Source organism: Muscardinus avellanarius, assembly GCF_963383645.1.
Source record: "Muscardinus avellanarius genome assembly, chromosome: 11".
In the NCBI taxonomy this organism is placed as follows: domain Eukaryota; kingdom Metazoa; phylum Chordata; class Mammalia; order Rodentia; family Gliridae; genus Muscardinus; species Muscardinus avellanarius.
In genome coordinates, this window is record NC_137797.1 from 64,897,528 (window position 1) to 64,964,125 (window position 66,598).

General features: G+C 47.0%; 4 protein-coding genes across 9 annotated transcripts; 2 read left to right on the plus strand and 2 right to left on the minus strand.

The window, feature by feature from the left end:
* Positions 1 to 2,780: 2,780 nt before the first annotated feature.
* On the minus strand, positions 2,781 to 9,309 carry CDK2 (cyclin dependent kinase 2; the record flags this gene model as incomplete). Of its 4 annotated transcripts, XM_080706175.1 has the most annotated exons (8): positions 2,781 to 2,885; positions 3,152 to 3,355; positions 3,654 to 3,797; positions 4,505 to 4,606; positions 6,309 to 6,479; positions 8,061 to 8,181; positions 8,425 to 8,502; positions 9,194 to 9,309. In XM_080706175.1, 8 exons carry the CDS (start codon positions 9,307 to 9,309, stop codon positions 2,781 to 2,783), a joined length of 1,041 nt encoding a protein of 346 aa, XP_080562301.1. The 4 variants fall into 4 exon arrangements, with proteins under 4 accessions (XP_080562301.1, XP_080562302.1, XP_080562303.1 ...); XM_080706176.1 differs by lacking the exon at positions 3,654 to 3,797; XM_080706177.1 differs by lacking the exons at positions 3,654 to 3,797; positions 4,505 to 4,606.
* Positions 9,310 to 10,348: 1,039 nt separating this feature from the next.
* Positions 10,349 to 25,996, plus strand: PMEL (premelanosome protein; the record flags this gene model as incomplete). Its single annotated transcript, XM_080704855.1, has 11 exons — positions 10,349 to 10,412; positions 16,289 to 16,399; positions 16,557 to 16,703; positions 19,671 to 19,805; positions 21,243 to 21,404; positions 21,643 to 22,344; positions 24,323 to 24,439; positions 24,664 to 24,748; positions 24,855 to 25,060; positions 25,159 to 25,246; positions 25,855 to 25,996. 11 exons carry the CDS (start codon positions 10,349 to 10,351, stop codon positions 25,994 to 25,996), a joined length of 1,959 nt encoding a protein of 652 aa, XP_080560981.1.
* Positions 25,997 to 26,458: 462 nt separating this feature from the next.
* DGKA (diacylglycerol kinase alpha) lies at positions 26,459 to 49,769 on the minus strand (the record flags this gene model as incomplete). 3 transcript variants are annotated; one of them, XM_080706575.1, is made up of 23 exons in its annotated part: positions 26,459 to 26,542; positions 26,800 to 26,860; positions 27,043 to 27,163; positions 27,250 to 27,448; positions 27,755 to 27,845; positions 28,072 to 28,136; positions 28,335 to 28,495; positions 42,133 to 42,222; positions 42,311 to 42,396; positions 43,830 to 43,904; positions 44,037 to 44,110; positions 44,363 to 44,446; positions 44,617 to 44,715; positions 44,875 to 44,994; positions 45,136 to 45,224; positions 45,748 to 45,862; positions 45,966 to 46,085; positions 46,259 to 46,333; positions 46,792 to 46,841; positions 47,295 to 47,372; positions 47,588 to 47,720; positions 48,054 to 48,127; positions 49,634 to 49,769. In XM_080706575.1, 23 exons carry the CDS (start codon positions 49,695 to 49,697, stop codon positions 26,459 to 26,461), a joined length of 2,208 nt encoding a protein of 735 aa, XP_080562701.1. The 3 variants fall into 3 exon arrangements, with proteins under 3 accessions (XP_080562701.1, XP_080562699.1, XP_080562700.1); XM_080706573.1 differs by having other exon boundaries at positions 46,259 to 46,309; positions 49,634 to 49,697; XM_080706574.1 differs by lacking the exons at positions 44,363 to 44,446; positions 44,617 to 44,715 and having other exon boundaries at positions 49,634 to 49,697.
* On the plus strand, positions 40,451 to 40,738 carry LOC308270602 (small ubiquitin-related modifier 2-like; the record flags this gene model as incomplete). The annotated part of the gene is made up of 1 exon (XM_080706577.1): positions 40,451 to 40,738. One exon carries the CDS (start codon positions 40,451 to 40,453, stop codon positions 40,736 to 40,738), a length of 288 nt encoding a protein of 95 aa, XP_080562703.1.
* Positions 49,770 to 66,598: the final 16,829 nt, after the last annotated feature.

Consider the following 66,598-nt stretch of genomic DNA (forward strand, 5'->3'; position numbering starts at 1 on the left):
GCCTGCCCCTGCCGTCGCCCAGCCTCGGGCCTCCGCGCCCGGCCCCCCGCGCCAGCCGCCTCCCCAACTTCAGGCTCCCATCCCGCGATCCCTCCTCAGCGCCCCCACTAGGCCTGCCGGGGCCCGGCCCCCTTCTCCCCCTCCAGTGGGCACTCCAAAGCCTCGCTTAGGCCAGACCCGCCTCCGCTCTCAGGCCAGGCCGCTCTCATCTCGCGGGCACCTCCACCTCTGCCCTTGCGGGCTCCATCAGCTCGGTACCTGGGGCTCCGTCTCCCCCGTCGGGCCCAGGCCTGTGTCGAACAGACAAACAGCTGCAGCTCAACCAAACCCTCCGGCCCCTCCTCCTCCTCCTCCTCCCCCTCCTCGTCCTGGGGCGGGGGCTCCAGCCAATCGCACGACTGCCCGCCTACCGAGGAGGGTGGGCTGTGTGCGCACTCGTCCGCCAATCCCTGGAGAAAGGCGGGTCTTTGGGGGCAGCGTCACCAACGATATCGAGCGAAGGACCGGACAGGCGGGTCCCCAAGCCAATAGAAAAAGAGGAACCTCGAAGATAGGCGAGGTAAGGAACCACTAAAGAGCGAGCTCCAGAAGACGCGGGGCGGTACTGCGGCAACAGGCACACACACCAGCCAATAAGTTCTCGACACCCCATGACCCCGCCTTTTGACTCATAAACATCTAATCAGGTGAGTGATGGAGGCGGGCCAACGTGAAACCTTAACCAGTACTGAGAAAGCTTGGGGCTTGAGTGGCAGGCAAGGCGAAGTCGGGAGAAGACGTCGGAAGGCGGCTTACTGACCTTCGCCCCTCCCCCTGGCTTTGGCGGGGTAGGGGGGCTGACTCCAAGGCCCCGCCCATCATGACAAATTCGCGGGCGTAAAGGGAAATACCTCTGCTAAGGAGCCGGAGCATGGGAATTTAAGTTACCTTTTACTTCGCTACTATCTTCTTCTAGTGCGGCTTCAGAGGGCAGGAGTTTGGGGATGGCTCATGGTCTGAGATTTTTCTTGGTGGAGTGAGACAATGGCAACTTAGAAAAAGTGGTAGCTTAAAGACTCTTTAGTTCATAATAATTTTTCATGTAGACAATTGATGTTTTCTGAATCATATGTAAATGTGGGTAAAAAAAAATCTTTAGAAGACTTTGCTGTTTGCGATATGCAACAAAAAGTAAAACCGGCGACCTTACTGGAAAGTGAAGTGTCAAGGCAGATTCTCCTGGATCCCACTTCCAACTAAGTCCTTCCTGACATCAAAATTCTGAAATTGCCACTCTCTCTGTGTTTTGGAGGAGGGGAGGCTGCAGGTGTGTGGGGAAAGTGAAGACTATTGAAATGAAAGGCTTCAGTTTCCCCAGCTGTAAAATGGGGTGGGAGGATAGCCCTGCATAGACTAAGATTAGGAAAAGAAGGGCCTGAAATCAATGATCACATATACACATTTAGATTCTTTCCCACACCATTCTTTCAGTAAATAATAAATGGAAAGAGATGAACTATAAAATTAGGAACATTTTCTTTTAATGAATTACAAGCTAAATTACAAATAATGTTAATAGAAAAAGCACTCAAGGACACGGGGTGGGAGAAGAAAGGCAAAATCACAAGAAGAAAAAATACTTTTTTTAAACATTTGAATTACAAAAACCCCAAGGTGCATGTGGCAACAAATCCAGCCACTCTGACAAGAAAAAAAATAAAACTACTATAACCTGATATATAAATATAATTGTTCATCCTTCTTTTAAAGAAATATTTTCCCCCGTACCTCCAATCAGTCACAGCACTGAAAAAGTGTCAGCATTCTCAAAATGATGTCTGTCTAAACCCTAATTTCCACTCCTATGGGGTGAGGGGCGGCTTTCAGAAGAAGATGGGAGCAGGGACCCCTGGCAAAGGGAGAACTAAGAATCCTAAAAGGAAGAGAGAAATGTGAACATTTCTCATTTGCTTCTTAAGGCAATGGTAAAGCAACAGATCAGAATAAAGCACAGTACCTGTCTCCTGGGCCTCCCAGAATCCTCTTTGCCCAGAGCAGGGACAGACAAGGGGACTAAAGTAAATAATTTCTTCTATTTCCCCACTGGGGCTGCATCTTGAGGTTAGGAGAGGTGAAACACTAAAACTAATGTATAAACTGGATCTATATTTATTTATTTAGAGACTGGGTCTCACTAAGTTGTCTCTGCTGACCTTGAAGTTGAGATGCCCCTGCCTCAGTCTTCTGAGTAGCAGGGATTATAGGTGTACACCACCATGTCCAGCTTGGGTCTATTTTTTTTAACGTCATTCTTTAAAAACAGATCCCTCCCCATAGTTTTGTTTTGCTTGGTTTCTGAAAGTTCCAACTCTGCCCGTTGCCGTCAGCTGGCCTTACAAAAACAGCGACAGCAGGAGGCTCGGGGTCCTTGGTTACCCCAAACACAGAAAATAATTATGGGACATTCAGAGATTGGGATGGCAAACCTGATGTAAGGGGAGAACAATCAGTTTTGTTTGGTTTTGACAACCAGCCCTCCTCAGCAATGACTAAGAGGAGGGGGAGAGGGTGGTCGAGGATGAGTTAAGTGCATCTACTACTGAAACTTCCTTTCATTTTTACCAGTTCCTCCATTCTACCCCTGGACACCAGAGCTGCTTGGACAAGAGGGGAAGGCAAGTGTTAAGGCACTCAGGAAAGATCAGAGGGCCCACCTGAGTCCAAATAGCCCAGAGCCAAGCCAGGTCAAACCCACGCTGGAGAAGAGGGTGAGACTGCGGGTGAGGCCTTGGGGAAGGGTATCAGAGTCGAAGGTGGGGTACTGGCTTGGTCACATCCTGGAAGAATGGGTGAGCCAGAGCTGCTTTTGCCGAAATCCGCTTGTTGGGATCATAGTGCAGCATTTGCTGGAAGGAAAGATGTATGTTGATTTCAGTGATGTGACAGTGGACTAAATGGGCAACAGGAATTCTCAGAAATCAGCAAACAGAATTCTTTTACTCAGTTCTCATTTCCCTCCTCCCATATAGGAAGCAGCATGCTGAAAGGGAGAGAGGCAAGGACTAGGGAAACGCTGAGACCCAGAGTCCAGGGTCCCGGCCTCCTTCACCCTGGAAAGCCTTTCCCTGGGGAAAAGGCTGAGGGTTATTAGGTGCCCACCGTCCACGCTTACCGATAACAAGCTCCGCCCATCTTCATCCAGGGGAGGTACGACTTTACTAAAATCTTGCCGGGCCCACTTGGGGAAACTCGGCTTATAATCAGGCATAGAAGTAACTCCTGGCCAAACCACCTCATCTGGAGTCCCCAGAGTTCGAAAGATCCGGAAGAGTTGGTCAATCTCTGAATCTCCAGGAAACAGGGCTCTGCGGGTCACCTGAAAACGGAGGAAAGACCAAGACCCACATTGACGTCAATCAATACTGTCCCCTGAACAAAGGAGGTTCCCACAGGCAGTAGAAGGTCAGCAGGGCCCCATGACTCCCTCCCCAGGGCCTTTCATGGGGTCGGTCACACAGAGCTCTGAGACAATGAAGTCCCTTCATCTGTCTCTGCGCCCCCTCCTTCCTTCCCCCAACCATGGCTTTGCAGATCCCCAAGGCTGGGTGGGGCTGGGAGGGGGTGAATGTCTGGGGTGCCACTAACACGTAGCAAAGGGATCCCAAGCCACTCACGGGGTGTGGGGTAGACACTGCGGTCATCCCCCCTCCTTGTGATGCAGCCACTTCTAGATAGGAGCACAGCGGGCAGAAACTGTGTCTTCCATTTCTTCTGTGTTCCCCACAGCACTTAGCATGGTGCTGGGTACACACTAGGTGCTTAACAAATATTTGTTGATGAATCGAGAGAGGAATATGGGCAATTGTAAGGTAATGCACTGGGGGATAAATGCACATTACATATGTATATGTATATATATATATATAATATGTATATATATAATATGTATGTGTATATATATATATATAGGCTAATCATCTATAAGCCCCCAGTTACAACCCAAATAAGGGACCATATTGTTGATTTGAAGAATCAGCCTACCCCACTGTTGTATTAAAGGGGACAGGAAATCCCGTGGAAGGCTGGGCCTCAAGGATCCTTCAATCTGAAAAGCCAGAGGTCGAAGGGGCCCCGATCCCAGTCAGCAGTTTAAATGAAGGGTGTGGACCAAGTGAACATGTTGGCTTCACTACACTCCTGGCACCCTAGAGCAAGGTCTTCAGGCCAAACGAAGGAGGCACCAAATGGAATTTATTCTTCTAAATATACATAGACTGAAGCTTAAGGGCTACAGAGATGATTTAGTTCATTTCAGGGATAAGAGATATATACTAGATGCTAAATCTGTCGGAGGCCATCTAACATTGTGGTTGATATCAGGGGCAGCAGTCCTATCCCTCCCTCCCCTTGGTGCTATTCTGGAGAACCTTGTGATAAAGGGGCCATGATCTGAGCCAGAGGTGGTTCTGTTGTTCTTGCATGTGGGGAGGTGTGAGCTAGGTGAAACTTTGGCAAGCCTCCATACCATCTCAGCAAAGATGCAGCCCAGGCTCCAGATGTCCACAGCTGTGGAGTAGTATTTGCAGCCCAGAAGAATTTCAGGCGCCCGGTACCACAGAGTCACCACCTAGGGGACAAGAGTAGGAAGGGAGGCTTATGGGGCATGGAGATTCCCTCATCTCAGCTCAATAAAACTCTGCTCTCAGCCTCTTACGCAGTTTCCTTCCCCCTCTCTAATTTCCTCTAAGAGAAACACACGCCATTTCTTAGCCCAGTTAGCCTAGTTAGGGGCTCTAGGAAACATACTTTTTTTTGGGGGGGTACTGGGGATTGAATGGGGCATTCTACCTCCAAGCTACACTCTCAGCCCTTTTGACTTTGAAACAAGGTCTCACTAGTTTGCTGAGAGTCTTGCTAAATTGTAATCCCAGTACTTGGAGGGCTGTGGCTGAGAAAGGAGGATCCAGGTTCATGGACAGCCTGAGCAACCAGCTACTTAGTAAAGCCTTCTGCAACTTAGTGAGACCTTGTTTCAAAATAAAGAACAAAAAACAGGACTGGGGGTATAGCTCAGAGGTAGAATGCCCCTGGATTCCATCCCCAGTATCCAAAAAACCCAAAAACAAACAAACAGAAAAACCCTGCCATCCTCCTGTCTCAGCCTCTAAGGTACTGGGATTACAAGTGTGTATCACCGCCGGGCGTGGTGGCGCATACTTGTAATCCCAGCATTTGGGAGACTGAGACTGGAGGATCGCGATTCTCGGACAGCCTCAGCTACTTAGTGAGGCCCTCTGCAACTCAGTGAGACCCTGTTTCAAAATAAAGAATAAAAAATGGGCAGGAGGGTGTGACTCGGAGGTCAAATGCCTCTGGGTTCCATCCCCAGACCCACAAAAACAAACAAACAAACAAAAAACAAGTGTGTATCACCACACCTGGCTAAATGGTCATAGTTTTTTTTTCTTTTCTTTCTTTCTTTTTTTTTTTTGGTACTGGGGGTGAAACCCAGGGGCATTCTATCTCCGAGCTAAACCCCAGCCCTATTTATTTTTAGCAATACTGGGGATGGAAACCAGGCGCATTCTACCTTCAAGCTGTACCCCCAGCCCTATTTTTTATTCTTTATTTTGAAACCAAGTCTCACTGAGTTGCAAAGGGCCTAAGTAGCTGAGGCTGTTCGTGAACGGCAACCCTCAGGTCTCAGCCTCCCATATGCTGGGATTACAAGTGTGCACCACCATGCCCGGCTTTTTTTTTTTTTTTTTTTTTTTTTTTTTTTTTTTTTTGTGGTACTGGGGTTCCTGGAAGCCCTTCTACCTCCGGGATACACTCCCATGGGCTACACTCCCAGACCTATTTTTAAACTTTTTTTTATGTGGAAACAGGGTCTCTTAAACCAGTGAGGCTGGCTCCGAACCAGTGTGATCCTCCTGTCTCCGCCTCCCAAGCGTGGGGATTATAAGTATGCGTCACCACGCCCGGCTTTTTTTTTTTTAATTTTGAAATAGGGTCTCACTAAATTGCAAAGGGCCTCACTAAGTAGCTAAGGCTGTCCGTGAACCACGATCTTCCTGTCTCAGCCTCCCAAATGCTGGGATTACAAGCATGCACCACCATACCTGGCTTGGTCATAATTTTAATGGTGTGCCAGGTGTGCCATCCAGCTGTCCTGGCTTGGAATGTAAACCCAGTTAGTTTCAAAGTATGAATTCTGTGTATATCCTAAAACCCTGAGAGAGAAACTTGTCCAGATAATTTTAGTAACTTTGTGACTGCCCTTAATATTTTCCAGAATGCTCAGAGAAGAAAAGCATAGAGGGACTTACCTCATGTGTATAAGTACGAACAGGGACTCCAAAGGCTCTGGCTAGTCCAAAATCTGCTAGCTTGATAGACCCTTCTGCATTGATAAGCAGATTCTGAGGTTTCAGGTCTCGGTGCAAAACCCGATGAGAATGGCAGAAGGCTAGGCCTTGGAGCAGCTGGAACAGATAGCTCTGACAAAGGAAAGAGGGAATATTTATTGTGTTTCACCATCACAAGACCAGGTTAGAGTTTGCTCTTTGCCCACAAAATCTACTAAGGCCTTTACTATGTTAGATTATAACCACCTTCTTTTTTTTTTTTTTTTTTTTTTTTTTTTGGTGGTACTGGGGATTGAATCCAGGGGCATTTTACCTCCAAAGCTACATCTCCAGCCTGGTTTTATTCTTTTCTTTTTTGCAGTACTGGGGATGGAACCCAGGGGCATTCTACCGCCGAGCTACTCCCCCAGCCCTATTTTTTATTCCTTATTTTGAAACAGGGTCTCATTGAAATGCAAAGAGCCTAAGTAGTAGCTGAGGCTGTCCAAGAACTACGATCCTCCTGTCTCAGCCTCCCAAATACTGGAATTATAAGTGTGCGCCACCATACCCAGCTTTTCTTATTTCTTAAAGGGTCTTACTAAGTTGCTGCAGGTCTTCAAAGGCCTCGATCCTCCTGTCTCAGCCTCCCGAGTGCTTAGGGTTACAGGCGTGCACCACCATGCTGAGCCTTATTCTTTATTTTTTACTTACTTATTTTTTATTTATTTATTTATTTATTTATTTATTTATTTATTTATTTTTGGTGGTACTGGGGTGGAACCCAGAGGCTTTCTACCTCCAGGCTATACTACCTGACCTATTTTATATTTTATTTGGAAACAAGGTCTTACTAAGTTGCTGAGGGCCTCACTAAGTAGCTGAGGCTAGCCTCGAAACTGTGCGATCCTCCTATCTCAGCCTCCCAAGTGCGGGGATTGCAAGTGTGCGCCACCACGCCCAGCATACCTACATATTTAAAAGCTATTTCTCACCAGGTGCAGTGGTGCATGCCTGTAATTCCAGTATTTGGGAGACAAGAGAATGCAGGTTTGAGGCCAGCCTTAGCAACTTAGTGAGATACTGTTTCAAAATTTTTAAGTAAAATAAATTGGGCTGGGGGTATAGCTCAGAGGTGGAATGGCCTGGGTTTAATTCCCAGCACCCCCTACACACACACACACACACACACACACACACACACACACACACACACACACACACACCTATTTCTCTCTTGGACTACCAGCCCAGTGAGGATAAGGACCAAGTCTTATTCAGTTTCGCATCCCTTTCTATACTCTGTGCCTAGCACACTGAAGGTGGTCAGTAAATGTGTGTTGAATAGACAGACGTTCATTGATAGATTGAAAGTAGCTCCAGGAATGAAGAATCCAGCCCTAAAACAAACAACAGAGATGCACTGGCTATTTTTCCCACTAAACAGGTGAAAGGGCTTTTTGGAGGAATCTGCCAACTGCCCTCAAATCCCATTTATCTGAGTTTCATCTGACCTCCCACCTGAGCTGCTGGGTTGACTCACTAGAGTTTAAACTTTGATTCTTCAGCCCAACCCTTGTGTTAATGAGTATAATGAGCAGGGAAAGAGACAAAAGAAAGGGAGGAGGGGGACTGGGAAGGAGGCCAAGATAACAAATTATCACCCAGTCTGAATCACCTACCTGCAGTCCCCCCAAAACATGTGCATGATGGATGAGAATTAATAAGGATTACCTTGATGAGGGGAAGAGGAATCCCAGTGAGAGCAGAGGCATCCATGAATTTCTTGAGATCTTGGTGCAGGAATTCAAAAACCAGGTAGAGTTTATTTTCTGTGTGGATGACATCTAGCAGCCTGTGGAAGAGAAGGTGAGGCATGGAAAGGTGAGGGTGAGAATGTCCAGACGCCCAGATTACATAGATACAACTCATCCTTTCTCAGATGGCCTCCTAGATCTGTTGTCATTTTTTTGGTTATTATTATTATTATTATTATCATTATTATTTGTATTACTGGGGATCTAATCCAGGGCCTCACACATGATAGGCAAATGCTCTACCACTGAGTTATATCCCCAGCCCTCCCGATCATACTTACTTGACGATATTAGGGTGGTTAAGCTCCTTAAGCAGAGATATCTCTCGGATGGCAGTACTGGGTACACCCTCAGTCTCACTTGGAGAGGTTGAGAAAGCAGAAATGGGAATATGGTTACAAATATTCCTTTCCCCCAAAAGAAACACAACTCCAAACTCCCCTTGGAAAGTCAAAGAAGAGAAAAGGTGCTGTAAGGAGTTAATTCCTGGGTAATCGGCGGCTGGCTTTTGGATATATTAAGGCCGTCATTTCCAGGAGTGGGGAAGAAAAGCCTCCTAGGGAAGGCGAAGCAGTAAGGAAATAAGGGGAAGATGTGAGAGTGGCGCCCAGCGACTCCAGAGGAGCCAGTGAGGTTCAACTGCCATTCTTCTGGAAAACGGAGAGAATTCTAAGATGAAGGTGGGGTTGGGGCAGTGAGGAGGGCTCTTCATTCAGGACGGTGTTTTCCACTGGTTCCCATATAATCCAAATCCACGGGTAGTCCTTGACCCAAAGCCCACAGGCCTCCTTTCTCTTCCCGAGTCTCTCTGGCAGCACACTGAAGAGCATTACCGAGCTCAGTACGCGAGAGAAGTTTCCACGGATTCTACACTACCCTCCGCTCTCCCTAGCGAAGCCCTCCGCCACCCCCAACCCACCCTTTCACTTCAAAAGAAGCCCCTCCCAGCTATCTTCCGGTCCCTGGACTGCTACCCGCCTGTTGGGGGTGGGGTGGGGGAACAGTCTAGGAGCTCCCTAGTTAGAAGTCCGGGCGACAGAGGCCACTCACGTGTCCAGGCGGATTTTCTTAAGCGCCACCACTTCTCCCGTCAACTTGTTTTTGGCTTTGTACACAACTCCGTACGTGCCCTCCCCGATCTTTTCCACCTTTTGAAAGTTCTCCATGAAGCGCCAGCGAGTTGGGTCAGCCCGGCCCTGGAGCGGGGACCGGGGAACCCTGCAGAGAGCGAGCCCCGACTCTCGGGGGCCGAGGAGCAGGAGACGGAGCCTAGCGAGGTGGCGCCAGGTCTAAATGGAATGCAGCCTGTGTCTGGCTCTTGTCAATTTGTCTAACTTGAAACAATGTTGCCGCCTCCCCCCCCAAGTTCCCGACCGCCACCAGAGTCCCCGCCCCTCCTTCCCGCGTTTCCCGGGCCCCGCCCACGGCCGCGCCTATTGGTGAACGTCAGGGGGCGGGGCATCTGCGCCTTTCGGCCGCTAGTGGCCCCGCCCCGTGCAAGTTTGGTTCTGTGGGGAGACGAATTTCTTTCTTCCCTGGTGGAGCGACTGAACGAAACTCCTTTTCCCAAGTTTCTGCTTCGTGCTCAAGTTTCCTACCTACGTGTCTAGTCTGTAGGGATTCCCTGATTTCTAAATCACTCTTTCCATTGCCCCTTGGGAAAATGTGTATCGACCTAAGATTAAATTCCACTTGTCTCTGGGGAGCCACCTTTGGAAAGCAGAAAGCCAGGAATGTCACTGTAAAGGATTCGTGGGCCTCAAAGGAGTCGTTGCCTCTCTCTCGGCCCACCCTCATACTCTTTCTTTACTTTGGGATGCAAGGGTTCTGTTTAGATGTTTTTGAGTGGTTCCTGGTTTAATTCAACTGATTGATTCTCTCTGAGTCCTGTGTGTTGGGTACGTGTTCTGTAGCTGCCCATCAATCAGCTCTTGGAGTTTGATTAAATTTTGACACACTCCAACTTAGATTGGCGTTGGAGGGTGTCCAGGTGAGAGTGACCCGGTGAAAACAGAAACTGTCATTGAGTAGCGGGATGAGAAACGAATATACCTGGATCAGGATGCGCCGTCTCTCCAGCAATCCCGCCCCTCCCACAGCTCCCCTAGAGGGAGAGGAGGAAGGGCTATGCAAATGAGCACCCCTTTCTTATATAGGGGTTTATTCCAGCCCCCAGCGCCTTTCTTTGCTGGAGGGAAGAGCAGGATGGGTGTGACGCTGATAAGGTGCTTCCTCCTTTTGTCCGTGCTGGCTGTGGGGGCCACAGAAGGTGAGTGGGAGTGTGTGGGCAGAAGCAGGTGTCTGTTAGGGGCTGAACACCAGCTCGGGTGTTTCCTCTCCTAACGGGAGATACCAGCAGTATTTCAGGCTTCTCTCGCCTACTTGATTTAGTGAGGATATGGGCGCCAGAGCTTCTCTAAATAGAAATTTGGGATTGAGCATGAAAATAATACTGTCAGCTAGGAGGGGCCGACGGTAGTGAGTCTGTGGTCCTAAGCGGGAGCACAAGGGAAGAGAATGGAAGATCTTTTGGGTAATGTCTCGGGTACTTTGGGGTAGGTGGTTGAACATGGAGAGTAAGGGAATGGGGTATTGGATAAGAAGGCTAAGGAAGTGCCACTTTTCCCCTTAGGATGGGCCAACACAGCCCAGACCTTTTGTTCTGGGGCTGGTCCAGGCAGAGGGTCTCAGCTGAGCATCACATGAAAGGGCTCTGGGGGATTGGGGCCTCGTGACAAGAGTGAGGGGTGGGGGCAGTGAGAGGGTCCGGAATGTGGGTTAGAAATGGAGAAAGAATGGAGCATCTCATGACTTCTCTTGCTCTAGTGGTGGGATGCTTAGTGAGAGGATTCCAGATCATTCCCCAGCAGAATCAGCTGCGTTTCCAGAATAGGGTGATGGAACACGCCGAAATCCCAAGGTTTGGGAGGCTGAAATAGGAGAATCACAGGTTAGAGGCCAGCTCACTATAACTTAGTGAATCCCTGTTTTAAAATAAAAAATAAAATAGTTGGAAGTATAGCTAAGAGGTAGAAAATTCCTGGGTTCAGTCCCTAATAACACACACACACACACACACACACACACACACATCAGGATCCAATATATAAGCACAATCTTTGGAGAACCTCAGATGGATGGGTGTGAATAGAATTTTTTCAGAAAATATTAGGAAGCCTGTAAAAGAAAAGAACATAAAACTTTAGCACAGCCAGGCGTGGCGGCGCATGTTTGTAATCCCAGCGTTTGGGGAGGCCGAGACAGGAAGATTGTGCAGGTTCGAAGCCAGCCTGTTACTTAGTGAGACCCTCTGCAACTTAGTGAAACCCTGCTTAAGAATAAAGAACATTGCAAAATTGTGGGAAATACACGCAATGGAATTCTATTCAGCTATGAAGAAGAACAAAATCATGTCATTCTCAAGAAGATGGAAAGTCCCGGAGAACATTATGTTAAGTAAGATCAGCCAAGCACAGAAAGAGAAGGGACATATCTTTCCTCTAATGTGCCCAAACTAGGGAGCATTGGGGATACCAGAGGGACTCCAGATAATGGAGGGGAAATCTCAGCAAAATTGAATGGAAGGATAGGAGAGGAAGAAGGCTGAACTTGATTAATGAGGGGCTACATCCGAATATATGTAAAAGTATGAAAATAGCATGGTCAACCTGGACACTCATTGTTGGGAGGGGGGGAAGGGAAAGCGGGGGGAGGGAGAGAGGGCACCAAGTACAGTTTAAATGTATACCATTTTTTTTTTTTTTTTGGTGGTACTGGGGATGGAACCCAGCAGCCTTCTACCTACGGGCTACACTCCCAGACCTATTTTATATTTTATTTGGAAACAGGGTCTCTTAAGCCAGCTGAGGATGGCTTTGAATCTGCGCAATCCTCCTGTCTCAGCCTCCCAAGCATGGGGATTACAAGTGTCTGCCACCACGCCCATCATTTATTTTCAATAAAAAAGAAAGAAAGAAAGAAAGAAAGAAAGAAAGAAAGAAAGAAAGAAAGAAAAATAGGGCTGGAGGGTGTTGCTCAGAGGTAGAATGCCCCTGGGTTCCATGCCCAGTACCGCAAAAACAAAACAAAACAAAAAACTGCAGCACAAATTAAGGAAGTCGAAATCAAGGAGCACTTCCTAGGAATCAGTGAGACAAGAGATTTAGGGAGAGAGAAGGAGGCTGGCATACTCCATTGCACTCAGCTTGATTTTTAATTGTTATTGATTTATTTATTTTGTAGTACTAGGGGTTGAACCCAGGGGCTTTCTACCTCCAGGCTATACTCCCAGACCTATTTTATACTTTATTTGGAAATAGGGTCTCACTAAATTGCTGAGAGCCTCACTAAGTAGCTGAGGCTGGCTTCGAACCTGCGTGATCCTCCTGTCTCAGCCTCCCAAGTGCAGAGATTACAAGTGTGCACCACCATGCCTGGCATTCCAGCCCTATTATTTTTATTTTGAAATTTAAAATAACTCTCAACTCTCACTGAATTGCAGAAGAACTCACTAAGTAGCTGCAGCTGGCTGCAAACCTGTGATCTTCCTGTTCAGCTGCCCAAGTACTGGGATTACAAGTAAATGCCATCACGCCCTGTTAGCCTACTTTAAAAAAAAAAAAAAATGGTTAAGAATGTCCTGGGGACCGGGGGTGGTAGGCCATGCTTGTAATCCTAGTACTTGAGAGGCTGAGACAGGAGAATTGCAGATTCACAGCCTGCTTAGTGAGATCCTCTGCAACTTAGAAAGACCCTGTTTCAAAATAAAAGAGTAAAATCAGACTGGGGACGTAGCTTGGAGGTAGAATGACCCTGGGTTCCATCCCCAGTACCACCAAAAGAAGAAAAGAATGTACTGGGACCACACATGGTGGCACGTGCCTGTAATCCCAGTACTTGGGAGGCTGAAATTGAAGAATCAAAGGTTTCAGGACAGTCTTAGCAACACAGGGAGACTCTCAACAACCTAGCAAGACACACACACACACACACACACACACACACACACACACAACAAAAATAAATAAATAAAAACAAAAAAATTTTTAAAAGTTGGGTTTGGTGGCCTGCCTGTAATCCCAGTACTTGGGAGGATGAGAAAGGAGGATCACAGTTTGGAGAAGAGCCTCCAAAATGTAGTGAGACTCTAAGCAACTTAGTGATACTTTGTCTCAAAATATAAAAGGGTGTGTGTGGCGCACACTTGTAATCCCAGCATTTGGAAGGCTGGGACAGGAGGATCCCTGTTTGCGGACAGCCTCACCTACTTAGTAAGGCCCTCTGCAATTCAGTGAGACCCTATTTCTTTTTTTTTTTTTTTTTTTTTTTGGTGGTACTGGGGGTGAAACCCAGAGGCTTTCTACCTCCAGGCTATACTCCCATACCTTTTTTATATTTTATTTGGAAACAGGGTCTCACTAAGTTGCTGAGAGCCTCACTAAGTAGCTGAGGCTGGCTTCGAACCTGTGTGATCCTCCTGTCTCAGCCTCCCAAGCGCGGGGATTATAAGCGTGCACCACCACACCGGGCTAGTGAGACCCTATTTCAAAATAAAGAGTAAAAAATAGGGCTGGGCGTATCGTTCAGAGGTAGAATGCCCCTGGGTTCCATCCCCAGTACTGAAAAAAAAAAAAAAAAAAAAAAAAAGGCTGAGGGTATAGCTTACAGGTAGAATGCCTTTGGGTTCAATCTTCAGTACAAAATTAAGAGGAAAAAAAAAGACTGGCAGTATTAACTCAGAGGTAGAATGCCCTTGGGTTCAATTCCAGGTACCACTTTATTGTATTGTATTGTATTGTATTGTATTTATTTATTTATTTATTTATTTATTTATTTATTTATTTATTTTGAGGGTCTGGGGATGGAACCCAGGGACATTCGACCTCTGAGCTACACCTCCTGCCCTATTTTTTATTCTTTATTTATTTATTCATTTTGGTGGTACTGGGGTTCCTGGAAGCCCTTCTACCTCCGGGCTATACTCCCAGACCTATTTTTACATTTTTTTTATTTTGGAAACAGGGTCTCCTAAGCCAGCGCGCATGGCTGGCTTTGAACCTGCGTGATCCTCCTGTCTCTGCCTCCCAAGCGCAGGGATTACAAGCGTGTGCCACCACGCCCAGCCTCTTATTCTTTATTTTGAAACAGGGTCTCACCGAGTTGCAGAGGGCCTCACTAAGTAGCTGAGGCTGTCTGCGAACCGCAATCCTCCAGTCTCAGCCTCCCGAATGCTGGGATTACAAGTGTGCGCCATCACGCCCAGTTTATTTTATTTATTTATTTATTGCAGTACTTGGGATTGAACCCAAGGGCAATCTATCTCTGTGTTACACCCTCATCCCTATTTTTTATTCTTTATTTTGAAACAGGGTCTCACTAAGTTGTAGAGGGCCTCATAAATTGCTGAAGCTGAGTGTGAACCTATGATCCTCCTTGTCTCAGCCTCCCTTATGAGCGCACGCCACCATGCCCAGCACCAGTACCACTTAAAAAAAAGAAGAAGAAGAAGAATGCTAGGTGTAGACTCAGCAGTAGAACTTGGGCTTAGTGTGTGTGAAGCTCTGGGTTCAATCCCAATACCTCTCAAAAAAATCATTAGAAAACCAGGCCTGGTGGCATGTGCTTGTAATCCCAGTACTTGAAAGGCTTAGAACAGAGGGTCGCATGTTTGAGGACAGCCTCAGCAAATAGTGAGACCTTCATCAACCTAGTGAGATCTTATTTCAAAATAAAAATAAAATAGAGTTGGGGTGTAGCTAGGAAGTAGAATGTCCCTGGGTTCAATCCCCAGTATGAAAAAACATCATAAGAAGACATTTTTAGCTGGGCATGGTGGTGCACCCCTGTAATCCCAGCATTTGGGAAGTTGAGACATGAGGATCAAGGCTTGAGGACAGCCTCAACAATATAACAAGACTTCCAGTAACCTAGTGAGACTCTGTTTCAAAACAATTTTTTTTGTGTGTGGGGTTGGGGATGGCACCCAGGGGCATTCTACCTCCAAGCAACACCCCCCAGCCCTATTTTTTATTCTTTATTTTGAAACAGGGTCTCACTAAGTTGCAGAGCGCCTCACTAAGTAGCTGAGACTGTCTGTGAACCGCGATCCTCCAGTCTCAACCTCCCAAATGCTGGGATTACAAGTGTGTGCCACCATGCCCGGCTTAAAAAAAATTTTTTTAAAAAAGCTGGAGAACCAGGTGTAGTGGTTCATGTTTGTAATCCAGTATTTGGGAGGCTGAGACAGAAGGATTGCAGGTTCAAAGCCAGCCTTAGCAACTTAGGCTCTCAGTAACTTAGAGACACCTTGTTTCCAAAATAAGAAATAAAATCGGGCTGGGGTATAGCTTGGAGGTAAAATGCCTCTGGACTCAATTCCCAGTACCACAAAAAAGGGGGACGGGCTAGAAATAAAGCTCAATTGTAAATTGCCCTTAGGTTCAATCTATCATACCACATATACACACACAGAAAAGAGAGAGAGAAAACGCACACGCTTAACAGATATACACTAAATTTGTAGGGTTAAATTAAGATATTCTGAGATTTGCTATTGATGTTTGTATGTATTTATTTATTTACTTATTTATTGTGGTACTGGGGATTGAACCTAGGGTTATTCTATCTCTGAGCTACACCCCTCAGCCCTATTTTTTATTCTTTATTTTTGAAACCGAATCTTACTAAGTTGTAGAGGGTCTCACTAAGTAACTGAAGCTGCCTGTGAACCTGTGATCCTCCTGTCTCAGCCTCCCAAGTACTGAAAGAATAAGTGTGCACCACCGCACCTGGCTTGAGATTTGCTTTACATATTTTAGCCAAGAGTGGAGCATGGTGGCGCACACCTATAATCCCAGTACATGGGATGTTGAGACAGGAGGATCAGAGGTTCAAGGCTAGCCTAGGCAACAGAGTGAGACCCTAATTCAAAATAAAAAGGGCTTGGAATATATAGCTCAGTGGTTGAACATCAATAGCACCACACACACACACACACACACACACACACACACACACACAGAAAAGGAGGCTCTGTATTCAAAAATAAGATGCCTTTGAGTGTGAGAATGAGTGGCGTAGCATGGGAGAGGCTTATCGTGAGGACTGAGTGAGCATCCTAGGGTTCTGTCGACGTATTTATTTTAGGACCCAGAGACCAGCACTGGCTTGGAGTCTCTCGGCAGCTCCGAACTAAAGCCTGGAACAGTCACCTGTATCCAGAATGGACAGGAGTCCAGAAGCCTGACTGCTGGAGAGGTGGGAGCTTAAAGTTTCGGGGAAGGGCATGGTGGGAATGGGATGGGGAGGAAAGCAAAAAGAACTAGGCTGAATGCAGCTTGGGAAGACAGGAAGGGGAAACATATATGGGGAGGAGGGGCCCAGGAGTCCCAGCTAATGCAGCTTCCCTTCCCAGGTGGCCAGGTGTCCTTGGAAGTCAGTAATGATGGGCCTACACTGGTTGGTGCAAATGCCTCCTTCTCTATTGCCCTGCATTTCCCCAAAAGCCAGAAGGCACTGCCAGACGGGCAAGTTATCTGGGCCAACGACACTATCATCAATGGTAAGTACCTTCATTCTCCAGAAACTTGTTCCTAGTGTTCAGATTTCCCTGGTCTCCCCAGTGAACTAAGGGAATGCTTACTCCCTCTCCTTTTTTTTTCATTTTAATTTTAATTTTTTTGTGGTAGGGGGATTGAACCCAGGGGCATTTTACCTCCAAACTACACCCCCCAGCCCTATTTTATTTTATTTTTATTTTGAAACAGGGTCTTACTAAGTTGCGGAGGACCTCACTAAGTAGCTGAGGTTGGCTGTGAACCTGCGATCCTCCTGTCTCAGCCTCCCAAGTACTGGGGTTACAAGCCTGTGCCATCACACCTGGTTCCTGTGCCTCCATTACCTATCTGTAGAAATGAGATGGCACGCCGGGCGTGGTGGCGCACACTTGTAATCCCCGTGCTTGGGAGGCTGAGACAGGAGGATCTCACAGGTTCAAAGCCAGCCTCATCTACTTAGTGAGGCTCTCAGCAACTTAGTAAGACCCTGTTTCCAAAAAAAAAAAAAAAAGTCTGGGAGTATAGCCCAGAGGTAGAAAGTCTCTGGGTTCCATCCCCAGTACCACCAAAAAAAACAAACAAACAAAAAATAGAAATGAGATGGTACCTTTCTTGAAAGGTTGTTGTAGCCAGACGTGGTGGCGCATGCTTATAATCTCAGCATTTGGGAGGCTAAAACAGGAGGATTACAGTTCATAGACAGCCTCAGCTACTTAGTGAGGCCCTTTGCAACTCAGTGAGACCCGGTTTCAAAATAGAGAATAAAAAATAGGGCTGGGGGTGTAGCTTGGAGGTAGAATGTCCCCGGTTCCATCCCCAGTACTGCAAAAAAAAAAAAAAAAAAAAAAAAAAAAAAAATCTGGGTGTGGTAGTGCACACTTGTAATCCCAGCATTCGGGAAGGTGAGTCTGGAGGATCGTCATTCGCAGACAGCCTCAGCTACTTAGGGAGGCTGCCTGGTGAGACCCTGTTTCAAAATAAAGAATACAAAATAGGGCAGGGGTGTAGCTCAAAGGTCGAATGCTCCTGGGTTTCATCCCCAGACCCACACCAAAAAAAAAAACTTGTAAGATAACAATATGTAAAGTACTGGACTTGGCATAAAGCTGCTCTAGCCTCAATAAATGTATGTTAGCTGTTAGTGTTATTTTTATTTCACTATTTAGAGAAAAATCACTGTAAACATTTTGATACATGGCCTTTTGATCTTTCTTTTTTTCTTTTCTTTTTTTTTTTTTTGCGGGTCTGGAGATGGAACCCAGGGGCATTCAACCTCCGGGCTACACCTATTTTTTATTCTTTATTTTGAAAACCGGATCTCACTGAGTTGCAGAGGACCTCACTAAGTAGCTAAGACTGTCCGCGAACCGCGGTCCTCCGGGTCTCAGCCTCCCCAATGCTGGGATTACAAGCGTGCGCCACCACGCCCCGCTGTCGATCTTTCTCTTATATAAGTATATACATGTAAATCTTTTGTTGTTGTTCAATACAGGTAACTCAGGGCCTTTCTCGCTATACTCCCAGCCCTCCTTTGTTTTTTTGTTTTTTGTTTTTTTGTGGGTCTGGGGATGGAACCCAGGGGTATTCTACCTCCAAGCAATACCCCAGCCCTATTTTTTATTCTTTATTTTGAAACAGGGTCTCACTGAGTTACAAGGGCTTCACTAAGTAGCTGAGGCTGGCTTCAAACCTGCACAATCCTCCTGTCTCAGCCTCCCAAATGCTGGGATTACAGGTGTGCATCACCATGCCCAGCTCCAGCCCTTTTTTTTTTTTTTTTTTTTTTTAATGGTTCTGGAATGGAACCCTTCTATCTCCGGGCTACACTCCCAGACCTATTTTATAATTTATTTGGAAACAGGGTCTCTTAAGCCAGTGAGGCTGGCTTCGAACCTGCGTGATCCTCCTGTCTCCACTTCCCAAGCAGGGGGATTACAAGCGTGTGCCACCATGCCTGGCTTTTTTTTTTTTTTTTTAATGGGTCTCACTAAGTTACCATGCTCCTGCCTGGAACCTGCAATCCTCCTGTCTCAGCCTCCCAAGTGCTGGGATTACAGGAGTGTGCCACTACACCTAGTTTATACATATGAATCTTACCTTGTAATGCCCATAACACTCCTGCCTCAACTACCACCACAAACAGGTTATACAATGGATAATGTACTTCCTAGCTAGGCATTATTCCCAGAGCTCCTCTCTGATACCCTAGGAACTATTTTAATGGGGGTTTTGTGTGTGTGTGTGTGTGTGTGTGTGTGTGTGTGTGTGTGTGTTGCTGGGGGTGGAACCCAAGGTCTTTCTACCTCCGGGCTATACTCCCAGACCTATTTTATACTTTATTTGGAAACAGGGTCTCATTAAGTTGCTGAGAGCCTCACTCAGTAGCTGAAGCTGGCTTCGAACCTATGCCATCCTCCTGTCTCAGCCTCCCAAGCGCTGAGATTACAAGCATGAGCCACCCTTCCCGGATATTTTAGTGGTTTTGATCTGTACATAAAAATGCTAGGAGCTAGGCAAGATGGTGCCTACTGGTAATCCAAGTAACTCAGAAGGCTGAGTCTGGAGAATCACAAGTGTAAAGCTAGCCCAGGCAATTTGTTTCAAAATCAGAAGGGCTGGGAGCTGGGCATGGTGGCGCAGGCTTGTAATTCCATACATGGGGGTTGAGACATGAGGATTGCAGGTGTATGGCCAGCCTCAGCTACTCAGTAAGGCCCTGTTTCAAAATAAAAAATAAAATAGGGCTGGGGGTGTAGCTTGGAGTTAGAATGACCCTGGGTTTAATCCCCAATACTGCCAAAAAAAAAAAAAAAAATGGGGGGAGGCTGGGGATGTAACGCAGTGGTAGAGTAGCCCAGGGTTTGATTCCTAGTACTCAAAAAAAAAAAAAAAAAAAAAAACCAAAAAAAAAACAAAAAAAAAAAAAACAAAAAAAACACTAGGGTTTGAGAGTGACTGTATCTACCTTTCAGGAAGCCAGGTGTGGAAAGGCCAGCCAGTGTATCCCCAGGAACCTGATGATGCCTGCATCTTCCCTGATGGTGGCCCCTGTCCATCAGGCCCCTGGTCTCAGAGAAGAAGCTTTGTTTATGTCTGGAAAGCCTGGGGTGAGGAGCTTTCTTCTCTGTCCTGTTATCTGTGCATTTGTACTTACGGCTGCTTACCTGATCGCCTTTCTTTCCAGCCTCACTCCTTAAGCTCTGTGACTTTCCTTCATCTTTATTTCCCCCCATGCTCCTTCCTTTTTCATAGCACCTACTCCTCTTTCAAGTCTACCCTCATTCATTCATTCATTTTTTTTGGGGGGAGGGGGGCAAGGGAGTCAAACCCAGGGTTTTGTATATGCTAGTCACATGCTCAACCACGGAGCATATCTCCAGCAACTCCATCATAAATTCTTTTGAGTCCAGTGTGGTGGTACATGCCTATAATCCTAGTACTTGGGAGGCTGAGACAAGAGGATCTCGGGCTGGAGGACAGCCTTAGCAAGTAGTGAGATTCTCATCAACCTAGTGAGACCCTGTTTCAAGGTAAAAATAAAATAGGGCTGGGGGTACAGCTCAGAGGCAGAATGCTCCTGGGCTTAGTCCCCAGTACCACTACATAAATAAAATAAGCAAATAAACCTTCTGGTAGCATTTTGTCAGTTGTAGTCCCACCCTAAGAAACCCCCACGCACAGTAGAAACCTCTCCTGACTCCCCCATCACAGTCTTTTTTATTTCTTTTTTCGGTACCAGGTATTGAACCCAGGGGCATTCTACCTTTGAGCAACACCCCAGCCCTATTTTTTTTTTTTTTTTTTTTGGCACTGGGGATGGAATGGAACCCAGGGGCATTCTATTTCCGAGCTACACCCGCAGCCCTATCTTTTATTCTTTATTTTGAAACTGGGTCTTATTAAATTGCAGAGGGCCTCACTAAGTAGCTAAGGTTGGCTGCGAACCTGGATTCTCCTGTCTTAGCCTGCTGGGATTACAAGTGTGTGCCACCATGCCCGGCTTCCCAGCCCTATTTTTTTTTTTTTTTTTCCAGCACTGGGGATGGAACCCAGGGGCCATTCTACCTCCACACTACACCCCAGCCCCCCTTTTTTTTTTTAATTCCTTATTTTGAAAAAGGGCCTCACTGAGTTGCATATACCTTCACTAAGTAGCTGAGGCTGTCCGCCTGAACTGTGATCCTCTTGTCTCAGCCTCCCAAATGCTGGGATTACAAGAGTGCGTCACCACACCTGGCTTTCCAGCCCTATTTTTCACTCTATATTATTTTGAAACAGGGTCTCACTAAGTTGCAGAGGGCCTCACTAATTAGTTGAAGTTGACCATGAACCTGTGATCCTCTTGTCTCAGCCTCCTAAGTACTGGGATGACAAACGTTTGCCACCACACCGGGCTTCATCACAGCCTTCGGAATACTGTTTCAAGTAATCATCTTCAATATACCTATTTATCTCACTTCTCTGGTGTCTTTTTCAAATCTTGCCCTTCAGTCCCCTTTGACCAGTAGCCTTCTCCCTCCCTGCTTTTCTTTTGATAATCTTAGGCCACTACTGGCAAGTTCTGGGGGGCCCTGTGTCCAGGCTGAGTATCGGGACAGAACAGGCAGGGCTGGGCACACATACCATGGAAGTGACAGTCTACCACCGCCGGGCGTCCCAGAGCTACGTGCCCCTCGCTCACTCCAGCTCAGCCTTTACCATCACTGGTAAGGTTTAAGAAGGCGCAAGGCCAGTCACAGGGCAGGAGAAGGTGGGGAGGCTTGGCTGGACTGGAAAGGGAAAACTGTGTGTGACCTTCAGGGGCAGGCCAGGAACACCGGGGCAGAGGAGTGGGGCTGATGGCCAGTGGAGGGCCAGGCAGTCAGCTGTGGTGGGAGAGTATGGCTGTGAGAGGAAGAGCTGTGGTCCAGCTCCGGTCCTCACCTTTTCTGGCTCCAATCTCAGACCAGGTGCCTTTCTCCGTGAGCGTGTCTCAGCTGCAAGCCTTGGATGGCGGGAACAAGCGCTTCCTGAGAAATCAGCCTCTGACCTTTGCTCTTCAACTCCATGACCCCAGTGGCTACTTGAATGATGCTGACCTTTCCTACACCTGGGACTTTGGAGATGGTACTGGGACCCTGATCTCTCGGGCACTTGTGGTCACTCACACTTACCTGGAGTCCGGCCCCGTCACTGCTCAGGTGGTGCTGCAGGCCGCCATCCCTCTCCCCTCCTGTGGCTCTTCCCCAGTTCCAGGCACCACAGATGGTCATGTGCCAACTGCAGAGGCCCGTGGCACCACGGCTGGGCAAGTGCCTACTGCGGAAGTTACAGGCACGACACCTGGTCAGGTGCCAACTACAGAGCCATCTGGAACCACAGCTGTGCAGGTGCCAACCACAGGGGTTATAAATACTGCACCTGCACAAGTGCCAACCGCAGAGGGCACAGGCACCACACCCGAGCAGCTGCCGACAGAGGCCGTAGGTACCACAGGTGCAGATGTGTCAACCGCAGAAGCCATAAGTACAACATCCGCAGAGGTGACAACTGCAGAGCCTCCTGGAACCACAGCTGCACAGGGAACAGCCACAGCTGGAGAGGTGGCCACCCCTGATCCTGAGGGTCCAGATGCCAGCCCCTCCATGCCTACACAAGGTGTTACAGGTAAACAGACCGGTGTCGAGACCCAGTACTCCATGGGTGGGGAATTTCTCCCTCCTTCATTCTCAAAGTCTTAGCCAGGACCCATATGTTGCCCAGGCCTTGGTTTAGCACTGTGGTCTCCTCAGACATTTCGTCAGCTCTAAAGCCCTAAGGACATGCAAGAGATTCAGAGTTCAGTAAACTGGGGTCTTGACCTAGACCAGGAGAACAGAGCTTGTTGCTTCTGTACCTGAGAACCACTGGGAGGGCCAGGGAACAGACTGTGATCATCTATGGATCTAAATCATATTTTCTGTTCAGGCATAAATGTGCAGAAATCTTTCTCAGATCCCAAGACCCTGGCCCTCCAATTTCCCATTCTTGGATTCCTATCCCAAGCTGAAGAGATGAGATAGTGATGCTTACATTTCTAGCCCTGGACCTGGCACAGTACATGGCATGATAAACATTTTTGGAATTGTTTTCAAAATTTAACTCTGGTTCAGCCATGGTGGTACATGCTTGTAATCCCAGTGTTTGGGAGGCTGGGACAAGCAGATTGCAGGTTTGAGACCAGCCTCAGAAACTTAGCGAGACCTTGTTTCAAAATAAAAAATAAAATTGGGCTGAGGGTGTAGCTTAGAAGTAGAATGCCAAGCCGGGTGGCGCACGCTTGTAATCCCGCGCTTGGGAGGCAGAGACAGGAGGATCACGCAGTTTTGAAGCTAGCCTCGCTGGCTTAAAAGACCCTGTTTCCAAATAAAAAGTATAAAATAGGTCTGGGAGTGTAGTCCGGAGGCAGAAAGAAGGGCTTCCAGGAACCCCAGTACCACCACCAAGAAAAAAAGAAAAAAAAAAAGTAGAATGCCAGCTAGGCGTGGTGGTTCACGCTTATAATTCCAGCATTTGGGAGGCTGAGACAGGAGGATCATGGTTTACAGACAGCCTCAGCTACTACTTAGTGAGGCCCTATGCAACTCGTAAGACCCCGTTTCAAAATAAAGAATAAATAAATAGGGCTGGGGGTGTAGCTCGGAGGTAGAATGCTTCTGGGTTCTATTCCCAGTAACCCCCCAAAAAAGAATGCCCTGGGTTCAATCCCCTGAATAATAATAATAATAATAATAATAATAATAATAAATAATAATAATAATAATAGCAGGGTGTGGTGGCGCACGCTTGTAATCCCCATGCTTGGGAGGCTGAGACAGGAGGATTGCACAGGTTCGAAGCCAGCCTCAGCTACTTAGTGAGGCTCTCAGCAACTTAGTGAGACCCTGTTTCCAAATAAAATATAAAAATAGGTCTGGGAGTATATCCTGTTGGTAGAAAGCCCTTGGGTTCCACCCCCAGCACCACCAAAAATAATAATAATAAATAATAAAAACTTCAACTCTGCCCCTAACTGTGTGACTGACTAAAGCAATAATTTTGTTCTTCTGGGCCTCAAGTTTTCTACTATAAAATTAGATTTCCCAAATCTTGTTTGATTTTAAATCAATAACTCTAGGATCATGGCCTCTTCCTCCATGTATCATCTGTCTTATATTTTTTTTGTCCTGGGGATTGAACCCAGGGGCATTCTACTCCAAGCTATACCCAGCCCTTTTTTATTTTTAAATAGGGCCTATTTTGTGCGTGTGTGTGTGTGTGTGTGTGTGTGTGTGTGTGTGTGTTACTGGGGATGGAACCCTTCTACCTCCAGTCTATACTCCCAGACCTATTTTATATTTTATTTGGAAACAGGGTCTCTTAAGCCAGCGAGGCTGGCTTCGAACCTGCGTGATCCTCCTGTCTCCGCCTCCGAAGCATGGGGATTACAAGCGTGCGCCACCACGCCCGGCTTTGCTAAGTTTTTGAGAGTCTTTCTTGCTGAGTTACTGAGGGTCTCACAAAGTTGGTAAGGCTGGCCTCGAACCTCTGTTCCTCCTGTCTCAGCCTCCCAAGTACTGGGATTACACCCGCTCACATGGCTGAGTCATCTTGTTTTTCCTTTCAGGGTCCCAGAAGCCCCTGCTGGATGGTACAGACACCTTAACACTGGTGAAGAGACAAGTTCCCCTGGATTGCGTCCTCTATCGATATGGCTCCTTTTCCCTCACCCTGGACATTGTCCGTGAGTCTTGCCTACTTTAGAGGCTGATGAAGGGAGGCATGTGTGCTGCACAGGGCTGTGTCTTGGGAGCATACCTTGGGATGCATTACATCCCTGGACAGAATGTATGCCCAAATGACAGGGTCCTCCTCTGAAGACACAGATGGGATGGGTAGAGCAGCCCTTGTGCGTTCCTACCTATGGGCCTGGTGGAGGATCCCCGCTTATATCCTTGCACTTCGCAGAGGGCCTTGAGAATGCTGAGATCCTACAGGCTGTGCCATCCAGTGAGGGCGATGCCTTTGAGCTGACGGTGTCCTGCCAGGGCGGGTGAGCATCCCACCGATTGCCCAATAACTCTTGGGTTGACCCTGCCCTGCTCTTTGGAATCGTGTCCCTTCTGAGATCCCCTGATGCAGGCTGATACCTCTTCCAGGCTGCCCAAGGAAGCCTGTATGGATATATCATCACCAGGGTGCCAGCCCCCTGCCCAGCAGGTGTGCCAGCCTGTGCCACCAAGCCCAGCCTGCCAGCTGGTTCTGCGCCAGGTATTGAAGGGTGGCTCAGGGACCTACTGCCTCAATGTGTCCTTGACTGATGCCAACAGCCTGGCAGTGGCCAGCACACAGCTTACCATGCCTGGTAGGTACCTGGACAATAGGTAAGAGGAAGGAGGGCAGGCAGGGGCAGCAGGGAGGCAACAGACTCTGACAGAAGCGGTCCTGGGGTCCTCCTTGCAGGTCCAGAAGCAGGCCTGGGGCAGACTCCCCTGCTTGTGGGCACACTGCTGGTGTTGATGGTTGTGGTGTTCGCATCTCTGGTCTATCGGTGAGAGTCCCATCATCCAGCCCAGACCCCTAATTATTTATTCCCATACTCACTCTTCAGGAGAAGAGGAAACTACCATTCCCTTTGAGGAAGCATGGTATCCAGGAAAAAGCCAGGCTTGGAAGTTAGATGGATCTGGGCTATAGTGTTGCTTGTGGGATTTGGGGAAAGTCACTTAAACTTTCTATGCCTCTGAGAAGTAGGAAAACTAATACCTGCCCTGTGGGGTTGTTGTCAGAATTAGAAAAAATGTGGGTCAACCCCCCAGCTGAAGCAAGAGTGCAGTTGATGATACTGATAACTTTTGTTACTATTCTGAGTGGAGTAGTTGGGGTGAACTGAATCTTCTGTGAGAAGGGCAGGTTCCCAGACGTGACATGCCAGAGTCCTCAAAGCAGGGGAGCTTATAGAATAAGAGGGAATGGGCAGATGCTACTATTGAAATAAGACAGGACGAACTGTTGGAGGTGAGGAGAAGGAAGGGAGCTAGGATCGTGGCCAAGTGGACCTGGGATATGGGCATCGCTTCACTGGAGAAGCAGATAAGCCTGCCTTTGTCCATCACTAACCCCTTTCCTCCCCTTTCCTCATCCTTCTCCTGATATCAGGCGCAGACTTATGAAGCAGAGCTCGGCTTTCCCCATTTCCCAGCTGCCCCATGGTAGCACCCATTGGCTCCGTCTGCCCTGGGTCTTCCGCACTTGCCCCGTTGGTGAGAACAGCCCCCTGCTCAGCGTGCAACAGGTCTGAGTACTCTAGTATCATGTCATGTTTTTCCTGGGGTTGACAGCAGTGCCTGTACTTTCTGAGGTCTTCCCTTGGAGACTACCTTCACCTGAAATAAATACTCAGAACCTGGTGCTGGTTTCCTTTCTTGCTTCTTGTGTCTGTTTCTTTTAAGGAGTGAAGGTATGAAACAAGGAGGTATACCACTTACTTAACAGATATCCCAGTGGGGGGAAAGTCATTTTATTCAGATGAGGCACTTTTAATGTACGTGTTTGTGGCGTGTGTGTGTGTGTGTGTGTGTGTGTGTGTGTGTTGCAGGGGGAGTAGGTAGTGAGGTGGTTCAGGATAATAAATACTGTGAAGGCGAAGGAACACTCCCCTGAGCTGGCAGGAGTGTGGCAGCAATGTACAGAGCCTAGGCTGTGGAGTCCAGGGAGAGGGAGGTGGGCTCAAGGCTGGCTTGGAGACCGAGGGTGTCCCCCCTCAGCCCAAGAAGCCAAAGAAATTGGAGGGGCGGGGGGGTGGGCCCATGAGCATGGGCATCTGGTTCTTGTGGGTGATCTTGATCTGGAAGGGAAGGGAAGGGAGCATGCTCAAAGGCTGGACCCAGTGCCTTGAGCTGAAACATCAGGGATTTGGGGTGGTTTGTTAAGATCCTGGGGAGGCCGTGTAGGGGAACCAGGGCTGAGAAATCAAGGTTTTGGAGGAAGGGTGCATAGGGGAACTTCAGGTATCAGGAGGAAGTGAAAAAGCTGTAGAGTGGAGATTCAGGGTCCACGGAGAGTGGCGGGGTTGGGTTTTGGGTAGCCACAGGGAATACTCACTGTACAGGGTGTCTGCATCCAGGGTTCACCATCAATTTGCATGGGGAGGGTTTTTGTGGTTCTGTGGGAGGTCAAGAAAGATTGGTGGCAATTTCTTTACCAAATGAATACTAAAGCTCTGCTTCTTGGATCTCCTCTGAGGCCCTCGTGGCTGAAGCTCTCTAACCCCTCCCACTACTCGCATGGGCCTTGCCCTTCTGCCCCACTCCTTCCCTCGGGATCCCCGGCCAGAATCTTTCTTACTGGATAGTGATCTCAGAGCACTTGGCCAACCGGCGTCCAGCACTCTTGAGCTTGGTGTAGATCTGGCCCATCTCAATTGCCCCCTCGAGTCCAACTACTTCCAGCCGCTTGTCACTTAAGTCTGGAGGTGAGAAGTCAGGAGACAGTTTTACAGAATCAGAATCCCCGAAGTCCTGCCCACTCAGCTCCCAAGGGTGGTTCTCTCACCTTGTACACAGGTTTTCAGGATATCAGGGTCAGTGATGACTTTAGCTGAGGTGCCTAAGGCCTGGTTAATCCCGTAGATATCCCCATGGGGTTTCTTGGTATCACCCCAGAGGTTGGAACCTCCGTGCATGCTAGGGATGTTCAGTACCGCGATGCCTTCTAGGGATAGGTCGCTCAGATCCAGCGGTTTCCCACAGATCTGAGGGGAAGGGGGCACAGCCAAGTTGGGAGAGCACAGATCCTCACTCATGGCATAATTAGGGGTGTGATTACTCCCTCTACCAGGGACAAACTGGGAAGGCCAGGACTCGGAGGTTTACAAGACATGGAGGAAAAAAGGGACCAGTGCATGTTGAGGACTTAGGATGTCAGAGTTGGAGAGCAGGAGGTCAAAGGATAAGTCAAGAATAGGTTCAAAATAGCTTCCTCCCAAGGGTGCCTGTGGGAGGAAGCACTTGGATACAAGAGGCAGAAAGGATGTAGGGCGGGGTCTTATCGCACGCACCTCAACTATCAAAGACTCCTCCAACTTTTTGCACGTTGAGAAGATGGATTCAGACGTAGCGAATTCAAAGTACCACAGCTTGTTCTTCATTCTGTGTCAGTCCCAATACAAGGCCCAGTGGGGAAGGGACAGGTTGCACAGTGATGGGAGGGGTACGTGGCAGAGAAGGGCATCCACCCCCGACTCCAAGGGGAACAAGGGTATCTTTGAATGAGAGGGCAGCTAGAGTGTCACGCCCACTGAAACATTCTGAGTCAAACTTGGTCCCAAATCTGGGCCCTGGCGCTCTGTGGCCCATGCCTCCTCTCTTCCCTCACCTGCTGTTGAACTTCTCAGGACATTTCTCTCGCATGATGTGGAACTGGTGAGCTATAGAAGCATCCTGGAGAGTGGAGAGTGTGTGGCGTCAGGGGCTGGCCTTCTCTACACACTCTAGTCTGAGAGCAGCATGTTCCCTGTTCTGGATTTCCCGGCATGGCCGCTCCCTTCACCTCTCCCTCTCCTTCCTGTCCTCCTCCAGCCTCTCCCTGCTCAGCCCCCCTCCCGCTTCCTCCCTTTGCCCGGGCCCTCATCTACTGACCACACCAATGGAGAAGTAGTTATTGATGATCTGAAAGGGGACTGGATCACTCTTTTCTTCTGTTTGTTGGGGTATCACTTCCACGGACCATCGATCGATGTAAACCACCTTACTCATCTCTATATCCTTCAGGATTTTTGCCAAATTCTGTCCCTCATATCCTAAGGGGGGTAAGAGAAGGAAGGGTCAGTGCTGAGCACTGAGTCGCAGGGAGCTCTCCTCTCAGCTGCAGCGCACACGTCCTGAGGGGCCTCTGCTCTAGTTCCGTAGACCCTCCCAGCCACGTAGTGAGAAGGGGTAGGGTGCGCAGCCCCTCCCACTCAGTCGAGCGGGCCAGCCTCTTGCTGATCCCTTCCTCCACACTGTTGTGGAAGATGACTATTCCAGTGTGTGCCTATGCTTGAAAGATTCCAAAGTTCATGGATGGAAAATACAACCAGGAAAAGGCTGAAAAAGATGAGTAATAAGTGGGGATACCTCTCTCACCCCCTCTTGGTTTCTCACCCATTTCACCAGAAGCAACACAAAAAACGGGTGTCTAGACAGTGACTGGCACCGCAAAAAGAATAAACAAGCTAATAATGAAGATTAGAACCAGAGTTGGATGTGGTGATACATTCCTGTAATCCCAATACTGGGAGGCTGAGACAAGAGGTCAAGGCCAGCCCCAGAAACATAGTGAGGCCCTCAGTAACCTGCTGAGAGCCTGTTTTTAAGATAAAAAATAAGCCGGGTGCCGTGGTGCACGCTTGTAATCCCAGCGCTTGGGAGGCTGAGACAGGAGGATCACACAGGTTCCAAGGGAGCCTCAGCAACTTAGTGAGACCCCGTTTCCAAAGTATAAAATAGATCTGAGAGTATAGCCTGGAGGTAGAAAAGCCCCTGGGTTCCACCCCCAGTACTACGAAAAATATAAAAAATAATAAAATATAAACTGGGTGTGGTGGCGCACACCTGTAATCCCAGCACTTAGGAGGCTGAGACAGGAGGATCATGAGTTTGAGGACAGCCTCAGCTACTTAGTGAGGCCCTCTGCAACTTAGTGAGACCCTATTTCAAAATAAAGAATAAAAAATAGGGCTGGAGGTGTAGCTTGGAGGTAAAATGCTCCTGGGTTCCATCCCTAGTATCACAAAATAACTAACTAAATAAATAAATAAATAAATAAATGAAAATAAGTAAATAATGGCTGAGAGTGTAGCTCAGAGGCAGAATGCCTCTGGGTTGAATCCCTAGGACCAAAAAAAAAAAAAAAAAAAAAAAAAAGGAAAATAGCAATAATAAATAAAACAGGGCTGCAGGTTTTTGTTTGTTTGTTTGTTTTTGTGGTACTGGGGCCAGGCTATACTCCCAGACCTATTTTTTATATTTTATTTGAAAACAGGGTCCCACTAAGTTGCTGAGAGCCTCACTAAGTAGCTGAGGCTGGTTTCGAACCTGTGAGATCCTCCTGTCTCAGCCTCCCAAGCCTGGAAATTACAAGCGTGCGCCACCATGCCTGGCTCTATTCTTTATTTTGAAACAGGGTCTCACTAAGTTGTGGAGGGCCTCACTAAGTAGCTGAGGCTGTCCATGAACCGCCACCCTCAGGTCTCAGGCTCCCAAATGCTGGGATTACAAGCATGTGCCACTATGCCTGGCTTAGAAGTCACTATTATTATTATTTTGTGTGTATGTGTGGGTATAGGATGAAACCCAGGGGCATTCGACCTCTGAGCTACACCCCCTGCCCTATTTTTTATTCCTTATTTTGAAATAGGGTCTCACTGAGTTGCACAGGGCCTCACTAAGTAGCTGAGGCTGTCCACGAACTGCAACTCGCCTGTCTCAGCCTCCCAAATGCTGGGATTTCAAGCATGGGCCACCATCTCAGGCCAAAAAGTAATTATTTATTTATTTATTTTTGTGGTGCTAGGGATTGAACTCTGAGCTATATCCCCAGCCCTATTTTAATTTTTATTTGGAAACAGGGTTTCCCTACTTTGATGTGAACCTTGCTGAGTTCCTGAGACTGGCTTCAAATCTGCCATCTTCCTTGTCTTAGTCTCCCAAGTAGCCAGGCAGCGAGGCATGGTGGTGCATATCTGTAATCTCAGTACTTGGTAGGCTGAGACAGGAGGATCCCAGGTTTGAGACCAGCCTCAGCAAAGTAGGAGGACTCTCATTAACCTAGTGAGACTGTGTTTTAAAACAAAAACATAAAGCCGGGCGTGGTGGCGCATGCTCATAATCTCAGCATTTGGGAGGCTGAGACAGGAAGATCATGGTTTGTGGCCAGTCTCAGCTACTTAGTGAGGCCCTCTGCAACTCAGTGAGACCCTGTTTCAAAATGAAAAATAAAATATAGGGCTGGGGGTGTCGCTCGGAGGTAGAATGCCCCTGGGTTCCATCCCCAGTAAGCAAAAATAAATAAATAAATAAATAAATAAATAAATAAATAAATAAATAAACAACAAAGAGGCCTGGGGATGTGTAGCTCAGAGGTAAAATGTTTTTGGATTCAATCCCCAATACCACCACCAAAACAAAAAAGAAACAAATATACATGTAGAGAGATGGTGGTTGGGATATAGCTCAGTGGTGGAGCACTTGCCTGGATGTACAAAAATGGTATTTTTTGAACAACTCTCTGAAGTAGCAAAAAAAAAAAAAAAAAAAAATGAAGCCGGGCGTGGTGGCGTGCGCTTGTAATCCCCGCGCTTGGGAGGCTGAAACAGGAGGATCGCACAGGTTCGAAGCCAGCCTCACCTACTTAGTGAGGCTCTCAGCAACTTATTGAAACTCTGTTTCTAATAAAATAGAAAATAGGTCTAGCAGTATAGCCGGGAGGTAGAAAGCCCCTGGGTTCCACGCCCAGTACCACCAAAAAAAAAAAAAAAAAGAATAAAAAATAGGGCAGGGGTGTAGGTCAGGGGTCAAATGCCCTTGGGTTCCATCCTCAGACCCGCAAAAAAAAAAAAAAGAACCTAAACGTCTATCAATAGAGGAAGGTCATATAAATTATGGCAAATCTATGCCATGAAGTACTGTGAAAATATTGGATACAGAATGAAATCTCTCTCTCTCTCTCTCTCCATATATATATATATATATATATATATATATATATATATATATATATATATATATATATATTAGTATGAAAAGATCTCCAAGCTGGGTGTGGTGGTGCAGGCTAATAATCCTAGCATTTGGGAGGCTGAGACAGAAGGATCTCGGTTCAAGAACAGCCTCAGCTACTTTGCAACTCAGTAAAATCTTGTTTCAAAATAAAGAATAAAAAATAGTGCTGGGGGCTGTAGCTTGGAGGTAGAATGCCCCTGGGTCCCATTCCCAGTGTGTGTAGGGGGGATTCCAAGATTCCAAGATAGCTGGGTGTGGTGGTGTATGCCTGTGATCCCAGGACTTGGAAGGCCAAGACAAGAGGATTGCAGGCTCAGGGCCAGCCTCAGCAACTCAGTGAGGCCCTGTTTTAAAACAAAAAATTAAAGCTGGGCGTGGTGGCGCAAGTTTGTAATCCCAGCATTTGGGAGGCTGAGACAGGAGGATCACAGTTCGCGGACAGCCTCAGCTACTTAGTGAGGCCCTCTGTAAGTCAGTGAGACCCTGTTTCAAAATAAAGAATAAAAAATAGGGCAGGGGGTATAGGTCAGAGGTCGAATGCCCCTGGGTTCCATCCCCAGACCTGCAGAGAAAAAAAGAAAAAAAAAAATAAATAAAAATAAAACAAAAAATTAGTCCCAAGTACCTGGAACAATTTCTAGCACATAACAGACACTCAATAAATATTTGTTGAATTAAAAAAAAATTTTAAATCGTGCCGGGCATGGTAGTGTATGCTTGTAATCCCTGCGCTTGGGAGGAAGAGGCAGGAGGATCGCACAGGTTCGAAGCCAGCCGCACTGGCTTAAGAGACACTGTTTTAAAAAAAAGGTATAAAAAAGTAGGTCTGGGAGTGTATCCCGGAAGTCGAAGGGTTTCCAGGAACCCCAGTACCACCATATATATATATATATATATATATATATATATATATATATATATATATATATATATATATAAATTGTGCTGGGGGTGTAGCTTGGAAGTAAAATGCTCCTAGGTTGCTGAGAGGTTCACTACATTGCCAAGGTTGATCTCAAACCTGTGATTCTCCTGGTTCAATCCAATACCCCCCCCACACACAAAGTGATACATGTTGAAACAAAAATAGAAAAATGAAGCCAGATGTGGTGACACTTGCCTATAATTCCAGTACTTAGTGGACTATGAGAGGAGGATCACAGACTCAAGGTCCGCATGTCATAATTTATCAAGACCCTGCTTCAAAATAAAAAAAATAAAGCCAGGTGTGGTGGCACACTTTTGTAATCTCAGTATTTGGGAGGCTGAGACAGGAGGATTGCGGGTTCTCGACCAGCCTCAGGTATTTCGTGAGGCCTTCTGAAACTTAGTGAAACCCCGTTTTAAAAGAAGGAATAGAGCTGGGTGCGGTGGTGCATGCTTGTAATCCCAGCCTTTGGGAGGCTGAGATAGGAGGATCATAGGTTGAAGGCCAGCCTTAGCAATTTAGAAAGGTCCTCAGCAACTTAGTGAAAGCCTGCTTCAAAATAAAAATAAAATAAAATAAAATAGGATTGGGTGTTTAGCTCAGAGTTAGAATGTCCCTGGGTTCAATTCTCAGTAGCACAGGGAAAAAAAAAAAAAAAAGAAAGAAAGAAAGAAAGAAAGAAAGAAAGAAAGAAAGAAGAAAAGAAAGATGATGCTGGTGGCCCATGCCTGTAATTCCAGATACATGAAGGCAGAGACAGGAGGATTACTTGAGCTCAGGAATTCTGGGCCAGCCTAGGCAATATAGGAAGACCCATCTCAAATAAATAAAATATAATAAAATGAACTTTACATAGCAAAAGAGACTACAGAGTGATTGAATTAAGGATCTTGACTAGGAGGTTATCCTGGATCTTGTGGACGGTCCGACTGTAATCGAGTCACAGAAAACCTTGTAAGTGAAAGAGGAAGGCAGAAGAGAAGAGTTCTAGAAAATACAACAGAAGCAGAGATTTGCGTGATAACACTGCGGTTGGGAGTGAGCCACAAGCCAGGGAATGCAGGCAGCCTCTAGAAACTGGGAAAGGAATCTAGGCGTGATGGTGCACATCTGGAATGACACATCTGGAATTCCAGTGCTTTTCTCTCTTTCTCTCTTTTTTTTCCCTTCTGTACTGAGGATTGAACCCAGGGGCATTCTACCTCTGAGCTACACCCCCAGCCCTATTTCTTTTTTTTTGCAGGTCTGGAGATGAAACCCAGGGGCATTAGACCTCTAAGCTACACCCCCAGTCCTATTTTTTATTCTTTATTTTGAAACAGGGTTTCACTAAGTTGCGGAGGGCCTCACTAAGTAGCTGAGGCTGTCTGTGAACTGGGATCTTCTGGTCTTAGCCTCCGGAATGCTGGGATTACAAGTGTGCGCCACCATGCCTGGCCGCCAGCCCTATTTTTTAATTCGTGTGTGTGTGTGTGTGTGTGTGTGTGTGTGTGTGGTATTGGGATGAAACCCAGCATTTGACCTCTGGTAAATTTTACCCTCTGAGCTACACCCCCAGTCTTATTTTTATTCTTTATTCTTTATTTTGAAACAGGGTCTCATTAAGTTGCGGAAGGCCTCACTATGTAGCTGAGGCTGGACAAGAACCTGCAATCTTCCTGTCTCAGCCTCCCACTATGTGCCACCATGACCGGTTTAGGAATACCAAGACTTTGGAGGCTGAGATGGAAAGATTGTAGGTTCATAGCCAGCCTCAGTGTTCTTTCAAATAAATGAATAAAATAGGGCTGGGTGTAGCTTGAAGGTAGAAAGCCCCTGAGTGCGCGCGCGCACACATACATGCACACACACAGAATAAGAAAGAAAAGAAACTGGAAAAAAGAAAGGGAAGGGATTTTCCCTCCCTGGGGAGAAAAACACAGCTCTGCCAATCCCTTGATAGGTCCAGGGAGACCTATTTTGCACTTGTGACTTTCAGAACTGTAAAACAAGTTCATAGTGCTTTAAGCCACCTTTTGTGGTAATATGTTAAAATTAACAATGAAGCTGGGCATGGTGGTACACACTTGTAATCCTAGTACCTGAGAGGCTGAGCCAGGAAGTTGCAGGTTTGCAGCTAGCCTCAGCTACTTAGTGAGAATCTCTGCAACTTAGTGAGACACTATTTCAAAATAAAGAATAAAAAATAGGCTGGGTGTGGTAGCACAGGTTTGTAATCCCAGCATTCGGGAGGCTGAGACAGGAAGGATCACCGTTCATGGCTAGCCTCAGCTACTACTTAGTGACGCCCTTTGCAACTCACTGAGACCCTCCCTGTTTCAAAATAAAAGAATAAAGCCAGGCATGGTGGCGCATGCTTGTAATCCAGCATTTGGGAGGCTGAGACAGGAGGATCCAGGTTCATGGACAGCTTCAGCTACTAAGTGAGACCCTCTGCAACTCAGTGAGACCTTGTTTCAAAAATAAAGAATAAAAAATAGGGCTGGGGGTGTAGCTCAGAGGTAGAACACCCCTGGGTTTTATCCCCAATACCACACACACAAAAAAAGAATAAAAAATAGGGCTGAGTGTCCATCAGAGGTAGATACCACTGGGTTGAATTCCCAGTACTACAAAAAAAAAAAAAAAAAAAAGAAAAAGTAATGAAAGCTGGGCGTGGTGGCGCACCTTGTAATCCCCGCACTTGGGAGGCAGAGGATCGCGCAGTTTCGAAGCCAGCCATGCACGCTGGCTTAGGAGACCCTGTTTCCAAATAAAAATGTAAAAATCGGTCTGGGAGTGTAGCCCGGAGGTAAGAAGGGCTTCCAGGAACCCCAGTACCACCAAAAAAAAAAAAAAAAAAAGTAATGAAAGCATGGTTGTGCATGCCTGTAATCCCAGTATTTGGGAGGCTGAAACAGGATGTGGGTTCGAGACCAGTCTCATTCACTCAGCAAGATCCTTATCAATTTAGTGAGACTCTATGTCACAATAAAAAATAAAAAATAGAGATGGGCATGGTGGCTCACACCTGTAATTTCAGTACTTGGGAGGCTGAGACAGGAGGGTCACAAATTCCAGGACAGCCTCAGCAAGTAGTGAGACTTTCATCAACCTAGAGAGACCCTATTTCAAAATTAAAAACTAAAAAATAGGGCTGGGGACTTAGCTTGGAGGTAGAATGCCTCTGTTCCAATCCCCAGTAACACACACACACACACACACACACACACACACACACACACACAGATAGATAGGGATATGTATATATACAATGAATGATTGTCAAGGGTAGATCAAAGATAACTAAAAAAAGAAAAAGAATTCCTCTTCCTGGGCTCAGACATTAATTATGTTTTTGTTTGTTTGTCTTTTGGTACTGGGGATTGAACCCAGGGGCATTCTAACTCCGAGCTACACCCCAGCCCAGTTTTTTTTTTTTTTTTGAAAAAGGGTCTTACTAAATTGTAAAGGGTCTTGCCAAGTTGTTGAGACAGGCCCTGAACCTGTGATTCTCCTGACTCAGCCTCTCAAGTACTGGGATTACAACCATGTGCCATCACGCCCGGTTTAAATCCAGTGTTTACCAGGATCTTGAGGACCTTATCGATATTCTTACCTCTTTTTTCATGGGTGATGTGATGTTATCTACTCTGAGGCTGCAAATTACCACTGGAGCAGATGGCTCTCCAACATGTTAGCTCTAGCCCTGACTTCTCTCCTAAATCTGACATCTATTTCTATTTCCCCACCACATCATTTCCATCTGGCTGTTCAACCACACTGAATCTTTCCTTCTTTCTTTCTTTCTTTCTTTCTTTCTTTCTTTCTTTCTTTTCTGGTGGTACTGAGGATTGAACCTATGTGCGTTCTTATTCTGAGCTGCACCTCTAGCCTTTATATTTTTGGTTTGGGAACAGAGGCTTGCTAGGTTGCAGAGTGTCTCACTGTACTCCTGAGGCTGTCCTTGAACCTGTGATCCTCCTGTCTCAGCCTCCCAATGACTCCGATTACAGGTATAATCTCAGCACAACCCCTTTCTTTCTTCAATGGTCTTCCCTCAGTATTCCCCATCAAAATAGATAGAGCCCCATCTGCTCAGTCCACACACCTGGAAAGTGTCCTGTGTTTATCTCTATCTTCTCCTCTAGGACCCATCAGTCACCAAATACTGTGGCACCTGCCTCATAAGCTCCACCACTACTGCCTTTGCCACTGTGTCCATCCTCTCTAGTCTGGGCCATTGTGACCCAAGTAATATCCTGTTCTGTCTCATTCCTCTAACCCAGCCTCCCCAGAGACCCTCAGCCCTCTCACTTCCCTTCTTCAAGCCATATGATTCTTTTCAGTATCAATACAAATTTTCTTTTTTTTTTTTTTTTTTTTTTTGGTGGTACTGGGATTCCTGGAAGCCCTTCTACCTCCAGGATACACTCCCAGACCTATTTTTTAACCTTTTAATTTGGAAACAGGGTCTCTTAAGCCAGTGCAGCTGGCTTCAAACCAGCACAATCCTCCTGTCTCCGCTCCCAAGTGGGGGATTACAAGCATGCACCACCACGCCCAGCTCAATACAAATTTTCATTAGTGCTTCACTTATAATTCAGGTTGTGTTAGCAGAGAACTGCTATAAGAGTCTCGTTTGCAGAATACACAGTGAAGACCCAAATTACCTCATTTTAAAGTCTCTAATGCTACAAGCCAGTTGTGGTAGCACATGCTTGTAATCCCAGTACTTGGGAGGCTGAGACACGAGGATCGCAGGCTTGCCACCAGCCTCAGCTACTTAGTGAGGCCCTCTGCAACTTAGTGAGATCCTATTTTTCGTTTTCTTTTTCTTCTTTCTCTTTCTTTCTTCTTTCTTTCTTTCTTTCTTTCTTTCTTTCTTTCTTTCTTTCTTTCTTTCTTTCTTTCTTCTTTCTTTTTTCTGTGTGTGTGGTACTGGAGATGGAATTCCAGGGCATTCTACCTCCGAGCTACACCCCTTTCCCTATTTTTTTTTTAATTTTGAAACAGTGTCTCACTGAGTTGCAAAGAACCTCACTAATAACTGAGGCTGTCCGTAAACCACTATCCTCCAGTCTCAGCCTCCTGAATGCTGGGATTACAAGCCTGCGCTGCCACGCCTGGCCATTAGTGAGATGCTATTTCAAAATTAAGAATAAAATATAGGGCTGGGGGTATAGCTCAGAGGTAGAATGCCCCTGGGTTCAATCCCCAGTAGAAAAGTCTTTAATTCTACAAATGAAAACAATGTTGAGGACTTGAAAGGTGGTTGAAAGGCCAGGCATGGTGGTGCACACTTGTAATCCCAGCATTTGGGAGGCCGAGACAGGAGGATCGCGGTTCACAGACAGCCTCAGCTACTTAGTGAGACCCTTTGCAACTCAGTGAGACCCTGTTTCCAAATAAAGAATAAAAAATAGGGCTGGAGGTGTAATGCAGAGGTAGAATGCAGAAGTAGAATGTTCCATCCCTAGTATCACAAAAACCAAAAAAAAAAAAAAAAAAAACCCCAAAAAAACAGAGGATCACAGGTTTGAAGCCAGCCTGGGCAACTTAGTGAGGCTCTCTGCAACTTAGTGAGATTCTGTTTCAAAATAAAGAATAAAAAATAGGGCTGGAAGCCGGGCGTGGTGGCACACACTTGTAATCCCAACATTCGGGAGGCTGAGACCTGGAGGATCGCAGTTTGAGGACAGCCTCAGCTACTTAGTGAGGCCCTCTGCAACTCAGTGAGACCCGGTTTCAAAAAATAAAGAATTAAAAATAGGGCAGGGGGTGTAGCTTGGAGGTCAAATGCCTCTGGGTTCCATCCCCAGACCCACAAAAAAAAAAAAAAAAAAAAAAAAAAAAAAAGAAAGAAAGAAAAAATAGGGCTGGGAGTGTAGCTCAGAGGTAGAACGCCCCTGGGTTCAATCCCTAGTACTGCAAAAAATAATAAATAAATAAATAAATAAATAAATAAATAAATAAATAAATTTAAAAATCGGGCTGGGGTGTAGCTCAGACATAAAATGCTTCTGGGTTCAATCCCTAGCACCACGAAAGAAAGAAGAAAGAAAGAAAGAAAGAAAGAAAGAAAGAAAGAAAGAAAGAAAGAAAGAAAGAAAGAAAGAAAGAAAGAAAGAAAGAAGGCATAAAAAATAGAAGCCAGTATAGTGGTACACTCTTGTAATCCTAGTACTTGGGGTCCTGAGATAAGAGGATAGCTGGTTCTCTGCCAGCCTCAACAATTTAGTGAGGCCCTCTGCCTTGTTTCCAAATAAAAATAAAATAGGGCTGGGGGGGTATAGTTTAGAGGTAAATGCCCCTGGGCTCAATCTCCAGTGACACACACACACACACACACACACACACCACACCCCTGCAGGGAAAACAATACAAAATCATTTCTGTGGGCTGTCAGCTTGCAATCGCTGGCAGGACAGCGATAAAAACTCCTCAGTACAACATTCATACCCTCCATAATCTGCATCAATCCTCCCCCTTCCAACCCCCACTTTACATCTAAATCCCAGTAACGCAGAATGGCCCGAGTTTCCCCACTGCACCACCAGGTGGAGTGCTGGAGCCTCTGGCCTTTCCCAAGTCCTCCACCTAGGATTCTCCTACTCTCCTTAGCAGATCTTTATACCCTAATCTCCAGTGAGATTTTGGATTCAGACTCTGAACCCAACAGCTTCAACGCCGGGACAATTCAAACACCTTACCTACACTGACCTCTTCATCTACTAATACCATTTTTGAAATTTGTATGCGTCGGGGCGGGGGGGGGGGGGCCTGGGGATTATACCCAGGAGCATTCTACCTCTGAGCAAGATCCCTAGCCCTATTTTGTGGATGTGAGCTATTTTATATTTTATTTGGAAACATGGTCTCACTAAATTGCTGAGACCCTCACTAAGTAGCTGAGGCTGGCTTCAAAACTGTGTGATCCTCCTGTCTCAGTCTCCCAAGTGCTGGGATTACAAGCGTGTGCTACCACGCCTGGCTTATTTTATTTTGAAACAGGATCTTGCTAGGTTGCTAAGAGTCTCTCTGCTTGCTGAGGCTATCCTTGAACCTGATATCCTCCAGTCTCAGCCTCCCAAGTACTGGGATTACAGGCATGGTCAACCATACCTCGCTATTCCTGAACTCTTTTTTTTTTTCTTTCTTTTTTTTTTTTTTTGCAGTACTGGGGATGCAACCCAGGGGCATTCTACCTCTGAGGTACACAGCAGCCCTATTTTTTGTTCTTTATTTTGAAACAGGGTCTCATTGAGTTGCAAGGGGCTTAAGTAGCAGAGGCTGTCTTAAAACCATGATCCTCTTGTCTTAGCCTCCCAAATGCTGGAATTACAAGTGTGTGCCACCACTCCAGGGCTTATTCTTTATTTTGATACAGAGTCTCACTGAGTTGCAAAGGGCCTCATTAAGTAGCTGAGGCTAACCTCCCAAATGCTGGGATTACAAGTGTGTGCCACCACGCCTAGCTGAACTCTTTCTTTGAGAGGAATAAGAGATTAGAAATGAGAATGTAAACTGGGTGTGGTAGCACCTAGTGAGAGCCTGTTTCAAGATAAAAAATAAACTGTAGTGGTACCACACACCTGTAATCCCAGTACTTGGGAGGATAAGATAGGAGGATCACATGTTCGAGGGCAGCCTCAACAAGTAATGAGACTCATCAACCTAGTGAGACTCCATTTCCAAATAAGATATAAAATTAGGCTGAGAGTGTAGTTCAAAGGCAGAATACCTCTGGGATCAATCCCTAGTGCTACAGAAAATTAAAAAAGAAAAATGGTACTGCAATCAGGTGTGGTAGCACACACTTGTAATTCCAGTATTTGGGAAGCTGAGACAGTAGGATTGTAGGTTCGCAGCCAGCCTCAGCTACTGAGTGAGGCCCTCTGCAAGTTAGTGATATCCTATTTACAAATAAAGAATAAAAAGAGCGCACGACGTGCGCGCGCCCTCCGCCTCGTCCACCGCTGCCGCCTCCTTCTCCTGCCGCTCCTGGTGCCGCCTGTGCGCTCGCTCGGCGCGGACCCGGTGCCTCTTTTGTGAAGCGGCAGCTGAGGAGCCTCCGGCGCTCGCCATGGCCGACGAGAAGCCCAAGGAAGGAGTCAAGACTGAGAACAACGATCATATTAATTTGAAGGTGGCGGGGCAGGATGGTTCTGTGGTGCAGTTTAAGATTAAGAGGCATACACCACTTAGTAAACTAATGAAAGCCTATTGTGAACGACAGGGTTTGTCAATGAGGCAGATCAGATTCCGATTTGATGGGCAGCCAATCAATGAAACAGACACACCTGCACAGTTGGAAATGGAGGATGAAGATACAATTGATGTGTTCCAGCAGCAGACAGAAGGTGTCTACTAAAAAGGGAACCTGCCATTTTACTCCAGAACTCTGTTCTTACAGACCAAGAATACATTCGCAATTAGAAAACTGCAATTCGGTTCCACCTCATCCTGACTACTACAGTATAGTTTTCTCTATTCTTTCATTTTCCCCTTCCCCATTCCTTTATTGTACATAAAGTAACTGGTGTATGTGCACAAGCATATTGCTTTTCTTTTTTTAAACTAAATGGCCAATGATATGTTTTGATTGACATCAAATGGAGATGGGATGGGGAAAAATACTGGTTCTGTGAAAATATCCCCTTTCTCCATTAGTGGCATGCTCATTCAGCTCTTATCTTTATATTCCAGTAAGTTATTTTGCTCTCATTGTTTTAACAAAAAAAAAAAGAAAAACCAACAACATAAAAATCCTTGCATACCTTGTTTGATTGGAGAATTTTAATGTTTTTCATTTATCATTGTAAAACCAAGGACAATTTTATAACTTTTTTGTACGTAGCTGTTACATGTAGGGCGATCTGTCTCTAAGTAGGGGTAAATTACTCTTAAAGAATCCTAGATAGTTTTCCCTTCAAGTCAAGCGTCTTGTTGTTTAAATAAACTTCTTGTTTAAAAAAAAAAAAAAAAAAAAAAAAAAAAAGAATAAAAAATAGGGATGAGTGTAGCTTGGACGTAGTATGTCCCTGGGTTCCATCCCCAGTACTGTGAAATAAACAAATACATAAATACAAATGAAAAGAAAGAAAGAAAGAAAGAAAGAAAGAAAGAAAGAAGGAACAGGGCTGGGAGTGTAGCTAGAAGGTAGAATGTCCTGGGTTCCATTCCCAGTATTGAAAAAGAAAAAATATAAGACGACTTGTTAGCAGAATGCCCCTGGGTTCAATCTCCACTACAACAACAAAAACAAAACAAAACAAAACAAAAAAAAGAGTGAAGTTAGGAGACTGTTGCAATAGACTCAGAAAGCAGTAATAGTGAATGAATAAATGGCCATCTGGTTTACTGAAGGAAGGAAGGAATTGTGGACAAGCTCCCTGCTGATTCCTTCACTTGGCATCTGGCTGAGGGCTTGTACAACCTTCCTTCTTCCCACAGTGTGGCAGCTCTCTGCACACCAGGTTCTTTGATCCTCTAAGCCCTGAGAGTTGTCTTGAAAAAAATAAACATATATTTTTAGGTTTATAGGAAAGAGGATTGTCACCATTGGCCCTTCTAGGTTCTAAATGTGTTTGCTATTCTTCCAAAGCTCTCTTCTTTTTGGCCACTACACTTTGGTACCCACCCATCTGTGCCCCTCTTCTTCCCCAACCCTTTTTCTGCACCAGATGCCTAGGCTATTCTCTGCATGCCTTTCCCTTCTCACCCAACTCCTCACATGCCCCAGCAAAACAATTCCTAATCACTTACCTCCTCCCCACCTTAAGCAGCGAGCCAGGTCATTTCCGGTGCCGAGGGGCAGCACCGCGACGGGAGGCACGACGGGCAGGCTGGCTTTGTCTGGGGAGGCAGGTGAAGAGGTGGATGGAGGGAGCTGGCTGGGGAGACCCCTGCCCCTCCTCCTGCCAGAGCCTCTCCTTGCACTGACCAATGGTCTCCAGAATCCAGCCTACTGTGCCATCCCCACCACACACCAAAATCCGGCAGTCAGGGACATCTTTGAAGAATCTGAGCCTGAGACAAAAGGAGAGAGATAAGAAGGATAATAAGACTGGGGCCATTCGACTCCTAGACAGGACGATTACTTCTTATTTCTCATTCTTACGAGTTTCTTCCCCTTTCAAAAGACTTGAGTTTATGGGCTGGGGACGTAGCTCAGTGGTAGAGAGCTTCCCTTATATGCATGAGACCTTGGGTTTGAGCTCCAGCACCGCAAAAAATACGCACGCGCACACACACACACACACACACACACACACACACACAGCTGGGAGTAGTGGCACACGCCTGTAATCCCAGTACTTGAGGCTAAGACAGGAGAATCACAGGTACAAATCCAGCCTCAGCAATTTAGCCAAACTCTCAGCAACCTAATGAGACCCTGTTTCAAAATAATAAATAAGAGCTGTGTGTGGTGCACACCTTTAATCCAGTACTTGGGAGGCTGGAAGGCTGAGACAGGAGAATGACAGGTTTGTGGCCACCCTCAGCAACTGTGTGAGGCCCTCAGCAATTCAGTAAGACTGTTTCAAAATAAAAATAAAAATAAGGCTGGAGGTAGAACTCGGAGGTAGAATGCCCCTGGGTTCAGTCCCCAGTACCAAATAACAACAACAAGCAAGGTGTGGTGGTGGTTGCTTGTTATCCCAGTACTTGGGAGGCTGAGACAGGAGGATCGCAGGTTCCAGGACAGCCTCAGCAAGTAGTGAAGCTATAGAAAAATAAGCCAGGAGCAGTGGCACACACTTATAATCCTACTACTTGGGAGGCTGAGACAGGAGGTTTGAGGCCAACCCTGGCAACTTAGTGAGGCCCTCCACAACATAATGAGACCCTGTTTCCAAATAAGAAATAAAATCAGGCTAGAGGTATAGCTCAGAAGTAGACTACCCCTGGGTTCAATCTTCAGTACCATAATAAATAAATAAATAATAGATAGGTAGATAAAATAGGACTGGGAGTATATATCAGAGGTAGACTGCCCATAGGTTCAATCCCCAGCACCACACACACACACGCACATACACACACACACACACGCACACACACACACACGCACACTAAGAATAATAAAACAGGACTAGTGGTATAGCTCAAAGGTAGAATTCCCCTGGATTTAATCCTCAGTATCACAAAATAAATAAATATAAAACAAAAATAAAGCCTGGAGTTTCTATTAAGTGGATAGAAAAGAACAGGGAAGTTATAGATACTCCTCTTTTTTGGGGGAAAGGGATATCTTCATCCTTTGGGAGCAGGAAAAGGACGGGCCAGAGAGCAGAGAGGAGGAGATATCCAGCGACCTTAGGGAAAGAAGCATTCCAAATCCTGGGTCTTGGGTTCCCCTAGGGCTCCTCTCCCAGCGTGAGCTCTTTCTTGCTTTCTCAACATACACACATGCACAGACCAATAAAAACACCACGATACAGCCCCCAACCTCTGCTCACCCTGGCTCAGGCCCATCCTTTACGAGATCAAACACCTGCCGAGGGTTTAGTATGTACCGGAACTTCCAAAGCACCCTGCATGAGGGAGAAAGGGCAGGGGCAATGGGAGGGTGGGTTCTGTAACCCTCTACACCTTCTCTACACAGCGCCCCCTCCACGCACATTCCCTTCCTCCCTCTCCATCTGGGGAAACCCAGAAGATCTCACCTCTGCCCCTGCTTCCCGCCACTCTTAGGATTGACAAAGACTAGAAGTGGGTGGGTGTTAGCAACAGGGTCAATCTGCAGTGGGAAAGGGAATAAGATAAAGCAGGATTTTGTCAGCATTAAGGTGGGCCCTGGAGACAGGGGCAGAGGGCTGGCATTCCCCAAGATGACTTTCCCTTCCTCCTCTTTCCATCCCATCTCTTCCCTTAGCGGTAGAGCCTCTAGAGAGCAGGCACCACGCCCAGGATTCCCCACCTCAGAACCTCCCAGGTCTGCTCCAGCCCCCAAGTGGCCCCACCATGAAGCCCAAGCCCCTGGGCTCTGTACCCTCAGAGCTTCCGAGGCGCACAGCTGGGAGTCATCCGTGCTCTTCTGGCTTGACTTGTTAATCTTCCGCTCCTGTCCAGATGCCTGGGAGAGGGCAGAGCAGAGGGGAGGAGAGCTGCATGGTGCAGGAATCCCTAGAGATGCGCCCCAGGGACTCCTAAGTATAGAGGGTCTCCGTTTTAAGTGCATTCTGTGTGCGGGTGTGCAGGACGTCGGGCGGCACTCCGGTCGCCCTCGGGAGGAGGGTCTCTCACCAGGACACTGGGATAGATGGAAGATGGAGGCAGGATGTGATCGCGGAGGAGCCCACAGTCACACTCAGGGCCCATGGCTTTCAGGCAGTCATCGTGGATCTGAAAGGCAAGGTGGGCGCCCAGGGGTCACACAGGGGACGCTGCCACCTCTCAACTTGGGAGTCTGGACTGGAAAGAAAGCTCTAGGGAGCAGGGGCAACTGTGGCTGTAAGGTAGGTGGGGTTTGGGGGCGCTGGTGGAGAGAGCGCCCGCACTGACCTCTAGGTGGCACCACACACAATGCAGGCCGGTTAGACTGTGGTAGGTCCGGATCTTTTTCTGACAGCGGTCGCAGCGCCCGGACTCACAGCCTCCTCGCACCCACACGTGTGTTTGGACCTTAGGGAGAAGGCAGTTCCTAGTCTGGCAGAGTCTGCGCAGAGACCGAGGGAGGGAGGGGCTGGGAGCAGCAGCAGGTCAAGGGCCAGGGCCAAGTTGGGGGTGGCCATGTGGGGAGGGGGCAAGCTAGGGGCCACTCACACCAATGTCCTTCCGAGACTTGGCATAGGTGCTGACTTCGCAAGGCATGGCCTTCATGGCACACTGGTCGTGAACAGTGTACTTACAGACTGGGGGAGAGGGAAGAAGGGCAGAGTCTCACCTGCAGCCCTCCTTACTGGGGAGTGAGGATAGCTCGCTCATGGAAAGAAGGCAGGACAGCATAAAGGGTTTTTAGGGGGAGCGGGTTTTCCTGACTCGTCCTCCTGTGCTTATCCCACACCATCCATGTGCCAGGCAGGAACTGCACCGGATGATGTAAGGGAGGCCAGGTACAACTATAATAATAACTAGTTTTGATTGCATGGTATAGTATGTGTACTTCGTGAACCACATTTTTTTGTTTGCATCAATCTATTAGTGTTCACAGTTACCGTCTTTTCAGTAGCAGGGACTAAAGCTTAAAGATGATGCATGAGGCCCCGAGTTTGATTCCTCAGCACCCCCAAAACAACAAGAAGTTTCATGGCTCTCTCAAGGTCACATAACCAGTCAGTGGCAGAGCCTAGGATTCAAGCCCAGGTCTAATGCCATGCTCCAGCAGGGACCCGGCCCCTCCCCTCTCTCTCCACACTCCGGAGTCCCCTCACTCACGGTTACAGCTCAGCCCCTGTTTGCCAAGACCAATGCTTGACTCGCACAGGTTGCAGTAGACTGGTCTGGGGAACCTCTTGGATCTCCACATGTGCTGCCCATCATCCTTCAGAGTCTGGGAGGGCACAGGGGTTGCTAGGAAGTGTCTGCGCCCTGGGAGGGCCAACCCCTGGGAGCACACCCCAAGGCAGCCGTCCTCGCGGGCCTCTCCCACGCACCGTCTCCAGCCCCAGCAGCACTAGCAGCGGCACGGTGGTGGCCCCCGCCCGGACCCACTCAGCGAGGGAGACCGAGCCGCTGCCATCGTAGTCGATCTCTTTCATCATCTCCTGAAGAATCTGAGTGAAGAGTGGGAAGGGACCCTCAGACACCTCTCCACTGTCTCCTAGGACACCCAGCACGGCCATCCTAGCCCAGGGAACCGGGCGGCCCATCAGAGGCAGGGTAAGGCAGATGGGGGATCACCAGAGAAGAAGGGACAACAAGGGAGAGGAAGGAAGAACCGCCTTACCGGCCTCAGCTCCGACACATCCCAATCCATGTATTCAGCCACTCGCATCATCTGCAGGATGATCTTTTCCACTTCCTGGAGCAAAGAGGGTAAGACCCATATTCCCCTTGAGATACGGCCACATACATCCTTGTTCCTACCACCCAAACTTTTCTCCAGAAATCAGGGCTTCTGAGTTCTACCCCCAGACCTACCTCTCATTCACAGGTGTCTCTGCCAAGTAAATACATGGGTTGTATGTTTGCAAGGCAGTCTCCAGTTCATGTTTAGACGTTAAGAGTTTGGGAGCTACTCCTAAATTCACTCCTATAGGAGTCAATGTCTTTCCATGCCTTCTCTACTCTTTCCCACCCCTACCCACTCCCCAGTGCCGGGATCAAACCCAGGGTCTTGTGCATGCCGGACTAATGCTCTCCCTCTGAGCTACATCCCAGCCCCTTCTCTGCTTCTGAAGACCCTGGAGAATTGGGGCAGGAGGGCGTAGACAGTCGGACACCCAGTCCCTTGCCCAGCCTGCAGGTCCCACAACTCACTGAGCTGTCCAGTATCCCATTTCTGTCCGTGTCGTACAGCTTGAAGGTGACTGTGGGGCATTGGGGGGGGGAGGGTTAGTTTCTGAGAGATGCCCAGAGAATTATACCAGAATACAAGGGAAACAGAGAGATGGGGAAGGAAGTTTTAGGTGAAGAACCTCGGGCTTGGGATGGGACTGAGAAAGGAGACAAAAAGGAAGAGGAAACAGGCATGGATGTCGTCCTCACTGGATCTGATAGGGGAGACAGCACACACTCCCAAACCCCAAGAACATCCCAGGCCACCTACATGAGGATGTCTAAGACGTTGGAACTGGAGGAACTATGAGGGATGGCATTAGGTATGAGTAGTCTGGAGGAACAGAGGAAATGGGCCCACTGTCTGGCCCCACCTTTGTCTGGCCTGTCAGCCTTTCAGGAGTCCTAAAAGAATGAGGGAAGGGAGGCTGGGAACACCTCCCTTTCCCTCTCCTCCCCTCTCCTAGCGCAGAATGGCAACTCACATTCTAGCTTGTCTTCTGGCCGGCCCCCCTCCAGGAGGGAAAAGTAGCAGGAGACATCACTGAGACATACCATATTTGCTACAAAAAAGTAAAGCAGGTCTGAAGTCAGGATGCCCTCCACTTTGACTCTGTTTATTCCGCCTCTGCTTTTAGCTCTTTTCTGGTGTTGACACCCTCCACCACTCTCTACTGACCTGCTCACAACATGTGACTCATTTTAACCCTCATCCTCAGACCCACACCAATCTGATTTTTCTTCCAGTGGCCCAGCCCAATCCTACTTTTAGCCATACCTTTTCCGGAAGTCTTATTTAAGTAGTGATCAGTGTGGAAGGACTGAAACAGGGCCAGGCTTAGGTGCTGGGGAACCTCATCCAATTCCAGATAGACTTTCAGGAATTGCTCAAACCCCTCATACTCAATGGCCTACAATGAGAGTGAGCGTTACTTTGGGAGGTCTGCAGGGCAGAAGCTGGGCACTAAAGACCTGGGAGCAGTGGGGACACAAATAATAAATACGGAGCTGAGAGGCATCTGAGGCAGGCATGTGGTTTCTTGGGCTAAGCTCTGAGATAATAGGATGCCTCGTCTTAGCCTAAAGAAATAGGCTAAACCAGGGACAAGGAGCAATGGGGCATTTGGAGGGGAGATGGCAAAGGGCAGGCCCAGAACAATCCCTGGAAGTTGGGGATCCCAATAGAGTAGCATAAACAGAGATGGAAGGGTAGATCAAGGGGAAGATTTCCAGCCGCCACTCACATCTCCCTGGAGATATCTGGCCATCTCACCATCCTCAAAGAGCTTTAGGACATCACTGACCTTTTTGGTGGAGTCTAGGTGTGAAGAGAGTAAGAGGAGGAAAGCATTAGCTAGCTCGGGGAAAAAAACTATTTGAATGAAGAATGAAATTCCAAAAAGATAGGTGGGGTGTAGTGGCTGATGCTCATAATCCTAGTACTTGGGAGACTGAGACAGAAGGATGGCAGGTTAATGGCCAGCCTCAGCTACTTAGTGAGGCCCTCGGCAACTTAGTGAGACCCTGTTTCAAAATAAAGAATAAAAAATAGGGCTGAGCCGGGCATGGTTGCGCACGCTTGTAATCCCAGCATTTGGGAGACTGAGACCAGAGAAGCGCGGTTCGCGGACAGCCTCAACTACTTAGTGATGCCCTCTGCAACTTAGTAAGACACGGTTTCAAAATAAAAATTGGGCAGGGGCTGTAGCTCGGAGGTCAAATGCCCCTGGGTTCCATCCCCAGACCTGCAAAAAAAAAAAAAAAAAAAAAAAAAAGGGCTGAGAGCCGGGCATGGTGGCGCATGCTTGTAATCCCAGCATTTGGGAGGCTGAGACGGGAGAATCGCGGTTTGCGGACAGCCTCATCTACTTAGTAAGGCCCTTTGCAACTCAGTGAGACCCTGTTTCAAAATAAAGAATAAAGGCCAGGTGTGGTGGCGCATGCTTGTAATCCCCACGCTTGGGGGACGGAGACAGGAGGATCACGTAGGTTCAAAGTCAGCCTTGCTGGTTTAAGAGACCCTGTTTCCAAATAAAATATAAAACAGGTCTGGGAGTATAGCCCAGAGGTAGAAGGCCCCTGGATTACATCCCCAGTATCATCAAAATAAATAAATAAATAAATAAATAGAATAAAAAATTGGGCAGGGGGTGTAGCTTGAAGGTCAAATGCCTCTGGGTTCCATCCCCAGACCCGAAAAAAAAAAAAAAATAGGGCTGAGTTGTAGCTCAGAGTAGAATGCCTCTGAGTTCAATCCCCCGGACCACCAAAAAAAAAAAAAAAAAAAAAAAAAAAAAAAAATTCCAAGAAGAAACACAGAAATACAGAGGGAAAACATTTCAGATTCTCTGAAGCAGGATCACTTTTTTCTCCTCTTCTCTGAGGAGTGGAGAAAGCAGTCAGGGGGTAGAGAAGGTTAGAGAAGGTGGGTAGAGGGCTGAGCTCTCAGGCATCCCCCCATCTCCTCTCCTCCCTTTTCCAGTCACAGGCTTTTTTTTTTTTTTTTTTGGTGGTACTGAGGGTAGACCCAGGGGCTTTCTACCTCCAGGCTACACTCCCAGACCTATATATAGGTGATATATATATATGAAACAGGGTCTCACTAAGTTGTTGAGAGCCTCACTAAGTAGCTGAGGCTGGCTTCGAACCCGTGCGATCCTCCTGTCTCAGCCTCCCAAGGGCAGGGATTACAAGCATGCGCCACCACGCGGGCCAGTCACAGGCTTATTGGACACTGGGACACTGGGGTGAGGAAGTGTAATGCGAAGGGAGAGGGGTTTTTCCGAGGTAGTCTCCAGAAGCAAAGAGCTGGAGGAAGACTCACATTCCATGTACTTTTGCAGCTGGGCAAAGTCTTCTGGGCTTATTAGACCCTTCTCCTTAGCCATCTTTCTCTTTTTCCTAAGGATGGCCAGAAAGACAGCTTCGTAGTAGAATCTCTGGCGCTTGGTCCTCTTCAGGGGGTAGACCTGGAGGAAGAGACAAGAGCAGCTGCACAAGAGTCAGGTGTCTGCGTGTCTTTGCTGTGGCTGCGCCCCGCAGTCTCCACTGCCACGGTGACTCCTGGGTTTTCCTTGTCTGAGTTCCTCTCCCCTGTCTCTGTCTCCCTGTCTCTGACTCATCTCTGACTTTCTCCCCTTCATTCCTGGATCCTTCTCCCACTCGCTGACTTCTTCCCCAATCTGTCTGGATTCATCTGACCACAGTCACCTCCCCACCTCCACCTCCGCCTTCTCAGTCTATATATGTTCCTGTGAACGTGTCCCTGGCCTGTCTCTTCGTTTTCTCCCTCCATCCTCTGTCTCGGCAGCCTGTGCTCTCTTCCATCTTTGGTCCGCAGTCTAGGTCCTCCGGGTGGTTCTTACTGTATCCCGCCTCCCTGGACACAACCCCATCCTGCTCCGCCTCCAGCCCCGGTACCCAGGCCGGCTCGGCCACCCACTCCCCGAACCTCCCACGCCCCGCAACGACCTCTAGCGCTTCCGACGCGCGACACAGAACCAGCTCTGAGTCCCTAGCCCGCCCCGCCTCGCCTGCGCCCCAGGGCGGACCGCGCGGCCGCGGAAGGAGGCTCTGCCCGCCTCGTCCCCAGGCGTGGGGTAGCGGAGCTGTGCGCTGGGGTCTCGGAAGCGGGGTCTTCCACCCTGCTAGGTTAGCAGCGTTTAGAGAGCCCTAACTTTCAGCTCTTGGCCCAAGAACCAAGGAACAGCCACCCTGTCTGACCCAGTTATGTCTGGGTTCTATTCTTAGCTTTGACATCTCTGTGTGGCTTGGACAAGTTACACCTGTTAAATAGGAAGAATTACTTAATTTTTTACAGTTGAGAGCCTAAAGTAATGTAATATATGAAAAAATGCCTAGCATAATGCTTGCCACATAGGAAGCCTACAAGAAACGGGTATTAGTAAAGTAAATTAAACAAGCAAACGACAAAATGAGTAAAAAAAAAAAAAAAAAAAGGTGGGGGGAGAAGGAGGGGCTAAGGCAGGCCTCAATGCCAATAGTTAGGAGGCAAGGCAGGAGGATCACAAGTTCAAAGCCAGGCTCAGCAGTTTAATGAGACCCCATTTCAAAGTAAAAATAAGAAGGAATGGGAGTGTAGCTCCGAGTAGAATGCCCCTGGGATCCTCAGTACAAGCCAGAAGTGGTGGAATACATTTGTCATCCCACTGCTTGTGAGTCTGAGGATCGCAGGTTCAAGGGCAGCCTCAGCAAGTAGTGAGACTCTCATAAACCTAGTGAGACCCTGTTTCAAAATGAAAAGAAAATAGGGCTGGGGGTATAGCTTGCAAGTGGAATGCCTCTGGGTTCAGTCCCCAGTAACTAACACACACACTACAAAAAGAAAAGGAGAGAGAGAGAGAGAGAGAGAGAGAGAGAGAGAGAGAGAGAAAGGGGGGATCAAATCCTGTGAGATAGGAAATTATGGGTATAGCCGTTCTCAAGGTGAAAACACTAGAGCTTGGAGAGGCTGGGATTCAGGTAAGGAGAGGAGAGGCTCCACCAGGGCCTGCTGGAGGCCGCTGCCTGTCACTCTGCCCTTTTGTTACATTCGCCCCGTCACACAATGCTTTCCAGTTTCATTGTCCTCCTTTCTATTCTTCAATTTTTTTCTTTTCTTTCTTTCTTTTTTTTCTTTTTGCGGGTCTGGAGATGGAACCCAGGAGAATTCTACCTCCAAGCTACACCCCCAGCCCTATTTTTTATTCTTTATTTTGAAACAGGGTCTCACTGAGTTGCAAAGGGCCTCACTAAGTAGCTGAGGCTATCTTCAGACTGCAATCCTCCTGTCTCAGTCTCCCAAATGCTGGGATTATGAGCTTGTGCCACCATGCCCAGCTCTATTATTTTTCTTTCTTTTATTTTATTTATTTATTTTTGGTGGTACTGTGGGTGGAACCCAGAGGCTTTCTACCTCCGGGATATACTCCCAGACCTATTTTTTTTTAATATTTTATTTGGAAACAGGGTCCCACTAAGTTGCTGAGAGCCTCACTAAGTAGGCTCTCACTAAGTAGGCTCAGCACTAAGGCTGGCTTTGAACTTGTGCGATCCTCCTGTCGCAGCCTCCCAAGCGCGGGGATTATAAGCGTGCGCCACCACGCCCGGCTCTGGCTCTATTCTTCAAGCTTGCCAAGTTCTCACCGGTCAGTCCCTGAGACTTTGTGTTCTATCTGCCTGGGACACTTCTCTACTCTTGGCAGAGCCCGCTTCTTGCCTGGATTGGAATGTCAGCTCCTCCTGAGCTTCCTTGATTGTTCCATCTTAAAGGAGCTTCTTTTCTTTGCACAGCACCGTTTTTGGTTTCCTTCACGGAACTTATCAGAAGTAGAAATTATCTTCCCAATTTTTTTTCTTTTTGTCATTTTTTGTTGAGCGACAGAGAGAGAGAGAGAGAGAGAGAGAGAGAGAGAGAGAGAGAGAGAGAGAAAGAGAGAGTGTATGTTACTTTGTGTGTGTTACTAGAGATTGACCCAGGAGCATCTGACTTTGAGCTATATCCCCAGACCATTTTACTATTTATTTATTTACTATTTTTGCAGAACCTAGGGGCATTCTAATTCTGAGTTACACTCCCAGTCCTATTTTTATTCTGTGTGTGTGTGTGTGTGTGTGTGTGTGTGTGTGTGTATGTGTGTGTGTGTGTTACTGGGAATGGAACCCAGGGCATTCTACTTCCGAGCTACAGCCACCCCCAGTCATTTTTTTTTTTATTCTTTATTTTAAAACAAGGTCTCACTGATTGCAGAGGGCCTAAGAAGTAGCTGAGGCTGTCCGCGAACCATGATCCTCCTGTCTCAGCATCCCAAATGCTGGGATTACAAGTGTGCACCACAGCACCCAGCCTTATTCTTTATTTTGAAACAGGGTCTCACCAAGTTGCAGAGGGCCTCATTAAGTAGCTGAGGCTGTCCGCGAACCACGATCCTCTGGTCTCAGCCTCCCAATCTCAGCCTCCTAAGTACTGGGATTACAAGCAGGTGCCACCATACCCAGCTTCTAAATGCCTTTTAAAATTTTAGTTTAGTTCAAAGCTAGCCTCAGCTTCGTAGTGAGGCTCTCAGCAACTTAGTGAGACCCTGTTTCCAAATAAAATATAAAATAGGTCTGGGAGTATAGCCTGGAGGTAGAAAGCCTCTGGGTACCACAAAAAAAAAAAAAATTTAACTCCAATGGTTTATATATCTGCCTTTAGAATAGTACTACACTGTTTCAATTATTGTAGCTTTATATGGTTTGAAATCAGAAGATATATATCTTCTAGCTTTGTTCTTTTTCAAGATCATTTTGGGTATCTAGAATCCATTTTCCATATTAGGATAGATTTTTTTCTGAAAAATAAATATATAAATATATGATAGTTTCACCTAAAAAAATAGAAAAAAAATATTCTCTGGTAAGAAAGAAAGCAAAAAGAAATATTGAAATGTTATCTTTAAGTCATCAAAAGCTTGGTATCAGACAAATGAAACTGTTATGTGAGATTATCATTTTTAATTTTGGATAATTTGCTATAATACTAGATGTCAACCACTAAGCCAAGCATGGTTAGGAGGGGTGGGGGAGGGAATGGGGTGGGGATCGGGTGGGGGCTGACTGGGCGGTGTGTGCATGTATGTCTACAAAAGTTTGTATCCCACTATGATGTATGAATACAGTGCACCAATAAAATAAATTTAAAAAATAAATAAATAAATAAAATTTTAGTTTTTCCATTATTCTACATACATTGCTGTCATCTCTTATATAGTCATCTCCAGTCTCTTTATGTTCCATTTCATCTGACACACCCATATTACTGCTTTTTTTAGGGGGGTGGGTCTGGGGACCAAATCCAGAGAACCCCCAGCCCTTTTTTATTGTTGTTATTGTTGTCGCTGTTTATTATTATTATTATTATTATTATTATTATTATTATTATTATTATTTATTTTAGTGCATGGTCCTGGGGATGGAACCCAGAGGTATGCCTCTGAGGTATACCTCCAGCCTTTTTTTTTTTTTTTTTTTTTTTTTTTTGGTGGTGGTACTGAGAATTGAACCCAGAGGCATTCATTTTATTTCTTATTTGGAAACAGAGTCTCACTAGGTTGATGAGAGTCTCATTACTCGCTGAGGCTGTCCTCCAACCTATGATCTTCCTGTCTCAGCATCTCAAGTACTAGGATTACAAGTTTGTGCCACCACACTCGGCTCTCCAACCTATTTTATTTTCGTTTTGAAACAGGGTCTCACTAGGTTAATGAGAGTCTCACTAGTTTGAGGATGTTGTCCTCAAACCTGCAATCCTCCTGTTTCAGCCTCCCAAGGACTGGGATTACAAGTATGTGCTACAATGCCTGTTTTTTTTTTTTTTTCTTTTGAGATACTGAAGATTGAACCCAGGGTCATATTACCTCTGAGCTACATCCCCAGCCCAATTTTATTCTTTATTTTGAAACATGGTCTCACTAAGCTGTGGAGGGCCTCACTAAGTAGCTGAGGCTGGCCGCGAACCCGGATCCTCCTGTTTCAGTCTCCCAAGTACTGGAATTACAAGCGTGCCACTACACCTGGCCATGCCTGGCTTTTTAATTTTTTTAAATTATGAGATAGAATACTGCTAAGTTGCCTAGATGGTCCTGGATCTTGTGATCCTCCTGCCTCAGCCTTCCAAGTAGCTGGGAATTTGCTTATCTATCTATCTATCTATCTATCTATCTATCTATCTATCTATCTTTTTTTTTTTTTTTTTGGTGGTACTGGGGTTCCTGGAAACCCTCTACCTCTGGGCTACACTCCCAGACCTATTTTATATATATTTTTAATTTGGAAACAGGGTCTCTTGAGCCAGAGAGGCTGGCTTTGGACCTGCGCAATCCTCCTGTCTCTGCCTCCCAAGCACAGGGATTACAAGCGTGTGCCACCATGCCTGGTGGGAATTTGCTTCTTTATTTGCTGTTCTCTTATCAAAATGTGATGAGTTCTACAAGGGCAAAGACTTGACAGTCTTGTTCACCATTAACTTCCTCCCAGCATCTAAAACAATGCCCACATCAGAGTGTGATGGCTCACGCTTGTAATCCCAGTACTTGGAAGCCTAAGACAGAAGGATCGAAGGTTGGAGGTCAGCCTCAACAATTTAGTGAGGCCCTCTGCAACTTGATTAGAAATCAAGTTTAAAAATAACGAATAAAATAGTGCTGTGGACGTAGCTCAGAAGTAGAATGCCCCTGGGTTCAATCCCCAGGAATCCCCTCCCACACAAAATAATTAAAAACTGAAAATAAAACAGTATTCAGCATGTATTAAGTGCTCAAAATTGGCTATGCAAAGACTATTGATCGTGTAAAGCCTCAGAGTCATATCTGGGACTATCAGTCCAAATATGGTTAAATGGAACAGCTGGATGTGGTGTCTCATGCTTGTAATCCCAGCATTTAGGAGGCTGAGATAGGAGGATCTCAGTTCATGGATAGCCTCAGCTACTTAGTGAGGCCCTTTGCAACTCAGTGAAACCCTGTTTCAAAATAAAGAATAAAAAATAGGGCTGGGGGTATAACTCAGAGGTAGAATGCCCTTGGGTTCCATCCCCAGTACTGCAAAAAAAAAAAAAATCAAATATGGTTAAGTGGGATACCAGAGTGTCCACTTGACAGTCAGAAGAATTATTGGATAATTTGGAACACATGTAGTAGATATTAAATAAATAGCTAAGTAAATAAATAATGCTTACAAGCACTTTTTGAGGTGCTGCATCCAACACTCCAAACTCCATCTACTCATTTGGGGCTTGCTGGGTCAGGCTCAGGGAGGCCCTTACGAGCATCGCCCAGCCCCTTTCCTTTCTGTTGGTGCAAGAACCTTCTCTGCAACCTCTGCCCTTGGGACATCTCTGCTATCTTTATGTAGCACAACATTCCTGTTTTGGAGACTCTCTAGGAACACTTGAAAGCAGGTTCTGGGACACCAATATCCTCCAGAAAGGACTCTGCCCAGTTGACCCTTGTTAATGACTATAACCCAAATCCTGCCACTAACAGATCTAATGAATATATAACATTTTTATGGCTAAGAGGGCCTGCATGTCTTTATTTATTTATTTATTTATTTTTTGCGGGTCTGGGGATAGAACCCAGAGGCATTTGACCTCTGAGCTACACCCCCTGCCTTATTTTTAGTCTTTATCTTGAAACAGGGTCTCACTGAGTTGCAGAGGGCCTCACTAAGTAGCTGAGGCTGTCCGCGAACCACAATCATCCAGGTCTCAGCCTCCCGAATGCTGGGATTACAAGCGTGCGCCACCACGCCCGGCTTCCTGCATGTCTTAATTAGCCTCTTTGGTTAGCCCTAAAGATTCTTTTTGTAGCCGGGCATGGTGGTGCACGCTTGTAATCCCCACGCTTGGGAGGCGGAGACAGGAGGATCGCCCTGGTTCGAAGCCAGCCGTGCTGGCTTAAGAGACCCTGTTTCCAAATAAAAAATATAAAAATAGGTCTGGGAGTGTAGCCCGGAGGTAGAAGGGCTTCCAGGAACCCCAGTACCACCAAAAAAAAAAAAAAAAAAAAAAAAAAATTCTTTTTGTTTGTTTGTTTAGAGGGAGGGAGGAAGGGTTCTTTGGATGCTAAAACCAAAGGCATTCTACATCCAAGCTACACACCCAGCCCTATTTTATATTTTCATTTTGAGTCAAGGTCTCACTAAATTGCTGAGGCTAGCCTTGAACCTGAAATCCTCCTGTCCAGTACTGGGATTACAGGAGTGTATTACCACATCTGATTATTCCAGTACTTGGGAGGCTGAGACAGGAAGATCACAGGTCCCAGGACAGCCTCAGCTACTTAGTGAGTCCCTCTGCAACTTAGTGAGACCCTGTTTCCAAATAAAGAATAAAAAGAATAGGGCAGGGGTGTAGCTTGGAGGTCAAATGCCCCTGGATTCCATCCCCAGACCTGCAAAATAAAATAAAATAAAATAAAGAATAATATATAGGGCTGGGGGTGCAGCTTGGAAGTAGAATGCCCCTGGCTTCAATCTCCAGCACCACAAAAAAAAAAAAAAGAAAAGAAAAAAAAAGAAAGAAAAGACTTTGGCCACCAGGTATGTAGCGATTGGGAGGCTGAGACAGAAGGAGCTCAGGTTTGAAACCAGCCTCAGCAATGTAGTGAGGCTCTCAGCAACCTAACAAGACCCTGTTTTAAAACAAAAATAAAATAAAATAAAATAAAGGGCTAAGGAGGTAGAATGCTCCTAGGTTTAATCCCCAGCACCCGAGAGAGAGAGAGAGAGAGAGAGAGAGAGAGAGAGAGAGAGAGAGAGAGAGAGAGAGAGAATGGATGTTTGTCACGGCAGGTTGACACACACCTGTAATCCCAGTATTAAGAAGGCTGAGAGATAGCCGGGTGTGGTGTGGTGGCACACGCTTGTAATCCCCGCGCTTGGGAGGCTGAGACAGGAGGATCACACAGGTTCGAAGCCAGCCTTCAGCTACTTAGTGAGGCTTTCAGTAACTTAGTGAGACCCAGTTTCCAAAAATAGGTCTGGGAGTATAGCCTGGAGGTAGAAAGCCTCTGGGTTCCACCCCCAGTAACACCAAAAAAAAAAAAAAAAAAAAGAAGAAGAAGGCTGAGAGAGAAGGCTTATAAATTTGAGGCCGGCCTCAGCAATTTAATGAAATGAAATGCCCCGGCATTTTTTTTTTTTTTTTTTTTGGTGGTACTGGGGTTCCTGGAAGCCCTTCTACCTCCGGGCTACACTCCCACGGGCTACACTCCCAGGCCTATTTTTTAATTTTATGTGGAAACAGGGTCTCTTAAGCCAGCAAGGCTGGCTCCAAACCAGCACGATCCTCTTGTCTCTGCCTCCCAAGTGCGGGGATTACAAGCGTGCGCCACCACGCCCGGCCCCAGCATTTTTTTTTTTTTTTTTTTTTGCGGGTTTGGGAATGGAACCCAGGGGCATTCGACCTCCGAGCTACACCCCCTGCCCTATTTTTTTTATTCTTTATTTTGAAACCGGGTCTCACTGAGTTGCAGAGGGCCTCACTAAGTAGCTGAGGCTGTCCGCGAACCGCGATCCTCCTGGTCTCAGCCTCCCGAATGCTGGGATTACAAGCGTGCGCCACCACGCCCGGCTGGCCCCAGCATTTTTTAAATGAAAAATAAAGCTGGATATGGTGGCACACGTTTGTAATCCTAGTACTTGTGAGCCTAAAACAGGAAGATCACAAGTTCACAGCCAACCTCAGCTACTTAGTGAAGCCCTTTACAAGTTAGTGAGACCCTGTTTCAAAATAAAGAATAAAATAAAGCTGGGCATGGTGGCACATGCCTGTAATCCTAGTATTTGGGAGGCTGAGACAGTAGGATCACAGGTTTGAGGACAGCCTTAGCAAATAGTGAGACTCTCATCAGCCTAAAAGACTGTTTCAAAATAAACAGAGCCGGGCATGGTGGCTCACGCTTGTAATCAATCCCAGCATTCAGGAGGCTGAGACCAGAGGATCATGGTTTGCAGACAGGCAGCTACTTAGTGAGGCCCTCTGCAACTTAGTGAGACCCTGCTTCAAATTAAAAAGAAGCTCAGAGGTAGAATGCCCCAGTATCACACACACAAAGAAAAAAAATCCCAATACACACACAAAAAAACTTAGTAGAGTACTTGCCTAGCATGTATGGGGTACTAGGTTCAATCTCTAGGACTGAGGGGGGAAAAGGAGGGAAGGAGGGAGGGGGAGAGAGAGAGAGAGAGAGAGAGAGAGAGAGAGAGAGAGAGAGAGAGAGAGAGAGAGAAAGAGAGAGAGAGAGAGAGAGAGAGAGAAGAGGGGGATATTGAACTTTTATTTATTTTTATTATTAATTAATTTATTTATTTATTTATTTTTGTAGTACTGGGAGTAGAACTCAAGGGCATTCTACCTCAGAGCTACACCCCCAGCCCTATATTTTGGTCTTTTTAATTTTTGAAACATGGTTCCACGGAGTTGGAAAGGGCTAAGTAGCTGAGGCTGGTCATGAACTGCAATCCTCCCATCTCTGCCTCCATAATGCTGGGATTATAAGTGTATGCCACCACGCCCAGCAAGATTGAACTTTTGAATAGGTTTGAATCCTAACTCTGAAGCTGGGCATGGAGGTGCATGGTTGTACTTGAAACAGGAGGGTCACAGGTTGGAAGCCAGACTTGGCAACTTAACAAGGTTCAGGGATGAGTCATTTTATGTCCTTGAACCTCAGTGTTGTGTGTGTGTACGCATTTGTACGTTTAAGTAGTGTTGGGGATTAAACCCAGGGCCTCGCACAGGACCAGGCATATACCATTGAAACCCACCCCAGGCTTAGTTGTTTTTTTTTTATCAGTGAGAAGGACACCTTGAGAACTCAGCCACAGAGGGTTGAATATGATATTATGAGCTGTGTACACAACAAATTGTATGGTAGAGTAGGAGTACCATAGACACTAGCTGTGTACAAGGTGGCCCCTTGAGAAGGACATCTGGACATTAGAAAAAGTGATTTTTTTTTGTAGCACTGGGGATTGAACCCATGGGTATTCTACCTCCAAACTACACCCCCAGCCCTATTTTTTAATTCTTTCTTTCTTTCTTTCTTTCTTTCTTTCTTTCTTTCTTTCTTTCTTTCTTTCTTTCTGTGTGGTACTGGGGTCCCTGGAAACACTTCTACCTTCAGGCTACACTCCCAGACCTATTTTTTTACTTTTAAATTTGGAAACAGGGTCTCTTAAGCCAGTGCGCCTGGCTTTGAACCTGCGCAATCCTCCTGTCTCTGCCTCTCAGGCACGGGGATACAAGCGTGCACCACCACGCCCAGCTCTTTATTTTTATTTGTGGGTCTGAGGGGCATTCGACTTCCAAGCTACACCCCCTGTCCTATTTATTTATTTATTTATTTATTTATTTATTTATTTATTTGTGGGTCTGGGGGTGGAACCCAGGGGCATTTGACCTCTAAGCTACACCTCCTGCCCTATTTTTTTTTATTCTTTATTTTTAAACCGGGTCTAACTGAGTTGCAGAGGGGCTCACTAAGTAGCTGAGGCTATCTGCAAACCTCAGTGCTCCGGTGTCAGCCTCCCAAATGCTGGGATTACAAGTGTGAGCCACCATGCCCGGCCCAAACCTATTTTTTATATATTTTTTATTTGGAAACAGGGTCTTTTTTTTTTTTTTTTTTTTTGGTGGTACCGGGGATGGAACCCAGGTTCTTTCTACCTCCGGGCTGTACTCTCAAGACTATTTTATATTTTATTTGGAAACAGGGTCTCACTAAGTTGCTGAGAGCCTCTAAGTAGCTGAGGCTGGCTTCAAACCCATGCGATATTCCTGTCTCAGCCTCCCAAGTGCAGGGATTACAAGCATGTGCCACCACGCCTGGTTTATTCTTTATTTTGAAACAGGGTCTCACTAAGTTACAGAGGACCTCACTAATTAGCTGAGGCTGTCTGTGAACTGCCATCCTCCTGTCTCAGCCTCCCAAATGTTGGGATTACAAGCGTGTGCCACCACGCCCGGCTTATTCTTTATTTTGAAACAGGGTCTCATTAAGTTGTGGAGGGCCTCACAAGCAGCTGAGGCCGGCTGTGAGCCTGCGATCCTCCTGTCTCAGCCTCCCAAGTACTGGGGTTACAAGTGTGTGCCACCACCCTTAGCTTGAAAAGTGATCCTTCTGAGCCAGGAAGGCACACATTTATAGACTTCAAGCAGCAGTGAAAGTAAATTGTATACCTTCCACTCTTTTTATTATATTTTATTTTGGTAGTACTGGGGATTCAGCCCAGGGGCATTCTACCTTCGAGTATACCCCCAGCCCTATATTATTTTTATTTTGGTGGTACTAGGGGTGGAACCCAGAGGCTTTCTACCTCCGGGCTATACTCCCAGACCTTTTTTTTTTAATATATTTTATTTGGAAACAGAGTCTCGCTAAGTTGCCGAAGCCTCACTAAGTAGCCGAGGCTGGCTTAGAACCCATGCGATCCTCCTGTCTCAGCCTCCCAAATGCGGGGATTACAAGCGTGCTCCCCCACGCCCGGCTTATTTTTATTTTGAAACAGGGTCTCGCTAGGATGATGAGAGTCTCACTACTTGCTGAGGCTGTCCTCGAACCTGTGATCCTCCTGTCTCAGCCTCCTAAGTACTGGAATTACAGGGAAGCGCCACCACACCCGCCTTCTACCCTTTTTATGTCTGTCAGGTACAGACATGTAGAAGTATCAGAACCCTGCACTTTGCCTCTGGGAAGATGATGAGGTGGTAGAAACTAGGTTGCCAAGGTCCAAGGATATCCCTGGGCAGGGACCTTGGACATAAGGGCTCCTAATCAGTTCAGTGGTACTCTTGACTTCTCTCACTGAAGTCTGGCTGCCAGGGGAATGAAGACCAGCAAACTGCAGGATCCTGGGACCTTAAAGATCTGGAACAAGTCCAGTTTTGTCCTCTAGCTCCATCCCAATCCTCAGGCTATAACCTGGGCTAGTCCAGGCCAGTGCCAGGACTGTAAGGGCGAGGTCTGCTGCCTGCCTGCCAGCTATCTGTGACTCACCCTTCCCTTCCCTCCTCTGGCTTCCCTACCCACCTCTACCAACTTGCGGCGAAAGGAAGACGCTGACTTGGAAACACAGAGTCTTAAAACATCCTCAGAGCTAGGAGTTACTAACTCATATTTTACAAAGGGGAAAAATAAAGAGCTGAGCTTGGTGACGCACTCTCATAATCCTGACTATTTAAGAAGGTGAGGTGGGAGAATGGAGAGTTCAAAGCCAGCCTGGGCAACATATCTAGAACCCTGTTTCAAACAAACAAAAAAGAGAAAAGAGGAAACTGAGACAGAAAGAGAATGACTGTCTGTGTCACAGATAGACACCTTGTCCTTACTCCATTCCGCTTAGTACCCCTCATTTTCTAGATCTAATTTTAAACATCAAATACTAACATTATTTCCCAAGCCAGCACTAACATTTAAAGTCTCCTTTTTACTTCAGTGGTCAGCGCTCACATTCCAAGTCATGTAAGCAGACCATTACTCAAGAGCTAGCTATGTCCCCAGAACATGCAGACTGTCCCAACAAGAACCCCCCCTGGGGGGGGCAGGCACTCCCAGTGTCTCACAGGACTGGTTACCTGGATTTCTGAATGCCTGGACTGTATTCGGGTCTCTATTCTCCCCTTCTCTTCCAAGGCAGAAGGAAGTTCTATTATTCCCTGCCCATCCCTGCTACTAGTTGGTGGTCCCAGAGGGCATTATTTGGTGTGAAGCCTCAAAACTCATTAAGCCTCCCCAACCATGGCAGATGATATTGTTGCCTGGTTAAGGGGTGGTACGTGTATGGTGGGTGTCATTGCATAGTACAGGAGGAAGTTATGTTGGCATGGTTGGGGGATGTGGGCTTGTATGTTCTGAGGCCAAAGAGATATCCAACAATATTTGCATTTCTTCCTCGGTAAGGCTCAATTCTCCTAATTTAGAGCTGACAGTAGGGTTCAGACTCAGGGATTTTCGAAACTGCCGCATGACAGGTGTAAAAAGGATGGAGACTGGAAGTTGGGACCAGGAGGCCAAAAGAGAACCCTTCTCCCCCAGCCAGCGCTGCACTGTGCAAGTCCCAAAAGGGACCTCCCTCCAGGCTGGGTCTCCCGGAGCTGAGCAGGGATGGAGGGGATGCCTGGGGAAATACTGCCCGCGGTTCTGGCCCAGCCCGCCCGCCCGCTGCCCCACAGTCCAGTAACCAGCTTCCTCCTCCCGACCCGGCAGCCCTAGCCCAGCCCGCGGGGCGTCCCTGTGCCGGCCCCCTCCTACACTGGCGGCGGGGGTCCGTCGGGGTCTCTACCTTGCCCCGGAGGGCGGGCGATCGGAGCTGAAGGGCCGGCGCTGGAGCTGGAGCTGGAGCCCGAGCTGGGCTGGAGGGGACGGGCCCGGCAGACGCGGCCGCCGCGGGGCCGCCCCGCTCCTGACGACACAGCTGCCCGCCCCCCACCAGCCTGCCCGCCCTGCGCTCCCGCGCCCCCAACTCCGGAACTTCGAGGCTGGAGCGGCTGGTCTCCAGGTTTCCAGCTCAACAGAACCTGCTCGCCATCCCCCGAAAGTCTCTCGGGCTGTGGTCTGTGCCGCTTTCTACACTCGCCGCGCTCCCGCCTTCCTCCCGCGCAGGGGCTGGTCGGCTTCTATTTTCCTTCTTTCTAATCACTCGCAGCCTCTCCCCCATCCCAAACCTGGGAGGTCAGGATAGGAGGCTGTGTGGCTGATAAGAACAGCTCCACAGCTGCCCGCCCAGCCACCCCTGGGCGCTCTTCGTCTAATTGTCCATCCTGGACTTCCTGCTCAGCTCCTCTCCATCCACCGCGACTGGGCACTCAGGACAGCCCTCGGGAGCAGGGTCCAGACACTGCCCCTGCATGGCCCCACGGCTTGACACTGCTTGAGGCAATCTGCCCCCTTCTCCTCCAGGTTTCTCACCTCCTTTTTAGGCCTGTTTCCCCAGTCTCCTGTGCCCTCCCCAGTTCCAGGGAGGTTTGGGTGCCAGGAGCACTTTGGTCTGGGTACACCCTCTCCGCGCTCAACGCTCCTGCTTTACCCGCTGACCTTGGCAGGTGGTGCAGAAGGCCCTGGTCAAAAGTAGGGCTAAAAGGAGATCCTTTCAGCTTTGCTTGCTTGGATCCTGTTCAGGAGCTGACAAGGCTCTTGGACCAGCATGGATGGTCCTGAGGCTGGTAAAGGAAGGGAGAAAGAGGCCTAGAGACTACTGGTAGGAACTGGGGACTCCAGCATCCTGCTCCCTGGCCCCGCCCCAAAGCCCTGTCTAACTCCCTCCTGCCCTTCCTTGCAGTAGGGCAGAGTACCAAAGCCTTGGGTTCCTGGAATCTTGCCTCTTACACCTGGAGGTGGAAAGGAGGGGGAGGAGAGAGCTCTGACTGTAAATGTGTGTGTGTGTGTGTGTGTGTGTGTGTGTAAGATAGACTATGCACACACACTTATTTTTGGTGAGGGTCAGAGAAGAAAAGGAATACACAAGGCCCTCTAGTGGAAACAGAAGGACCTGAAGAAAAAAAGGCTGTTTCTTCCTCTCCTTTTTCTTTCTTCTTTCTTTCTTTCTTTCTTTCTTTCTTTCTTTCTTTCTTTCTTTCTTCCTTCCTTCCTTTCTTTCCTGTATGGGGAATTGAACCTAGGGGCATTCTACCTCTGAGCCACACCCCCAGCTCTTTTTTTTTTTTTTTTTTTTTCAGTACTGGGGATGGAACCCAGGGCCATTGTAACTTCAAGCTGCACCCCCAGCCCTATATTTGTCTTTTTAGTTTTTGAAACAGGGTCTGAGTTGTGAAGGGCCTTGCTATGTAGCTGAGGCTGTCTGTGAACCATGATACTTTGGTCTCAGTCTCCCAAATGCTGGGATTACAAGCGTCCCCAGCTCTTTCTTTCTTTCTTTCTTTCTTTCTTTCTTTCTTTCTTTTTCTTTTTTGCGGGTCTAGGGATAGAACCCAGGGGCATTCAACCTCCGAGCTACACCTCCTGCCCTATTTTTTATTTTAAAACAGGGCCTCACTAAGTTATGGAGGGCCTCACTAAGTAGCTGAGGCTGTCCGCGAATCACAATCCTCTGGTCTCAGCCTCCAAAATGCTGGGATTACAAGCGTGAGCCACCATGCCCGGCTTATTCTTTATTTTTAATAGGGCCTCATTAAGTTGCAGAGGGCCTCACTAAGTAGCTGAGGCTGACCGTGAACCTGTGATCTTCCTGTCTCAGCCTCCCAAGTACTGGACTACAGGTGTGTGCCACCATGCCCGGGTTCTTTTTTTCTTTTTTATCAGTGTTGGGGACTGAATCCAGGGTCTGGAACATATTAAGCACATTCTCTGTTATTGAACAACACCCCAGCTTCCATCCTTCATTATTTTCAATTTTAATATATATGCTGCCATTTATAACAATACCACCCTGAACACATCTATTCTCATTTAATATATGTGCTGAAAGATCCAGCATTCATCTTTCTCTCTCTCCATATATATATATATATATATATGATGGAACCCAGGGGCATTCTACCTCCAAGCTATACCCCTAGCCCTATTTTTTATTATTTATTTTGAAATGGTCTCACTGAGTTGCAAAGGGCCTCATTAAGTAGCTGAGGCTGTCCTCGAATTGTGATCCTCCTGTCTCAGCCTCCCAAATGCTGGGATTACAAGCATGGGCCACCATGCCCGTCTACTTTGAGCCATTCTAAAAAAAATGCAATATAAGTAAGAAGCCAGGTACTGTGGTGCATGCTTATAATTCCAACAACTCAGAAGACTGAAGCTGGAGGATCTCAAATTAGAGGTCAGTCTCAGCAATTTAGAGACCCTGTCTCAAAATGAAAAGTACAACTGGGCATAGTGATTCAGGCCCGTACTCTTAGAGGCTGAGAAATGAAGATCAAAAGTTCAAGGCCTAGCCCAGCGGTGGTGGCGCATGCTTGTAATCCTAGCATTCCGGAGGCTGAGACAGGAGGATTGTGGTTCATAGACAGCCTCAGCTACTTAGTGAGGCCCTCCATAATCCCGTTTCAAAATAAAGAATAAAAAATAGGGCAGGGGGTGTAGCTCAGAGGTCAAATGCCACTGGGTTCCATCCCCAGACTCACACACACACAAAAGTTTGAGGCCAGATTGCTATAATTTAGTGAAACCTTGTTTTGAAACTGGGAAGACAAAATAAATAAATAAATAAATAAATAAATAAATAAGGGATGGGGTAGAGCTCATGCCCTTGGGTTCAATCACCTTTACCACCACTCTAAAAAAATAAAATAAAAAGTAAACCAACTGGAGGTAGAGCTCAGTGGCAATCAGTTACGCCATGGGTAGCTCAGTTATACCCTGGGTTCAATCCCCAGAATAGGGGTAAGAGGAATAAGAACAGGCCATACCTCCCCTTCCAATACCTAAATAAAGTCAAAGACACTCCTTGTAAGTTTTTTTTTTTTTTTAACTTCAAATTGGAATGTGATTTATTTTTCTAATAAGGGACAAGATGGGATCAATCTCACTCTAGCCTTCTTTGGATCTTCTTTAGGATCTGTGCTCCATCACACCCAAGTCAGTTTTTGATGGGGGTGGGAAGAGAAAGGCCAAGAAACATCGCAGGAGGAGGTGTCTAATGCCTATGGTGCCAGGTGCTCATTTCTTTCATCAACCACATCACAAAAATCAGAAAGAAACAAACCACAATGAACAAAGGGAAAGGAAAAAACAACAGCCTGTTCTCCTCAGCCTCTTCTTTCCTTCTTCCTCCTTGGGGCGGGGGCCACATCCGGGGGCCCAGGGTTGGGTCTTAGGCTGGTCTACTAAGAAGACAATTGAGTTTCACTTCCTGTCAACCCCGGGGCCGGGGCAGGATGTTTGTGGGGAGAGTAGAGGGCCCAGGGTTGTGTAATGAACAGGAGCGACTTTAGGTTGCCCTTGCAGAGCAGGTGCATTAGAAGCTGCAAAGACCACCCCTCATACAGAAGAAAATGCACCAAGTGATGTGTGCACGTAGATTTGTGTCACTTTGAACCTCACCATGGTGTATATTACAATGCACCAATAAAGTGTTTAAAAAAAAAAGACCATGCCTCAGGTATTTTAGTCACCACTGACTCATTTTAGAGGCCTTAGCCCACACTCATCTCTTATTAGTTACAAAGGACAAGGATACTGGTGGGGGCCCAGCTGAAGCTCAGTGGGTGAAAGAAGGGGTTAGGGTTAAGGATGGCAGTGTTAGAACAATTCCAGTAACTTGTACTCAAATAGTGTGTGTGTGTGTGTTGCTG